The sequence below is a fragment of the Lissotriton helveticus genome, chromosome 2_1 (genome assembly GCF_964261635.1).
Source record: "Lissotriton helveticus chromosome 2_1, aLisHel1.1, whole genome shotgun sequence".
Taxonomy (NCBI): Eukaryota; Metazoa; Chordata; class Amphibia; order Caudata; family Salamandridae; genus Lissotriton; species Lissotriton helveticus.
Window position 1 is genome coordinate 1489832376 of NC_136059.1, and position 72089 is coordinate 1489904464.

Genomic DNA, 72089 nt, shown 5'->3' on the forward strand with positions numbered 1-72089 from the left:
ATGTTACACCTACAAAGTACATTTAAGAATGTTAGAATACACCACTCACTACTATATAATATTTGGTCTAGGAGAAATGTTAAAAAAACAGAATACAATGTAATAATTTGTGACTGTCTACTCCATAGTAAAAATGTCCCATTTTCCAGGGAAGGCTGTTGTCTTGCTGCACTTTTATGCACAACTGATGAATGCTTGCTTTTGATTTTTAACACGCACCACTTTTTCTCCTAACAGACAGAAGCTTGACTCCTGAGTCCTAAGAACACGACCAGGATCAAGTTCAAACCAGGTGAGAGCTCGGCTCGACCACAAGAAATGTGTCCAATTAATCGTCAGCACTAACCACTTTTCCGTTTTCAGTTAAATAGTTTTATGACAAAGTAGATTTTAATAAATGTGTTTACTTTTAATAAAGCTTTTAAACTTAAATAGACTCTGTGGTTTTTGTTCCTCTAGACTAGAGTGGATGAGCTAAAGGTTTTGGAATTTTTGCAAGCATGAGTGCCTCTGACACTTCTTGACTGTGCTGTGACTCCGTACTACTCTCTTGTCCTGCGTACGATAATCTAGAGATCATTGGGGATCTATAATCGGTGACTTCGGGAGCTGAATGACTCTGCCACACTATCTAGTCAGTAAGGAGACAGTGCATAGAGGTATTGCTGAATATAATGGGAGTCCAATGGAATTGCCAAATGTCCAATCTTAGTTAGCTACACAGACAGACTAATAAGAATAGTCTAGTAATACCACAGGGAGTCATATTCGAGGCAGGATAAGAATTTATATCCAGTCTACAAGAAGATCAAAGACGATTTAGAAAAAATCGAATGAGGAACGCTAGGAAAAAATAGGTACTGTTTATTAAAATGTAAACTTACTGGGGCCAGCAAAGGAGCCCTCGCCTGCCCGATCCTGGCCTGCATCCTCAGCACCCTCCTCCTGTGTCCTCTTGCCCTTGGGGGGAGCTGATGTACAACATGAAAGAAAGAAAAACCAGAAAACATGGATGAGATTTTTCAACCAAATCAAACATTTCAAAAGAACAATAACAACATATTTTGGAAAAATAGGAAATAGATAGACAACTATTCCACGGGATCTATCTCATGTGGTATACTACGTTATTCGTATTGCCTGATTTGCGGAACGTTGACTTAGAAAGTTCCTATGTAACTCAATAAACAGACTACTAAAGAGGTTTGCCTAGGCCTGGCACTGCAGGCAGCAGTGCGCAACACGTGACAGACAAAGTCCATCCTGCTTGCAGATCAGTGAATACTCAAACTATCAATCCACCCGCCACCACCGCCACTATTTCTTCTTATAGCCATGTGTCTAAAGGAAGGACTGGACTTCAGTCTGTTGGGGCTGATAGAAGTCCCTTGCGGAAGTTGCGGCTCATTTTCCTCCATTGTTGCGTGCCTTTTCTGACGCAGCGGCAGAACAAAAGACTCGCCATGGTGTTGGTGCGGCGTATATATTAAAAAAAAACACATATGGGCATATGGGCGATGCATCACGTTGTAAAGCCCTGCGCCATCAGGGGGCGTTCCGGCGCAAGGGAGGGCGTACCTGCGCAGGAACGAATCCTAAAAGTGGCTGAGGGAAATCTACAAGATGTCAATCAGTCACTTTTAGGACAATGATGCATGACTCAAACCCTGCGCGCTTGAAGCCGACGTACGGCTTGATGCAGCATTGGGGAGATAGGGTACCCCAGAGCATTGCTGGAGCTGTGCCATTGTTGGCACGCAACTCCAGCAATGCGCTGCCTTTACGGCACAGATGCGTAAGGCTTCTGTGACGTTTTGGGCCAATGGGTGGTGGTGGCATGGCACACAATTACTGCCGCATCCCTGCTACTTTGCAGGGATGCGCCGGTAATTGAAAATATGACCCTTACTGTCTAGCATTACGCAGTTCTTTTCTTTACACTACACTCATACATAATTTCTCAGGCCAATGAAATGCTTCGGAACACAACATACAAAACAAAGAAGCATAGTAGCAAGCAAGGCTACTGAGAAGGAGAGCAGTGCACCTGAAATGCATAGAAGATTTTGAAATATAATTTACCTCAATGTAATCGGCAGCATTATTGCTCTTGGTAAAGAACAAAGATTTGCAAATAACAGAGCAGGATAAAACAGAGTAGTAAATGTACTACTACTACTACTCACCAAGCCCGGGGACCTCTACGCCGAGCGCGTCCAGCAAGTCCCGCTCCCGGTCCATGACATCGGTCCAGCGGTGGGTGGCCTGGTTATATGTGCGCCGGACCCCAGAGATCTTGTACATGGCCCGGCACACCTTCTCCCACCGCTTGCGACGCTCCCGGATGCCATAGCCGGTCGCGATCTTGCCGCCTCCCAGGATCGTCTTGGGGAGGCGGCGCTGGACATGGAAGATCAGTGCCGCCACTTCCTCCGCGCTGAAGATCTCCCTCTGGACCACTTGCTCCCCCCTTAAACGCCCGCACGGGAGCCGGGCACGGGGTGCGGGACCCTTCCCCTTCTCAGGGTGCTTCCCGGCTCCCTTTACCATGGTCTGGGCAGAAATAGAGTTAAATGATAAACAAGAAATAGAATAGTGAAGAAGAAAAGAAAAGAGTTTAAAAAAGTAGTTTAAAAGTAACTAAAAGCTGCAGAAAACACAAAAATATAGAGCTAGAAAAATAGGGGGATAGATAATAAGTAAAATTAGATCAAAAAAACTTCAAACAAGCAAAGGATGGCAGAGATTGAGAGAGGATAGAGAAAGCATGCCCAGAACCATAGCAATGAATGAGAAACAAGATGGCCGCGCCCGTTCACGACCGCGTGGGTAAGTTCGCGCGAGATTTTCCTTGCGAGTACGCGCGAAATTGTACTAGCGAGCAGCACACTTTGCGAGATTACACATAGCGGGCGGAAACGGAATTACGTCACGCCAACAAGATGGCCGCGCCCGTGTACGACCGATAGGGTAACTTGGCAAACGTATAGCTAGAAGCGCCTCGCGAACACGCGCAAGATCACGCGAACATACACGTCGCAAAAAAAACAATTTTGTATTCGCACGTATTCGCGGCTTCCGAAATCGATCTCGCACGGATTCGCGCCCCAAAAAACGCGCGAAATTGCAGAAAAAAACGATTTTAGCTAAACTGAAAGCAATGAGCAGGTGCAAAAGTTCAAACTTAACATTAGTAACATTCAAGGTAGTGCTTCCTGATGGGCCCCTCCAAAGTTTGCAACTATTCTATGACCCTGCTATGACCCAAACAGCAGGCTCATAGAATAGCTACAAGTAGACCATAAAGGTCCTGTGAAAAAAATATTTCACTGCAACAAAAAGCAAATTACAGATAAGGAAGGAAGCAGGTGCCAGCCAGACTGGAACTTTCTAAATAACTGACACATTAATGAAACACAAATTAATTGATGGCAGTTGAAGAAGGGCAGGTGTGCTTGCTTTTTTCAACCACCATAATCTACAGTGATAAATAAACCTAATGGGTGGCAGTGAGGATGTACCAGAGGGTGGCATGGGTGTCCCAGAGGGTGGCAGTGGTGAAACAGAGGGTGCTGTGAACCTGTGATGATAAACCAGACGTTGAAACAACATAGTCGCGGCCGTTGCGAGCCGAAAAGTAAGTTCGCAATTGCGAACTTGTCCCAAAATCGGCGCGAACGCGCACCCAACACAAAAAACGGGAAAATCCGCAAATCCGCTAGAGTTCGCGGATGTTCGCGGATTGCGAATCCGTAAATCCGCAAGTTCGCGTAAGCGAGATCCGCTAGATCCGCCCATGCTTAATCATCTCCTAAAAGTATTTCTTCTTCATTTTTGTATTAATCATTGTTTTTTTTATAAGATATAATGTTGCCTTTTGCACTTTCCTGACATCCACTAATGTCTGCCACATTTTCTTACTCTTAGTAGGAACCCCATTAACAAGAATACCTAGTGGTTCACTTTCTACATTCTCTACACCAATAGTTTCAATATTTTTCTTTAAATCTAGAGGTAAATATACAACTCTTCCCTTTAATTCTCTCTGTAAATCTGTAGGAGGGAATTTACCTGTTTTAGGCTCAATACGAACAATAGCCCAAAATGGGTGCACACATTAAGTGAGAAAAGACTCATAGGTATTTAAATCTATTAGTTCTGGAGGAATAGATACCAACTCTTTCTTATTTCTTCATACTGACTCTGCCTCCTTTTACCATACATTGTGTCTTTGGAATTTAATTTCCCTTTTTTTTCTTTTTTTTCTTCATATTCTTTTTTCTGGTTGAGGCATTCTTTGTACTTTCCACAATCTGCACACTGTTTCTGGGCTTTGAAAGTTTTTAAATAAATTATTTTGTTCTCTTACCACAAGACGTATTTTTTCCCCCACATTTTGTTGTTCATCCAATACTTGGTGTTGAATTTTCTTCAAACGATAGTCCTTTTTCTGTGGTTTCTTTTTTTCTCTTTTTTTAGTCATGATAAGTTTATTTTAATGATGATGAACAATATCTGTAAAAACAAATATATATAATATTATTTTAATAAATCTATAAAATACACTATTCTATTACCAAACAAACATGCTACATGAAAACCATTTAAGCACTTCCTTTTGAAATCACATTATTTACTGAAGTACACAGGTGCTAATTGAATAATTATTAGAATGAATATGTTTTTTAAAAATGCATAGACAGTAAATGAGTACCTAGAGTGCTAGTAGTTCACATCAAGGTGTACTACTGATTGTGTGAATGCCTGACTCATTCTCCAAGTGCATAGACAGAGACTGGGTTCTGAGACTGCTAGTACTTGACAGCAGGATACGTTTATAAGAACATATGTGTCAGCAGATAGATTAAATAATGACATGGTTCTGTCAGGATGATTGTAGCAGTGGACACAGACTCACAGTGTGATTCCTGACAAGCATGAGTATTCCCTGGACTTTTGCAGGACCAAGTGAGTAGTCTGCAAGTGGTTAGGGTACTACATACATTGTGCACATTAGACTGTACTACTGCTTGTCTGAATACCTGACTCATTCTCCAAGTGCATAGACAGTGTCTGGGTTCGGATACTGCTAGTAGTTGACAGCAGGATACGTTTATAAGAGCTTATATGTCAGCAGAGAGAATATATAAGGACATGCTTCTGTCAAGATGATTGTAGGAGTGAACACCGACTCGCAATATGATTCTAAACAAGCATGAGTATTCCCTTGACTTTTGCAGAACTGAGTGAGTAGTCTGCAAGGGGTTAGGGGACCGCATACATTGTGAACATTTCACTGTACCACTGTTTGTCTGAATGCCTAACTCATTTTCCAAGTACATACACAGTGACTTGGTTCTCAAACTGTTAGTAATTGACAGCAGGTTAAGTTTATAAGCACTTATGTGTCAGTAGAGAGATTAAATAATGCTTCTGTCAAGATTATTGTAGGAGTGGACACAGACTCACAGTGTGACTCCACACAAGCATGACTATTCCCTGGACTTTTGCATGACTAACTTAGTACTTTGCAAGGGATTAGGGGACCACACACATTGTGCACATTTGATTGTACCACTGCGTGTCTGAATGCCTGACTCAATCTCCAAGTGCATAGACAGTGACTAGGTTCTCACACTACTAGTAGTTGACAACAGCAAAAGTTAATAAGCGCTTATGTGTCAGCAGAGACCTTAAATAAGGAAATGCTTGTGTCATCAAGATTATAGGAATGGAGACAGACTCACAGTGTGATTCCAGACAAGCATGACTATTCCCTGGACTTTTGCATGACTACTCTGCAAGGGGTTAGGGGGCCGCATACATTGTGCATTTTTGATTCTAGCACAACTTCTCTGAATACCTGACTCATTTTTCAAGTGCAAAGACAGTGACTGAGTTCTCAGACTACTATTAGTTGACAATAGCAAAACTTTATAAGATTAAATAAGGACATGCTTCTGTCAGGATGATTATAGGAGTTGAAACAGACTCACAGTGTGATTTCACACAAGCATGACTATTCACTGGACTTTTGCATAACTGACTCAGTACTCTACAAGGGGTTAGGGGACCGCATACATTGTGCACATGTGATTGTACCAATGCTTGTCTGAATGCCTGACTCATTCTCCAAGTGCATAGACAGTGACTAGGTTCGCAGACTGCTGGTAGTTGAAAACAGCAAAAGTTTAGAAGCACTTATGTGTCAGCGGAGAGATTAAATAAGGACATTCTTCTGTCAGGATAGAGTGGACACAAACTCACAGTTTGATTCCACACAAGCATGACTATTCCCTGGACTTTTGCATGACTGACTCAGTACTCTGCAAGGAGTTAGGGGACTGCATACATTGTGCACTTTTGATTGTACCACAGCTTCTCTGAATGCAAAGACAGTGACTGAGTTCTCAGACTACTATTAGTTGACAATAGCAAAACTTTATAAGATTAAATAAGGACATGCTTCTCTCAGGATGATTATAGGAGTTGAAACAGACTCACAGTGTGATTTCACACAAGCATGACTAGTCACTGGACTTTTGCATGACTGACTCAGTACTCTGCAAGGAGTTAGGGGACTGCATACATTGTGCACTTTTGATTGTACCACAGCTTCTCTGAATGCAAAGACAGTGACTGAGTTCTCAGACTACTATTAGTTGACAATAGCAAAACTTTATAAGATTAAATAAGGACATGCTTCTGTCAGGATGATTATAGGAGTTGAAACAGACTCACAGTGTGATTTCACACAGGCATGACTAGTCACTGGACTTTTGCATAACTGACTCAGTACTCTACAAGGAGTTAGGGAACCGCATACATTGTGCACATGTGATTGTACCAATGCTTGTCTGAATGCCTGACTCATTCTCCAAGTGCATAGACAGTGACTAGGTTCGCAGACTGCTGGTAGTTGAAAACAGCAAACGTTTAGAAGCACTTATGTGTCAGCAGAGAGATTAAATAAGGACATTCTTCTGTCAGGATAGAGTGGACACAAACTCACAGTTTGATTCCACACAAGCATGACTATTCCCTGGACTTTTGCATGACTGACTCAGTACTCTGCAAGGAGTTAGGGGACTGCATACATTGTGCACTTTTGATTGTACCACAGCTTCTCTGAATGCCTGACTCATTTCCAAGTGCATATACAGTGACTGAGTTCTCAAGACTGCTAGTAGTTGACAACAGTATAAATGTATAAGCACTTATGTGACAGCAGAGAGATTAAATAAGGACATGCTTTTGTGAGGATGATTATAGGAGTGGACACAGACTCACAGTGTGATTCCAGACAAGCATGGCTATACCCTGGACTTTTTCATGACTGACTCAGTACTCTGCAAGGGGTTAGGAAACCACATATATTATGCACTTTTGATTGTTCCACAGCTTCTCTGAATGCCTGATTCATTCTCCAAGTGCATAGCCAGTAACTGAGTTCTCAGACTGCTATTAGTTGACAATAGCAAAAGTTTATAAGCACTTATACGTCAGCAGAGAGATTAAATAAGGATATGCTTCTGTCTGAATGATTATAGTAGTGGACACAGACTCACAGTGTGATTCCAGATAGGCATGATTATTCCCTGGACTTTTGCAAGACTGACTCAGTAGTCTGCAAGGGGTTAAGAGAGTGCATACATTGTGTACATTTCACTGTGCACAAACACTGTGCATAGATAATTTTTAAGTACATAGGTATTATTACACTGAATGAATTAATATATGGTGCTCAATGGGTGATTGGAGGAGTGTTTCACTACTTACAAGGCAATAACTGCTCAGCAAACAAACTCTTTATAGAATAAAACTACTGCATGAATCTCTACTGCTACATTACCTTTCTACAACTACGTTTAATATTACATGTAGCCAAATACCAATCACAAACCTAACATAAATGAGTATGTCTATACAGAACTCTATGTACACCATATGAATTCACAATCCAAGCTTCAATTTGAAACCAAACACGAAAAATGATGTCATATATTTTAACTATAACTCTGTAAACTACTGTCATCACTAATACATTAACTCAACATATACATTTCCAATTTCAAATCAACACCTAAAATGATGCACTATAATACCAATGTACATATGCACACATTAAAACAATCAGTCATAATCAGCAATCCCTATTGGAAAAGACAAATAATAATATATAAATTGTATATTAAATACCATTTAAACACATTACAAAAAACTGTAATAAATATTTCTTCATTAGAAAATATATCATTAACTAAAAATGTTAAGAATTATATTTTATGATTTAAAACAAAGGTACCACATAGAACACCTCACAAATTAATAACTTACCTTTCAAATTGATTTGTAGATTATGAAGTATCTGAATCACACACCAGATTTTCTTATGCACATAATGAATGTAGTGCACTGCTCTTAGCAAAACCAAAAAATGCAAACTTTCCCTCTTATTCTGCACACATATCAAATCACATTGCTTCCCAGATTAATTCAAAGTCTAACACACATTTCTATTGATTACACATATCAACTCTTGCCAACTGACCTCTAACTGAATCAAAATTGGTTCTGGAATTTTTTTGGGAGTCACGCCTGGTCTGTGCACCGTAAGCGATGAAACCGCGGATCCAGACAAGAACTCAAAAGTATATGGTAAATAGTTTTACCATGTTTTTTTCATAACACACTACTTACTATACCACTGACTTGGGAAATCTCACTGCAATTACATATTACTGTAATATTAAAAAGAAATACACAATTTAATACCACACATTACTTCCAAACCCTACCCCATTCTGCTTAATGCCTGTTACCATAGTAACAGTTCATGGCACACTCAACTGAACACACATGCCACAAGTTCAGTACACAATGTTGCAAATTCAAACAGCAAGTGTGCTTGACTTTCCAAAGTACAAGCTTATCCTATCTAATGTACCTTTCAAAAAGTTTGTACTAACCAATAAATAACATGCTTTTTAAACATAGAAACATGCACCCTATGTTTCAGACCCTAATGTTCTAAAATAAGCCAATCATTTCTCTTCTTTTTTTAAAATTACATCTTGTCCACCATTTTAGAGACATCTTATTTTACCAACTGCAAAATCTAGACATTAAATAGATTGGACAGAGAGGATTAAAGACGCACCAATTGATGCCATAGGTTAAATCCTTTTTGCATCTCCAACACCCTGACCTCATAATTGTGCACTGTGGTGGCAATGACCTAGGCACTTTGACTGGGGTAGGTCTGGAAATGATAATGAAGGACACCTTTGCAGAATTTATGTTACTTTTCCCCCAAACTGCCTTTGTCACCTACATATGTCAAAGACAGAAATGGAACTGGTCCAGTCAATTTTGTCCACAGATTGAGAAAGCTAGGAAACATGTCAATAAAGCTGTTTTCAGCTTATCTGAGAGATTATAGGATGGGGTCCATTTACAACAACAATCTCCGTTTTCACGCCTTAACCGCAGCGGTTTTTCCGCCGCGGTGCGGGCGTTCTAAAGAGTGGGTGGGGCTCCGTCGGTCGTTGGCCAACGGCATTACCCGCGAGGTAGTGCTCCCGTTGGCCAATGTCCGCCGAGAACGGTAGGGGTTAATATGGATGGCATCTACAGGAGAGATGGTGTACATTTCACAGATGAGGGCAACAGTCTTTCTCAACAACTTTAGACTCTGCATAGGCACTTACTTGTAGGTACCAAAATCTTCCAATAAACACAAGGGCTCTTTTTAGAGCAACCCAAGATCCAAACATATAACATAGATTTATATTAAAAAAAAGATGAATTTTTTTTGGTTGGAGTCACGCACCCAGTACGTTTTGGAGTCGTGCACCCAACACATTCACACCAGGGGGCCGTGCTGGGAGCCGCGCACCTAGCGGTGTTGACACCAGGGGGCCGCGCTGAGAGCCACTCCTCCAAATTTTTTATTATTAAAACAACTGCCTCCTACCACTAATTTCTATTCGCCTCAGGGACCCGATCCCCCGGGGCCTATATACAACGATGGGAACCGTGGGGGAAGCCCCAATGGTCCCACCGGCTCCCCGCGTCCTGCAGGAGCCAGCATTGCTTTTCCATATGGGGAGTTTCCCTCCTCTCTCTTCCAAAATCCAAAGCAGAGTTTGCTGCGGTAGGGGAGAGCCATGCTCCTGCACTACCGTAGCAAACTGCAGTGTCCCGGGGGTGGGCACCCCAGGACACTTCAGCCAGCCTTGAGGGTGGTGGTCCCCAGGCCCATCAAAGGCTCCAGAAGGGGGGCCCACAGCCCTCTCAGAACATTTCAAAAGCCCCAGGGGGTGGCGGTCCCCGGGGCTCTGGGGGGGCGTGAGCTGCCACAAATATTTTTGAAAAGCCCCGGGGGTGGCAGTCCCCAGGGCTTGGGGGGCCTTTGAGGTGACCCACCCATTTAAAAAAAAAGCCCTGGTGGTTGGCAGTCCCAGGGGCTGCAGGGGGGCCGTGAGCCCCGCAAATATTTTAGAAAAGCACCGGGGACTTGGCCCACCCGGGGGCTAATTAAAAACAAAGCGCGGGAGAACGCGTTTTAGTTTTTTCATTTTCGTGGCTGGATCCACGCACCCAGCGCGCATCTCATTGTTTTTTAAAAAAATGCTTATTTTTGCCCTGGAGGTCCTTGTGGGACCCCCTAAGCAGGCCTAGGGAGTCAGGTTGTTTCTACCCTGTCCCCTTTTCTTGTTTTGCGCATTAGTTTTTCTGTTTTCTTGTGCCTCGGGTCTACAGAGACGCAAATGGCTGCCAACAGTTCCTGCTTTGGACAGTTCACAGCCAATTCGAATGCAGCTCGTGATCGGCAGGGTGCCCGGATTCTGATCTGCAGGGTACGCAGATATATTGATATTTTTTTAATTTTGCTTTTCTTAGCAACTACTGAGCCCATTTATACCATTTAACAAAAAGGGCTCTATCTGAACCAAGGGCTACCTTTTTGCCAAATTTGGTATATTTCCGTTCAGCAGTTCAAGCTGAAGCCGTGTCTAAAGTTTCCTATGGAAAATTGCATGGAGAAAACACGTTTTGGGACCCACTTTTTTCTCGCCCCCGCTTGCCAAATCACCCAAAAACTTTCAATATAGTAGCGACCTAAGCGCCCCACGAGTTTGCGAAGATTCGTCAATAGGCACCAAAGTTATTGGGAATAGAATGTTGAGATTTTCCTATGATAACTAGGTCCTAGCTATAACTACCTACTGGCGACCGGCAGTAGGTTTTATATATCACCAACTGGCGGTCGCCATTAGGTAGTTATAGTTAGGACCTATTTTCCATAGGAAATCTGCAACATTCTATTTGGAATAACTGTAACACCCGTTGACGAATCTTCGCGACATTTTCGAAAATTGGTGAGGCGCTCCGGTCCGCTCCTATCTTGAAAGTATTGGGGTGATTCGTGAAGCGGGGGCCGAGCAAAAGGGGGGGCCCCAAAACATATTTTCCACATGCAATTTTCCATAGGAACCGTTCATCGCGGCTACAGCCCAAACTGCTGAATGGAATTACTCCAAATTTGGCAAAGAGGTAGTCCTTGGTTCAGACTCATGCCTTTTGCTTAAATGGTGTAAATCCGTTCAGTAGTTACTGAGAAAATCAAAATCAAAAGTACATATTTATCTATGGGCGTGATATATATGCGCACCCTGCCGTGCATGAGCTGTATTCTAATTGGCTGTCAACACTCCAAACTAGAAAATATTGGCAGCCATCTTGTGCCTCGGTAGAACCGAGACACAAGAAACCTAATAAAAAAAACACGCAAAACGCAAAAAGTGGGCAGGGTTCAGACTCATGCCTTTTGCTTAAATGGTGTAAATCCGTTCAGTAGTTACTGAGAAAATCAAAATCAAAAGTACATATTTATCTATGGGCGTGATATATATGCGCACCCTGCCGTGCATGAGCTGTATTCTAATTGGCTGTCAACACTCCAAACTAGAAAATATTGGCAGCCATCTTGTGCCTCGGTAGAACCGAGACACAAGAAACCTAATAAAAAAAACACGCAAAACGCAAAAAGTGGGCAGGGAAGAAAGACTCTGACCCCCTAGTCCTGCTTAGGGGGTCCCACAAGGACCCCCAAGGCTCAAATTTGTATTTATTTTTTAAATCGGCAATATCCGCGCTGGTCCCTTCTGATCCCCAAAAAAACCGAAGAGCGGGCTCCCGTGCTTCAATGCTAATTAGCCATCAGGGGAGCCAAATCCCGGGGGCATGAAGAAGAAAAGTGTGGGGGGCAATCCTCCCCCACACTCTCCTGGGGACCGCCACCCCCGGGGCTTTATGATAGTATAGGAGGGGTGGCTCACAGCCTCCCCAGTCCCAGTGACCGCCACCCCGGGGCTTTAAAAAATGAATGGGGGGCTCATGGCCTCCCACCTGCCTCGGGGACCGCCACCTAGGGGCACTAAATATTCAAATTGGGGGGCCGTGACGGAACCTCCAGCCCCGGGGACCACCACCCTCGGGGCTTTGTAAAATGTGGGAGGGGGCCACTCGGCCCACCTCCTGGAGTCTTGTTGTGGCCCTGAGGACTGCCACACCCCAGGGCCGGCTCCTGCAGTGTCCCGGGGTGCCCACCCCTGGGACACTGTAGTTTGCAATGACAGTGCGGGAGCCTCGCGGCTCCCACCCTGTCATTGACCTATTGTATTGCCCAAAAAATTCCTTTGACTATGGTCAAACACGAATTGATGCGTTCAAGTTTATTAGGAAGCTTAAACTTAGGAAACACTTCAAACTGTCTAAAGCTCAAGAGATATCGGAAACCATCAATATCGACCTACATGTAAATTGGCAGTTGTTGATACCGAGACTCTTAAAGAAATGTATGCGTTAGCAACAGAGGAAGAAATAAGAACTAATTCAACCCAGGAAGAACTGGCTAATATGGGAATAACAAGCAATCTACCGTGTAATAGCAAGTTTGAACCATCTTCCTCATTCATACCATTGATGGCTAAGGACGCTATAGACACTTTCAGTGATGTGATTATTGAGCACCTTAAAGCATTACAATATATGTCTAACAGAAAGAAAAATAGACACAGATATATGGAAAAACAATATTCCATGTTAATGAAAAAATTGAGAACTAATTCCAACCTTATCATAAACAAGGCGGACAAAGGAGGGAATATTGTTATCTGGCCCAGAGTGCTATACATGGAAGAAGCTCTACGGCATTTGAATGATACTTCTTGTTATCGCCTAGGATCTATGAGTGACATAAAAAGTCACAGCGCTGACTGTTTGGGGCTTGTGGGGACCTCTGGAGAGGACTTCGAGAACCAGGAGCCATTGGGGGCAGACTGCGATGCCCACAGCCTTCCCTTTCCGCCTGCACCTCAGCCTAAAAGACCTCGTGTCTCCCGCTTCGCGGGAGATGCAGCGCTGACTGTTTGGGGCGTGTGGGGACCTCTGGAGAGGACTTCAAGAACCAGGAGCCATTGGGGGCAGATTGCGACGCCCACAGCCCTCCCTTTCCGCCCACACCTCAGCCTAAATGACCTCGCGTCTCTCGCTTCGCGGGAGACGCAGTGATGAATGTTTGGGGTGTGTGGGGACCTCTGGAGAGGATTTTCAGAACCAGGAGCCATTGGGTGAGTCTGTGACGCCCACAGCCCTCCCTTTCCACCCATAGCGCTCCAAAACCTAACACGTCATCTCCGTCCCGCGGGACGTGCACGGAGGTGCGCCGGGCTAAGCCCGGGCAAAGGACAGGGCCATCTGTGGCCATCAGGGGCCGGAGGAGGCAGGGTTGGGCCTCCCCTCTTCATCGTTAATCATGTGTATGGGTAAGCGGAAATTACATACTTCTCAGGACCACGGGGGAGTAAAGGCAAAAGTCCCTAGGAAATCATCCTCTATTATCTCTTACTTTACTTCGGCAGTGGGAGTATTAAAATCAGAAATTGAATCCGCTGAAAGAGAACTTGGGCTGGATTTAATTATTACTCAAATAACAGTTAGCCCCCCGTGGAGACTATCCGAGAAAACCCTGTCCCTTTGGAACCACGGGTAATTATTAATAATCCAACTGGGATAAAGGAAACAGATTCTGTCGGTGCCGTTGTTAGAGATGAATGCTCTGTAATCAATGTCCCCAGCAACTCTTCTACCCAGCCTATAAATCAAAAAGGTCAAACTAAGAAACACAGAACTGCCCAAAAGAAAGGACAGAAAAGATCGAATAAGCGGAAAAAGGATACTAAAAACCCTATACAGATTGGTGAACCAGCAATAGCAAGTACCATAGAGTCTACTGTACGGGATGGAGGAATTTTTTACTACCCGGTTGGAGCTGGCCCAACCAGTATAGCAAAGGACATTATTGATACCCTGAACACTTGTGTTGCTAATCTTTTATAAAAATGTGAGCGGATTAACTCGGTTTTACATTTGCATAATTGTGTTTCAGGGCCAGGCCATATACATGGGTCTCCCATAGGTTATCCCAATACAACTACAGGGAAAATGGGAGCCAAGGTGCAGGAGATGGGGTACGACGTCCCTAGCTGGTCGAAAAATCTAGGCAGGGATAAAGTTTGACTGGGGGGTTCACTGATCCCAATAGGATGGAGGATCTACAGAGTAGCGAACCCAGAAGAACAGAGCTGCAAAGTAAGCCAGGTCCATCCAGGTGTCAGGTGGTAAATCCGGAGCAACAACCGAGAAATAAAATTGTTATCCAACCAAGCATTAATCTTCCCCCTGAAGCAGCTCCATTGGTGGCAGTACTAGTAAGTATTCCTCCGTTAGTGGAGGGAGAAATTGAATCTACAGATGCCCTCTTAGCGAATACAAAAAAATGGTGTAAACAGAACTGTTTGGGTGGTCCTGAAATCTCCTCAAATATTATAATGGCAAGGCGGGTGGGTTGGCTGGGGAGCACACAGAAGGCAACCAAATGGGATAGTGTCATAGTAAACTTTAACAATCCCCATGACCCGCCCCGGCTGCTCTGGAATGCCTCTGACCTGAAGAGAGAGGATAGAAAAATTAGGGCAGTATCCTTGGGCTATTTTTACCCTCCTGTAAGAAGGATTAAGGAATACCATAGAACGGTTTCTGGGCCTGGTAATAGACCTGGTATTATAGACTGGCCACCTTACAACCGCATCATAAGGGAATATCGCCCTGATAGGAAAAGCATGGGTCTCGCCACTTCACCTCAATCCCCATGTTCCCAGGTATCTATAAGAAATGACTCACTAGCTTTATCTAACAGGTTTTCGCCTTTGTCTCAGTTAAACGAGATCGAATGACTAAGTTCTACCCAGGAGTCCCCCCTGTTTTTTTCCCTCCGAAAGTGAACACATTACTGAGGGTACAAACAATTATCGACTAATGACATGGAACATTGCAGGGTTGCGGTCTAAAAGGGAGGACCAAAATTGGCTTAAGCTTATTGTAGCTTGTGAGGTTATCGCCCTTCAAGAGACCTTGGACAAGGAAAATAACTTCTGGGTAGATGGTTTTAAGTCCTATTTCCAGCCAGCTCGTCCAACTCCTGCAGGCAGAGCTAAGGGGGGGGTTGATGCTCCTTGTTTCAGTGAGATTGAAGGGTACAGTAAAAATACTAGATTGTGCCTCCCCAAATTGCCTAATAATGGAGATCACTACCTCGAACACAAGTAAAACTCTGATAATTATTTTTTACAATTCGGAGGAGAGTACGGTAATGAACACCTCTGCTATGTGACACAGTTTTTAGAAACATATAAAGCACAGCAAACCACTTTCGTGTATATTATTCTCATGGGGGATTTTAATATTAATTTATGTAAACTTAATTGCCGAATAAAGGCAACCCAAGGTCCTGCTCATGCTTCGCCTCCCCATTTTGAACACACACATAAGAGGGAGGCTTTGGAAGAGCTTTTGAGATCTGCTAACCTCTACGAGCCAAGTTTTTTTGATGTCAGGGAGAGGGTTGTAACATTTAAGGGTCGAGAAAGTGAGATGATCATTGACTTCACATTCCTATCTCCTGTTTTATTAAGGCATGTATTTTTTTTTAAATGCTATATACTCCCCATTCAGTGATCACAACCTGGTGATATTACAGTTAGATCATGGTTTTGAACCTACAGACACCACGGTAATTAGCAAAGGTCCAACTAATGTCAGAACCCAAGATCAAGGGAGGAGATTAAAATGGGCAAAAATAGTTCCAGAGCACCTCTTTGATAGTTTAAGTATAAAGGTTAATGATGAAATCCAAAAATGTAATGATTGCTCTACTGTGGACAAGGAAACTATTGTAGCCTTTGAAACAATCTGTAAACACGTTGTTCTGGAGTTAACTGTCCCCTCCAGGCCCAAATTTAATAAAGTAAAATGATGGTTTGATTCGAAATGCTCGAGGGCTCATCAAAACCTGATAAAAGCGCTGAAAATCAAACCCAGAAATAAAACATTGATAACTAGTCTCAGAAAAGAATATAAACAAATTTTACTAAATCGTAAAAATGAAATTAAATCTGAGACATGGGAGAGTTTAATGGCTAAAGAAGTTTTTAAGGACAGTGTTAAGTTTTGGTCAATCGAAAACAGCCCACTGTTTTCAGGGGAAGAGAATAGTTTATTGGAAATTAATATTCCAGAAGAGGAGTGGTTGATTCACTTTGAAAGTATATATGCAAGTAATGAGATATTTGACTCATTTGTAGCTCCAACCAGCAGCGCCTCCTCTCCTAGACTAGTGTTCAATGCTGAGGATGTGGAGCGAGCAATAATTGAATCTTCAAGTAATAAGGCTCCAGGCCCGGACGGCGTCCCTGACGATCTTTATAAAAGTAACCCAAATTGTGGGCCAAAATTTTAACAAATGTTTTTAATTCTTCCGTTATTTTAGGGTTTCCTGCTTCTTGGGCCCACTCTATTATTATTCCTGTATTTCAAAAAGGGCAGAGAGGGGATCCAAGATGTTATAGGCCCATTTCTTTAATAGATTCTTCCGTCAAAATTTTGGGTAAAGTCATTCTTTTCAAGATGTCATAGTAGGTGACAGACAATAGAATCTTGTCTGACCTTCAATGCGGCTTTAGATCCGGCAGAAGTACTGAAGATCAGTGCCTAAATTTGTATCTACTAACTAATAAATACACTGTAGCATCCAAGGGGTCAATTTATTTAGGCTTCATGGATCTATCCACAACACTTGATATGGTAAACAGATCAACTCTGGGGATGCTTTTATTAGATTTAGGGTTTGATCCCTGCCTGGTCTATTTCCTAGCAGACCTACATAGGGATCTATTAGCGTCTGTTAGAATGTCTCATGAAGGTTCTTGCACAAGACACTTTAAATCTGGTAGAGGGGTCAGACAAGGGTGCATCCTGGACCCTCTACTTTTTACCCGGTACATCAATGCTTTAGATAAATCCCTGGACATTGCTACTTTGGACGTTCCACGTATAGGGGACAGCACCATCCCGGTTCCCCTATACGCGGACGATGCGGTCCTATTAGCCTGCACCCCGATAGGCCTACAGAGGCTATTGAACGCCTTTGGGGAGTTCATGGAGCCTCTGGTTCTGGTCGTAAACATTGCAAAATCTCATACAATGTCCATGGGGTTATGGAAGAATAAAGTAAGGACTTTTTATTGTATGGGGGCGGAGGTTAAAAGGGAGAGGGTTTTTACCTACCTGGGGGTACTGTTTGATGACCGCTGCTCCTGGGCCCCCCAGTTTTTAGCAAAAAAACCTGCCCTAGGAAGATCAACATTAGCAGTCCAAAGCTTTGCACAGCGGTTAGCGGGAAGGCCCTGTGAAGCGATTCTTTCTATTTCTAAAGCAAAATGTTTGGCAGCAGCATTGTATGGTGCAGCTATATGGGGGTACAAACATGTGGATGAGTTACAGAAGGTGGAAAATACATTTTTTCGCTCTCTTTTATCTATTCCCCAATCTTCACCCATGTATGCAAGTCACCAGGAGTTGGGGATGGGGTATTTGTCTGATCAGATTAGCTTGGCCCCCCTTATTTGTTGGTTAAAAACCTGGCTTAATCCAGAATTAACTTTAAATCTACAGATTTTAAAAGATTGTGTCAGGCTGGAAAAGGGGAATGAAATACAGTGTTTTTTTTATGTTAAAAAAATGTTTGCGAAACTTGGGCGCCCAGATATATTTGGAAATCCAGACGGTATCGTTAAAGGGGACATCAATTGGGTTAAAGAGCACTTCCTGTCTCTAAGGTCCCAGGAACGGGAGGGTGAGGAATTAAAAAAACCTATTGTGAGAGCTCATTTTTTATTAGTTACATCGCCATCTATTGAGCCCTACTTAAAGTTAGTAACAAGGCCATTCCATCGTTTGTTGCTAACTAAATTCTGCTTCAACCTGATTCAGTTTTTATTGTGATCTTTTGAAGGGTGGAGTAAGCTTGAGGATATAGCACTTTGTAATTGTGACAGAAGCTCAACGCAAGATACTATGCACTTTACACTTTTTTGCAAATATTACTGTGAAATTAGAATGAAATTTATAACACCGCTTTTAAAGGGGAAGGGTTTTTTTCAGGCTAAGCCTGCCTTATTTTATTCACAATTCTTGGATAATCCCTGGAACATCTTTAATATTGCAAGTTATTTTGTAGCAGCTGTCCGGTTGATGTTTAAATATGACTGAATGTTGAATTCCTGCCTTTTCTAATTGTATTTTATGGATTCTTATTATTCCTGCAAAAATTTTTTGATAATTTTTAATATCCTAAATGTATGCTATGAATTGTGTGACTTGATTGTGTATCTTTTATGATTTTAATTAATCGATTAAAGTGTTTTTGACTTTGACTTTAACTTTGACATAAAAAGTCTAAAAGAAACTATTGCTAAAGAGTTAAATCAGTGGAGGAGGGTTGGTCTGTTAAGCAAACAAGAACATGACTTTCTCACTAATGACTTTCCCTTCATACCGACCCCATACTTTATCCCCAAGATTCATAAACTAATCTCTCCGGTCCCAGGTCGACCGGTTATTTCTGCCCAAAACCGACTTATGAAACCAATATGCAAGTATGTGGATTATTTCTTGCACGATGCGGTGGAAAGGTTACCTATGTATATTAAAGATACAGGCCATTTTTTATCTAAACTGACCAAGGTAAAGTGGGAAAATGACTATGTCTTGATTGCTATGGACATTTGTGCATTATATACAAGTATCCACCATAAAGATGACCTATCAGCGATCAAACATTATCTTGATCAACGAAGCATTGAATATCGCCCACACAATGATATGTTGTTAAGAATGATTCAACTTTGTTTGGAACACAACTATTTTTTGTTTGATAAGTCTATATACCAGCAGTTGAGGGGCGTGGCCATGGGGGCGTGCTTCTCCCCCACCTATGCATGTTTACGTGTTGGTTGGTGGGAGGAACACGTCCTCATGGGTACCCACAAAAGATTGTATGACTCTCATATTGTGGAGTTTTGGTGATTCATAGATGATATCTGTATGGTTTGGAAGAGCACAATTGAATCAGCTGAGGAGTTTGTAAAACTTATTGATCAGAATGAACTCAACTTACAATTCACAGCAGAGATCAGCAAAAGCAAAATTCAGTTTTTAAATGTTGAGATATATATTGAGGGCAACGTTATTCAAACTAAACTGCATCGCAAATCAATGGTTGGAAATTCTATACTTCATGCCAGTAGTGCACACCCTGGTCACTAAATAAAAAGTATTCCATATGGAGAATTTTTAAGAATGCGCAGAATCTGTAGTTCTCCTATGGATTTGGAAATATGTCAAACAGAAGCATTTGACAGATTTGTGGATAGAGGGTACAACTTGCAATATTTGAAAGAAGCACAAAACAGGGCAATAGTCACTCCAGAGAGGATTTTCTAAAAACTGTTAAGAACAGTTGCTTAAAAAGAGGTGAGGATGGTGCAGCTGATCCCTCTTCTTTAGAACCTATCTGATTAATAACAAGTTTCAACACAGAAGAGAGGAAAGTGAGGGGAATTATTACAAAACACTGGCCAATATTGAAGACAGATATCACATTAGCACCATTGCTCCCCCCACAACCTTGTATTACTTTTAGAAGGGGACCCTCTATGAGAAATGTACTAGTGAGATTCAGCCCTGAGGCAGTACCTAACATAAAATAGTGAATACATATATTAGTGAGTAATGTTTAAATATTTAAATATATGTATTAGTGTTTCACTTTGTATATAAGTGGCTGCATGGGTTGGTGAGTAGGTACATGTGTATGTATATAGGTTATTAGATGTTTTTCTTAGTATCAGTATGAGTGTTTGTATGGTTTGGTGGAGGTATTACTTAGCACATAGATGCATGAATGACTGACTCTCTCTTTGTATGTGTTTTGAAGACAGCATATGTGCAGGACTGTATGGATGGATGACTGTGTATATGTGTATGTTACTGAGTGAATGGGTGTCTCACTAGTTTCTTTATCAGTAACTACATATGTTTTACCCTAGTGTATGTGAATATTGATGTATATAAGTGAGTATATCTGAGAGTAAGAGTTTGTAAGAGTTCCTATTTAAATTAGTATGTGTTTCTATAAGTGATTGTTTAAGAGAGTAACTATGTGTAAGTTTCCTTAGAAGTAAAGTGGTAGTGTGTGTATAGCTGTATATGCAAATAAATGGATGTTCAATAGTTTATTTTCATGTGTGAGTATGTGTGTGAGTAACTTTTGGATGACTGTCGGTGTGTAACAGGATGTATAGGTGTATCACTACATATGATGAGTGAGTATATGTATGAGTGACTATATAGAACTGTTGGTGAATGAGTGCATGTGTATATAGATGGTGGAATTATTGAATTGGTTGTTGTAACTGGTATGGGTATCTCCATTTTTTTAAAATTTTAGTTTCTATTTTTGAATATTTGTTTGAAGGGTTACATTACAGTGAAACGAAACTCTGTCACTCTGTCACAAGGATGGTGTCATCAGTGATGTCATGAGTGATGTCACTGACCATGTCATGAGTGATGTAATATGTGACGTCATCAGCAGTGCATTGCACGCGCAAGTTATAGTGAGTCCAACTAACTATAACGTGGGAATTTCATTGGTTTTATGCCAGTACAACTTCCAGCTAACTATAACTGGTGTGAAACCTATGGTTTTTTCAGTGAATTTAATAGTTTTTTTAATGCTAATTCCTAACTATAACTGGTGTGAAACCTATGGTTTTTTCAGTCCATTTCAATGGTTTTTTAATAGCAAATCTTTATAGGTATAAAAAGTAAAATAAAATGTAAACAAATTTTATATTGTATAATTATGTAAAAAAAAATGTCATTTTGTGCCCCGGGGCGCTCCCGGGGAGCGTACCGGTGAACGCACGGGTAAGCGCAATGTTACGGCACGCCCCAGGGCGCGTACCGGTGAGCTTCCCGGGAGTGCTATTCCTGCGAACGAAAACAACATCGTGACGTATCACGTAGACGCGTGATGCGTCATATGACGCACAGCGTAATCGCACCCGGAAGCACGCGATCACATACGATCGCGCAATGTCTCGACGCGCTTACGCCACGCACCCCAGGGCGCATAGCGTAAGCGCGTCGGGTCATGTGATCTGAAAATAACACTTTTCATTGGTGCAAATCAGTTTTGGTTTCCAAATGATTAAAGCCTGGATCATGTGACTTGAAAATAACACTTTTCATTGGTTCAGAACAGTTTTGTTTTCCAAATGATGAAAGCCCCACCTTTTTTCCTTATTCTGACTTTGTCCTTTGACTGAGGAAGACCTGTTTGGAGTTCTATCTGTACTCTTTACTTGTATAACATGGCTAGAGTAGCAGCAACAGCTGGAGCATCTGCCCCACCAGCACCACCACCACCATCTAAAAGACCACCAGAAGATTACATTGGTGGTCAAGAGGAGGAGGATGATGAAGAGGAGACACAGACAAGGCAGTTTCTGCCTGAAGATAAACAGCCCTACAAACCGAAAGAGCACTGTATATGGGAGTTCTATAAAATCCCAAGGGGTTTTAAGAAAGTCAACGCTGCAAAGGTGACTTGTTTAATTTGTGGTGCTGAACTGTCTAGGGGGAACCCTAACAAAAAGTATTCCTTCGGGAATCATACCATGATTCGCCACATGATGCGTTTGCATCCAAACAATTATTCTAATGCAGAGTTAAGGGACCTCTGCAGTAAGCTACCCCCATTTGCTATGGTGAGCAAAGCATCGAACTTATCATGGTTGCTGGTGATAACCATAAGTGTCCAAAAAAACCTAATTTTTCCTGATTTTTTTTATGCTCCAGTTGAGCCATTTACAATTCCCAGTTTTTTGTTTCTCCACATAAAAAATACAAAAAAATATAAAAGTGTTCAGAAAAGCCAAAAAAAGTACAAAATGTTCAAAAAACATAAAAAAATATAAAACAACAAAAAGAAGAAAAAAAACAGTTCTTTTTAGAGCTACCTTTACTTTATAAAAATAAACCTATATTTTTAATGAAACTGTGTCAATCTTTTTTCTGCAGGGTACGCTTACCGGTACGTGCACCGGGGCGCGCACCGGGGAGCGCACCAAAAAACAAAAAGAAAAAAATATATAATGAAGGAGTTAGCATGAGGGAAGAACACAAAGAGAGTAATGTTAAGAGAAAGGGAGCTAGAGGGAGAAACACAGAGGGATTGTTTATTACATAGTAAAAAACAGAGAAGGTGTAATAGGGTGGAAGTGAGAAAAGGAAAATGAATAAGGACGCGAAAGAAGGGAAGAGAGAGGAAGAAGACTAAAGTAGACATAGTGAGAGAATGTGAGTGGGTGTTGAAAGACAAAGAAAGGACAGTAAAAAATGGGGAATGAAGAGTAGTGACGGATCCAGGATAAATGAACAACGGTGAGAGAGGGTAAGGAAAGAGCAGTGAGTATAAGTAAAGAGGGGTGAAAGAGGGTGAAAAATTGAATTAGGATAACACATGGGGAGTGATAAAGAGAAAGGACAGAGACAGTAAAGGAAAGACTGTCTGAATGGGTCTGAGTGACACAGCAAAGAAAGGTAAGTAATGCAGTATGTGTGACTTATAGGGAGTCAGTGGGTATAGGTCGGGTGTGGGTGTGTAAGGTGTGTCTGTGGGTGTGGGTGTGTGGGGTATTTCGGTGTGAGTGGAGGTGAGGGTTTTTGAGATATGTGTGAGAGGTGTATGGGTGTGGGGGTATGTGTGTTGGATGTATGTGTGTGTATGGAATGTGTGTGTGTGTGAGAGTAGAGTATGTGGGGGAGGTGTGTGTATGTATGAGGTGTGTGTGTGGTGTGTATGTGGGGTGTATGTCAGAGGTGTGTGTATGTGTTGGGAGGGGGATGAGGTGTGTGTGTAGGAGTGAAGTAAATAATTAAGAAAAACAGAATGAGTGAAGAAGCAAAGGAAGGGAACAGAGGGTAAGTGAAATAAAGAATAGGGACTGAAAGAAGTTGAATATGAGAGGGGAAATAGGGAAAGGGGAGTAAACATGGAGAATAAGAATAAGTGAGGGAAGCAGAGTAAAGAAACAGGAGTGAGGTTGGTTGAGAAAATATTAGTGAGCTTAAAGCAAAGGGTGATGACAAACTACATTTTTGTAGTGACACTTACCATATAATAAATGTAACTGTAATTACATTTTTTACTACACTTTGTATCTGTGAAAGAGAGAAGAAAAAATAAGTTATATTTAGTAAAATATGTATTTTAAATTAAAAAATACAAATGAAGAGGTTAAAAATCATAACAGTGTATTTAGAAATAAAGTAAGAGTGAAGGATATAGAAAGGGAAATAAAGTAAGGTAGAATGAAAAAAAGAGAGAAAAAGAAATAGAAGGAGAGCAAATTACTAAGAGTAAGGCATATAGATTCACTGACAGAGAGGAAGAGAAGAACAGAGAAATGAACTTAAGGTAAGAAAGATACTAAAACAATGTGAGTTAGTAAAACTAAGTCAGGAAACAGTAGTAAGTAAAAAGATAATGACAGAGATGGAAAAGAGTCTAATTAAGAATGCATTTAGAAGAATGAGGAATAGAAGATAACTGAGAGTAAGTGAAGAACAGTCATAGAGTGAAGGGATGAAGAGAGAGAGAATAATATACAATGATTGAGGGAAATGGAGTGAGGAAGTTAGTAAAGAGACACACTAAGAAAAATACTGAGTGAGGCGGAGTACAATGAGTGAGCAAAGGAAATGAGTAAGGGAGCAAAAAAAGAAAACAGAGGAGAAAACGACTAAAACAGTGGTAATGAGAGAAACTAATTTGGTGATGAAAGTAAAGAGAAGGACATTGAAAGAAAGCAAATGAGGGATACTAATGGAACCAGAGTAAAAGAAATAGGATGAAGAACGATGACAGAGGAGCAGTGAAGTTGTTGTAAAAGAAACGATGGAAGGTAGATAAACACAATTGAACATAGCACAAGGAGAGTGAGGCACTGAGGACATAGAGGTAGTGAACGAAAAATAGGGAGATGAGGTCAAAAGAAAAGAGCAAACAAAGATAAGCGAGGGAGAGTGGGTGATTTATAGTGATAGAGTGCGACAATACTGCTGAGTGAGTAAAGAGGAATTACTAAAAGAGCAAAGTAAGAAAATACGGAAAAGGTAAGTAAAGCAGAGAGACTAAGAGCTGAAAAGTTATGCAAGGGAGAGAGGGGATGCAGACAGATGAAATGAGAATGAAGGGTTGTGAAAGAAGTGGAGAAAAAGAACGGGGTTGAAAGAGAGTGAAAGAAAGACATTATAAGTGAGTAAAAAGAGCTTGAAGAGGGTGGAAAAAGAAAAGTGAATGTGAGACAATGGGAATATAATTTGAATTACAGAATAAAAACTATAGATTAACTTGTACAACATGTTACATAGTTTATTTTTGCTGTTCTCAGAATATATTGAATTTCACTTAAAAAAGTGAGTTCAAACTACTCATCATATTACAGAGGGGAAAACAAAAACACAATCACAAAGATTGTGTTTTAAAAAAACCATCCAAAGTTACAAATAACAAATATACACTAATATTTGATTTACTTACTTTTCCTTTAGGCCAAATTGTATATCATGAAGGTCCGCTTCTCGTTGAAAAGTACTCTGCTGTTTACAAAAAATTCCATTTCATCGACTTTCTAGAAGAAAAGCTCCAAGAACATCTGAAATATTTTCATTATTTTCATATACTCCTTTTTTTCACTCATGACTCTTTGCTCATTCCTTAACTTTTCCTCTAGGCCAAATAATGTTAGATGTATGAGCATACTTTCAAATTAATTTAAAGAAACTCTGAAATTACTTTTTTTAAATAGCAAACTAACCTTTATTAACTGCTCCCGTCTTCATACGCCAATTACCTTTACTTTTCGGTTCTAAAAACACTAGATATGAATTTTTAAAGTCAAAAGGCAAACGTTGTTTAAAAGTCAAATGAGTATCGTTACAAAGGGTCCAACCTTTGCAACTTTTTAAATAGCATGTGTAATGCCCTGATGTTGTTGAAGGACCGATAAATAATAGCTACAGTTCCAAATGTTCTTCCTGAAATTGATAACTGAGAAGCCACAAAATTTTTAATAAAAGTTGTCAATTTCGTTCCATCAGGTCTACATCTTTGGAACATTAAAATGACATAGTGACCATAACTTTGTAGAAATAATGTGGACAGCATTGCAGACTTACATTGGGTACACACCATATTGTGATCAGCTGCTTTAACTAGATTATTGAAAGACACTGATTTGCAGTCTGGGAAATTCAAATATATAAATCTTTCAGTGTCTATTCTAGTAGTACTTGATGAAGTACAGTTATCACAGTCATGTTGCCATTGATAAGAAAGGTTAAAAAGATTTTTTATATCTACTCCTTCATCTTCCAATACATCAAACATATACATTAAAAATTCCTGATAATCCTGCTGAATTATCTGTGAAAATTGATGTTGACCAGAACATATGTCTAGAAGATTTCTAATTTCTGAAACACTTTCTATTTTTGCTCTATCACTGCTACATTTCTCTAACACAGAATTCAATAAACAGCACAATGTTTGATCCCGATTTTCCACAATCTGTTTTTGTAAATTTTGAAGAAAAAAAACAACATTAACTACTACATTAGCATAGCAGTTGACACCAGAACTGTTTTCAAACTGAAATCCAACAACATCTTCAACAGAATCCTTTTTCTTTCTCTTTACAATTACACTTTTATCTACTTTTTGCCTTTTTGCTAGTACCTCACTGCAATTAATCTAATTTCTTCTTTTTCAGCCTACCACACGTTTTTCAAACAGAGGATATTGAGGCAAATGTGGAGCATACTCTCTTCTTAACCTATTGTATTCTTTAACACAATCTAGATCAGCACAAATCTTTGTTTCATCACACTCAATCAAGTACAATCCTGATAAAGTTCTGACTCGTGATAATGCCACATATGCCATTCCCTCTTTAAACACAGAACTTCCAATGTTCACAAAAAGCACTATCTACACTTAAATCTTGAGATGTATGAATTGTTACTGCATATGCCAAACAAACAGGAAACTGTTTTCGGCGAACATATAAGTCTTTCACAAGCAAAAATCTAGTTGAACAACGACAAATTTGTTCTATTTCGTCAATGCCATCAAATTTAATTTTTTAAATTTCAATTCCATCTCTATTTTTGTAATTCACAAAACCAACAACATGACCCATTGCTCCATTTACCAGACCTCTTTCAACATTTGAATTCCTTCTCAAAATGATACGACAATTTAAACACACATTTAGAGACTTTTCAAAACCAGCAGTTTTAGATATAGTCTTCTCCAATGAATCCAATTTTGATTTCAAATTTTCTGACAAAATAATTGTTGCTCCCATATGCTCTATTTTATCTATAGCTTCCAGTTTCACTATCTCTTCATTTTCTAACTTCAACATTTTGTTGCTAAACATGGAACATTCTTTCAGAGTAGGCATCAAGCATATGCCATATTTCTTCTCGTTAATTTTCTTAAAAATATTCTCTGGAAGAATGTTTTCATTTGGGTACAAATTAGAAATTAATCGTCCATGTAAAGCTTCTTTGCTATGCCGACTTATTTTTCCAATTCTTACATCTTGTAGAATATTTTTATAATCTTCATCCTTTGCCTGCCGCATATTTTGGAGTAGTTCTGCATATTTGAAATTTAAGCATATATTAACGTTTCCAATGCTTCCTAGGCACTTCCTGGTATCTTCATGAGTGACCATTTTAAACACTGGTTGACCTTTCACTGGAGTCAACTGCAGTAGATCTCCAAAAACGATAATGTGTTTTCCTCCAAATAAGACATCATAATCTGTTCTAAGAATTTCTTGCATTCTCAAATGCACAAAAGCAAGCATTACATTTGAGACCATGCTTACTTCATCAATGATAAGAAGTTTCATTTTCTTCAGGATTCTCGAAACTTCACAACACACATCTCCAGATAGCTTGTGGTATTGCAATTTGTTATCATGCTCCACTGGCAGCATCAGTAAACGATGTAAAGTAATCCCTTTAATATTATGTGCCGCCAGCCCAGTAGGAGCGGTAACAACACAAGACAGCGGCGATTCAGTCCTTTTCTGCAGATAAGTTGCAATTGCTTTAATCAGAAAACTTTTTCCAGTTCCCGCTTCTCCACTCACGTACAATCGGACAGGCTTAAATGATGTACAGGAGCACTCTTTCTTCTCATGACTGAATCCATGTTCAACCTCTTCTGTGACTTCGTAATATATCTGTTTCTGCTCAAGGTTTAATTGTTTCACCAAATCTTCTAAATTAATTGCATCCTCTTGAGCTTGCTCCATAGCTCTTTCCACCTCATCCAAGGCAGTGGCAGCTTCATTTTGGATAATTGGTCCTCCTAGTGGATCCTGACTCAATGAAGCAGAACTCTGACTGTCTTGAGAACTGTCTCTCGCAATCTCTGCAGCAATTGTTGCTTCTTGCTCTATTTCTTCAGTCAACATTTGCAGATAATTTGGAAAAACAGGACATTCTATTGTATCCTTGGTTAAATTAAAAAAGTCTTCATAACAGAGAAAATCTCCAAGTAGTTCCTCTTCTTTACGCCATGGTTTAAAGAGTTGCAAAAGAGCCAAATAGTAAAATTCTCTTTTATCTGGATTTTCACAACTCAATTTTCGATGATTAATCAAATGACCTTTTTTCTGTTTAACTAAACATCCTTCACATCCAATGACAGCATATATTCCATTATTGATATCTTCTCTGATGTTCCTCTTATAAATATATCTTTGCAGAACTTCATAGAGACAAGCGTTCTCAAGGTGAGGACTTCTGTTTGGTTAGTATGTATCCAACATGTTTGTCTTCAACATATCTGTGCTTTCTGGTTCTTTCTCTGCCAAATACTCTATCTCTTGTACAGATTTCAGAACTCGGTTTCGTGTTGCAGCAAGACCTAGACTTATCCAAATGATGGTTCTAGATTTGTCATAGAGACTTGCTGATCACAATCGATCAGAACATTCATATGCTCCAATTTCTCGATGCGACAACATCTTCAGACTGTAATAATTTCTTGCTTAGACTCTTTTCATGTGAAATGTCCTCCCACATTTCCTTCAGTTCTGTCTTTTCTTTTTTTGTGATGTAAGACGTCACATATCGAGCCACAGCAATAGAGTTGTCAGCAACGAATTGAATATCCATGTTATCATTCCACATGGACAAAATCACTGGGTTGTAGTCATTGATGTACTTGGACTCTTTGTTTCTTTTTAAATTGTATGTATTTTTTGGTGATTTCCTCGTCACAGTATGTCGCAGAGAAGACATCAAATTATTTACTCTTCCTTTAGAAATCACTGATCATGGAAAGCCGAAACGACATTTTGTGTAGAACTTGTCCTTGTTTCAGAATTTTCGACTACAGTACTTTCCACAATGATGAGATTGAAAGCGTAAAACTTGTTGCCTTAAACTGTTTTCTTCGGTAGTTTTCGGAACAGCACATGTTGAATACTCTTCAATGAAGCTCATCACTGTCTCATCCGAATCTGTTCCAAATTTGGGTGCATCTTAAATCCACAACAACATATGTATATGAGGAGCACCTCTCGCTTGCTACTCCTTTCTCCAAAAGAAATCCAAAACCTCTCCAAGGGGATAATTTTTTTTGTTGGTAATAAAAGACATCATAGCTTCAAATCTATGATTGAAATATCTGCATACATTCACTGGATCCAAAGAACACAGTTCTCCAGCAGTTTTAAATTCTATATTTTGAACATTTGCATTTGCCTCTCGTAGAAATTAAAGTAAGTCATTCCATGCATACTCGGCACAGCTAAGAGTGAGGAACCATGTAGGAGTTCCTAAGTTTCTTAGCATACATTTCAATTCCCCATGACGACGGAGCCAATACTTGTTTGTACCACGCTGACATGCCATCAGATTGATTAAATGAGATTCCAAAATATTATCTTGCAGATTCACTTTCTCCATAAAGTCCCTCGCCGAAACATTTTGCAAATGTGCTCCACTTTTCACTATATGGTTTACTGCATAAGAAAGCCCAGTCAAGTCACTTTCATACAGTAGATGAAACAAATATGGGATGCATTGACGAAACCTTGGATCTTCAGCATATAATCTTACAGTTCGGTATTCAGATGCAGGAATTTGAAGTGGTCGATCGTCATATCGTCCACCTCGACCTGTTGGAAATAAATGTGGAAAACAACGAACTTCCAAACTTTCTTCCCATACACTAATGGGACTTCCTTTTGCTGCTTTCATTTGAAACAAGTCAATTGCATTCCCCATCACTTCTTTGGAATGCAAAGGATGAACAGTATAATGTTCATATATTTCTTTACTTCTCGATACATCAACTTTTTCAATTTGGCCAGCTGAACAATCACTGTCTTCATCTGCAGCTGTTTCCTCTGCCTCAACACATACATGTTTGTAGTACTCATTGTTTTTGACCAAATACAACGTTGCCTTTTTGACTTTCCTAACATCCACTAAATCCTGCCAAATGTTCATACTCTTTGTTGGAACCCCATTAACTAGAATAACCAGAGGTTCCTCTTCCACTTTCTCTACACCAAAGGTATCAATATTTTTCTAGAAATCTAGAGGCAAATAAACAACTCTTCCCTTTAATCCTCTCTGTAAATCCGAAGGAGGCAATTTCCCTATCTTAGGCTCCATGCGAACAATAGCCTGAAAAGGTTGGACACATTGTATCAAAATAGACTCATATGTATTTAAATCCATCAATTCAGAAGGAATATCTACTAACTCCAGATTATTATGAACAGCTCTAGCAGGCATTCTGTTTTGATTTAATTTATCATAACAATATTTACAAATACGCTGATCAGAACTCAAATCCAAACAATTCTCCACCCACAAATAAGTAGCAAAATCCTTCCACTCATAATTGTTTATCTTTTCACTTTTTACGTATAAATCAACTAATCTAGTTTGATGCTTATAATGAGTTCGTCGACAACACACACAAGTAAAATTCGGCCTTTCACTTGATTTCACCTTAAACCTGGTAACTTCCTGGTCAAACTTTTCTGTACTTGAAATCTGTACATTATCTTACACAATACCTTGAATTTCTGTGTCAATTCCTACACTGTCCTTTTTTTCACCAAAATAAGAAATCTCAATTTCTTCACAAGTCTTCTTCACATCTAATTCAGTTCCATGCAAAAGAGCACTGTTTAATTGTTTAAGCTTAAGTACTGGACTTTTGCATAATACAACATTCTCACTAATTTCCTCATTTTGGTATGATGCACTGCTAACATCCTAAAATGATGAAAAACACTTTGACAGACTTTTCTAGAAAGACAAGCCAGTGAATGGCCTTGCAAACCTGCCTTTTCTCTCACTCTGCAAGGATCTAAATCTTGCAACAACTTTATTTTCTGCTTCAGACTTTTCTTACTATATGTACGTAAGAAATTACAAAACAATTCAATTGATTCCTGTCGCACACTACAAATACGACTACACTTCCAAGTGTACACTGGACCCTTAGTACGTCTCCCTAAAACTTCATCAGTTAACACCCCTTCTGGTTCTCTAAGCACAAGTTTCTCTTTTTCAATTGGACAACCGTCTTTCACCTCATATGCTCGACCACTGGTGTCAACTGCATGCACTAAATCATTCTCCTGGAAGTAGCTCTCCTCATTAAAAAATGGCTCACAACTTGAACTGTGCATCCATTCTCCTGAAAAAACTTTACAAAAATTAGTCCGATTAATTACTCTTTTCCATCTACTGTTTGATTTAAAACCATCAATTGTGTTGTTAAGAGTCCTAATTCTATTGATTATACAATAAATAATTTTTTCTTAACTTCAAAAGCCTGATCAACAATCTTCTCTACATTTTTCTTTTTCTTATAAAAAGCAGCTCTCTGTTTTCCTTTCCTAATGTTTTTTAACAAATTTAAAACCACCCTATTGCGAAACATTCGTTTACGTATGTCTCTAAACTGATTCTGCCTTCTATTCCGATACATATTATTCTCTCCTGCTCCAGTAGTAATATTTTTTGAGGGCCTCTCCTTCCTTTTCAAACTTACTCTCTCCTTCTCTTTTTCTACATGCTGTCCATCATTTTTTTTTGTTCTACATATGTTCCGTAAGAAAGACTTAGTTATCTTACCAGGAGCTTCTTTCCTGTTTTTTGAAGTCTTTGTTGTTGTGGACTGCTGTAATTCCGATGCTTTTTTTGTTTGTAACCGAAGTACATTTTTTGTATCTTCTTTGCCTTGAGGGCATCTTTCCTTACTCTTGAAATCTTGATTTCAATCTGTGTTAAAGGAAAAAATAGCACATTATAGACCACTATTATCAAACAACAAAGCAATGACAAAAAGCAAACAGTCTCTTCAGGGTTACACATCAAGTGAGGATTCTCCAGGAGTGCAGAAGAGGTGACCCCTGTATTGAAGAGTGTAGTGGAAGAGAAGTCTGTCCACAGGTACAAAGAAAGTGAGACCTGTGTCTAAGAGTGCAGTAGGGGATAGGCTTCATGAAGTCTAGTCCACTGCACTCTTACACACAGGCTTCACCACCTATGCTTCCCAGGAAAAGCCTCTCTCCCACTACAGTCTTCAACATAGGCCTCATCTCCTCTGTACCTCTGGACATGCCTCACCTCATCTGCACAATCTACTTCCTAATCTGACTTAACACAGATGACATCATTGTTAAAAGTTGAAATATATGTATTTACTCATGCAGACACTACTTATTCCTTCTCAAAAAACTAAAAGTCATTTTTTTCATCAAAATCGTTTTTTAAATAACATTTTAGACACACAGTGCAGGTCCTATGTACAACAATTCAGTGTCCATGACTACAATGGAGAGGACTAACCTCCTCTCACCCTTGGACAAGCCTTACCTCATCTCTGTCCTCTGAAGAGGCCTCAATGTATTGAGTATAATTGATAGTAAGTAGGTGCAAATGAAGTGACGCATGTCCAAGGGTGTAAATAAGCTGAGGCCTGTCTAAGCATGCCAATTAGTTGAAGTCTATTCAGGGTTGCAGATGAGGTAAGGATTGTCTAGGGGTGCAAAAGAGGTATGGCCTCTATTGAAGAGTGTAGTAGAAGAGAGGTCTGTCCACGGGTGCAAAGAATTTTAGACCTGTGTCTAAGAGTGCAGTGGGGGATAGGGTTCATGAAGCCTAGTCCACTGCACTCTTAGACACAGGTCTCACAACGTACGCTCTCCAAGAAAAATCTCTCTCTCACTACAGTCTTGAACACAGGCCTCACCTCCTCTGTCCCTCTGGACATGCCTCACCTCATCTGCACAATCTACTACCTAATCTGAGGTAACACAGGTGTCATAATTGTGAAAAGGTCAATTTTTTTATGTAATCATGCACACACTATTTATTCTTTCTCAAAAATGTAAAACACATTAATTTGCACCAAAAATCTTTTAGTAGTATAATGCAAAGCTTATACATATGACCTTTTCTCTATTTTTCAAATGTTATTCTAAAAAAAGATTATTAGGCCTAAACAGGAGTGCAGATGTGATGAAGCCTGTCCAGGTGAGCACAAAAGGCGAGGCTTGTGTCCAAGAGTACAGTGAACAGAACTAAACTGGTGTAGTGTGCAAAAAAAGATGAATCTTATTTATAAAGCCCTGCATCAGTTTTCCACTGCTGATGCGTCACTTTTTGTGACGCATCGGCGGCATAAAACATGTGCCTTGTTGCGCCATATTTAAAAAGTGACGCATGTAGGTAGATGCGTCACTTTTTAAACCTCTGCGCCACATTATACCTCTGTCAGGTATTATGTACACAGAGGGGTAATTTCTCCGCAGAAAGCCTCGTAATAGTGACGCAGTGAAATCAATGAGATTTCACTGCATCACTTTTAGGACACTGTTACGTCAAAATCTTGCGCCTGCCTCACAGCAGACATAAGACTGAGGCAAACGCTTTCACATAGAGCTTTCCCCATGTGAACGGATGCATTGCTGGAGTACAAGCATTCCATTTCAGTACTGAAAACTCACTATTTTACAAAACACATTTCCTCTCTCTTGCAAACAATCCTACCAAGCATTACCAAAAACATGACACAAACCAACAGCAAAGAAGCTCAGTGTGCTTCCTAATGTGAGGTACCTGCAAACACAACAATGATGGACAGAATGTGGATCAATGTCACACATTCACCCCAGTCCAAAGATCTGGGCCCAAATCCATCGTTTTTCCACTCCACACCACCCTGGGTTAGACAATGGCGATATGCAAATCAGCGCTGACCCTGTGCCCCATGGGAACAGTCCAGTCCGAACTACAAAAGCCAGGTAACACAGGTGACATGATTGTGAAAAGTTCACATTTTTGTATGTAATCATACACACACTATTTATTCTTTCTAAAAAATGTAGAAGCCATTGATTTGTCCCAAAATCGATTTTTCAATAACATTTTAGAAACACAGTGCAAGTCCTACTATTTATTCTTTTTCAAAAATGTAAAACTCATTAATTTGCCCCAAAAATGTTTTAGTAGTGTAATGAAAAGCTTATACATATGACCTTTTCTCAGTTTTTCAAATGATATTGTAAAAAAAGATTATGAGGTCTAAACAGGAGTGCAGATGTGATAAAGCCTGTCCAGGGGAGCACAAAAGAAGAGGCTTGTGTCCAAGAGTGCAGTGGACAAGACTAAACTGGAGTAGTGTGCAAAAAAAAGATGAGCCTTATTTATAAAGCCCTGCATCAGTTTTCCACTGCTGATGCGTCACTTTTTGTGACGCATCAGCGGCTTAAAACATGTGCCCTGTTGCGCCATATTTAAAAAGTGACGCATGTAGGTAGATGCGTCACTTTATACAACTCTGCGCCACATTATACCTCTGTCAGGTGTAATGTACACAGAGGGGGCATTCCCTCGCAAAAAGCCTCGTAATAGTGACGCAGTGAAATCTATGAGATTTCACTGCGTCACTTTTAGGACACTGTTACGTCAAAATCTTGCACCTGCCTCACAGCAGGCGTAAGACTGAGGCAAACGCTTTCACATGGGGCTTTCCCCATGTGAAAGGATTCTGACACCTAAGCAGGAATGCAGATGAGATGAAGCCTGTCCAGGAGAGCACAAAAGGTGAGGCTTGTGTCCAAGAGTGCAGTGGACAAAAATAAACTGAAGTAGTGTGCAAAAAAAGATGAGCCTCATTTATGAGACCCTGCATTAGTTTTGCACTGCTGATGCGTCACATTTTGTGACGCATCAGCGACATAAAACATGTGCCTTTTTGCGTCATATTTAAAAAGTGACGCATGTAGGTAGATGCGTCACTTTTTAAACCTCTGTGCCATATTATACCTCTGTCAGGTGTAATGTACACAGAGGGGGCATTCACCCGCAAAAAGCCTCGTAATAGTGACGCAGTGAAATCTATGAGATTTCACTGCGTCACTTTTAGAACACTGTTACGTCAAAATCTTGCACCTGCCTTACAGCAGGCGTAAGACTCAGGCAAATGCTTCCACATGGGGCTCTCCCCATGTGAAAGGATGCAATGCTGGAGTTGCGTCATTTTTGTGACACACTCCAGCAATTCATCACTTTTGTGCTTACAGATACATCAGAAATACTGACTTATCTGTAAGTCCTAAAAACATGATGCGTCATACATTAAAAAAAATGCATCATTGGTGTCACAAGGATTGTACAGTGAAAAGTGACGCATCGCTGTTTTCATAAATAAGGCTCTCAGTGTGCTTCCTAATCTGAGGTAACACAGGTGACATGATTATGAAAGCTTCAAATTATTTTATTTAATCATGCACACACTTGTTATTCTTTCTCAAAAATGTTAAAGCTATTAATTTGCCCCAAAATCGATTTTTCAATAACATTTTAGAAACACAGTGCAAGTCCTATGTACAATCCTTCCATTTCAGTACTGAAAAGTCACTATTTTACAAAATACATTTCCTATCTCTTGCAAACATTCCTATCAAGCATTACCCAAAAAATTAAACAAACCAACATCAAAGAAACTCAGTCTGCTTCCCAATCTGAAGTAACTCAGGTAACATGTTTGTAAAAGATTCAAATATTTTTATGTAATTAAGCACACACTATTTATTCCTTCTTAAAAATGTTAAAGCCATAGATTTGCACTAAAATCGTTTTTCAATTTCCATTTTAGGAACAGAACAGAGGTCCTATGTATAAGCATTCATTTTCACTGCTGAAAGCCATTAATTTGCCCTAGAATCGTTTTTATTTAATATTTTATGAACAGAGCACAGATCCTATTTACAAGCATTCATTTTCACTACTAAAACCCTTTGTTTTCAACTAAAATCGTTTTTCAATTAACATTTTAGAAACAGAGCACAGATCCTATATACAAGCTTTCATTTTCACTACTGAAACCCATTGATTTGCACTAAAATCGTTTTTCAATTACCATTTTAGGAACAGAACACAGGTCCTATGTACAAGCATTCATTTTCACTACTGAAACCCATTGATTTACCCTAAAATTGATTTTTAAAATAACATTTTAGATACAGAGTGCAAGTCCTATGTACAACCATTCAACTTCACTACTGAAACATCACTATTTAACAAAATACAAATCCTCTATTTTACAAATATAGAAACCATGCATTTTCAAAAAGCATCACACAAACCAACAGTAAAGAAAATCAATGTGCTTCTTAATCTGAACTCTCTATCTAAATGAATCATAACTAACCTTTACAAATGCTTCGGGAGATTCAGAACAGTGATACACACACCAATATTTCTTTAGCAGAGCAAAAGGTATGTTCTCCAGGCACTGCAACCATTAATGGCACAGAAAACCTCTCATTCTACACACATATTTCTCATGGTAACCAATCAAAACTCTTCCCTCTCTCTTTTCAAATCAACATCCTTCCCACCCCTCAGCCCTTTCTACCTGTTTCCATAGCATCTCCCTAATCACTGAGCTCCCAGGGTTAAACGTTTATTCTACAATGTTGCAAAACAAATCAGCAAGGATGTTTGACCTCCCAATACACAAGCTTATCCACTGCAATCTTTCTTTAAATGACTTTTTTTAACCATTCAAATGACTTCTTTCACACAACAGAACCATGCACCCTAACTTTCAGTTTTCAACTGTCCGAATCCACCAATCATTGCTTGTGATTCAAGAGCACTGAAACTCCACAGTTTTTTATTTTGCAAACTCCTACTGTTCCAACTGCCATTTCATTCCTACACTTCATCTGACTGCACCAGAACCTCCTCTCACCATGTACTCTGTCTGGAATATTGGACATAGCTACATCCACTGGGCTCAAAGGTATGCAGCTAACACAAATTTTCACAACCTTGATTTACCAAATGTGAACATCAAATGGATTGGCCAGAGAGGATTGAGATGTCACCAATTGATACCATTGGTGAAAACCTTTTTGCATTTGCCACACCCTGACCTCTTAATTGTGCACTCTGGAGGAAATTACTTGGGCACTTTGACTGGGGTAGGTCTGGAAATGCTTTTAAAGGACACCTTTGATCAATAGATGGCACTTTTTCCACAAACTGCCTTGGTATATTCCAATATATGCCAAAGACAGAAATGGAAGTGGTCCAACCAATTTTGTCCACAATTTGAAAAAAGCACAGAAACATGTGAATAAATCTGTTTCTGCTTACATGAGAGACTATGGAATGGGTTCAATATACAACAACAACTTGCGTTATAACATGCAAGATATCTACAGAGGAGATGGTGTGCACTTCTCAGATGAGGGGAATAGAATATTCCTCCTGAATTTAAGACTATGCATTGGTACCTACTTGTAGGTACCTAAATCAGCCACAGAACCCAAAAGCTCTTTTCAGGGCTACCCTACCTCTGATCACTCCAAATGATTATCTTTTTCTAACTTTTTTCACTATTTTTCACCAAAGTACGCTCCCCGGTACGCGTACCGGTCGCTCCCCCCGCAAACTAATTTTTTTTTTACCTATATGGGCCTCCTAAGACCCCCTCAGGAAACCTAGGGGGTCAGGGGGTGCCTACCGTGCCCCCTTATACCCATTCCCAACGTTTTCTGTCTCAAATCTACCGAAACACAAAATGGAGGACTCCCGTTGCACTTACCGGTACGCGTACCGGGGTGCTCACCGGTAAGCGCTCCCAAATTGTTTTTAAAGTTAATTTATATAAATTCCTCTGTAGAGAAGTTCACCAAATATAGAATAGGCAATACTACATACCAGTCCCTACCATTTTCCCAAATTTTGTGGAATTCTATTGAGCTATTTGGACTCTAGCCCTGTCTAAATATCCTGAGGTAAATTACATGACAAAAACACATCTGAAGTGTTAGAATTTACAACCAATTAAAATGTTACTTTCATTTTCTACTTTTATTTCATCACATTTGATTGGTTATGTACATGAATATATATAAAAAAAGAGAGGGAAACACAGCCATTTTGACTACTATTTCCTGAAGTACATTGGAAAAGGTTTTTCACTGAGAAATTCAACTGCTTTTTCAAAGGTAAGTTGTTATTTTGGAAAGTGAAGTATGTTGTGCACTTTAAGTTAAATTGGAAAACATTTTCTAATAGTTATATACTATCTCTCTGTAATAGTTATAGATTGAGATAGGCTTCTCTGCTATATTTATGGATTGAGTTAGGCTTCTCTGGTATAATTATGAATTTACTAAGGCTTCATCACATGCCCTTTTTTATATTTATACTTCCTGCCTGATACCATACACTGCCCAAAGATAACTTGACTGTTAAAAACTCAGAAGTACCTGTCTGAACTTAAACCCAACAGTGCCTTAACTCTACTGATATAGTGATTTTTTATGCATTTTACAGCAAGAAAATGGAAGGTGAAAAAGAGAGCATCAATGTTTCCTTCGAAATTACAAATGAGGAGATTCTTAATGAAGATTTTGTTGACGATGATTTCATGAATGAGTCTTTGGATCAACAATTTATTGACTGTTTAGAAAACACTGAATCTTCAATTTTTGAGGAGATTCCAGATGAACTAATGCTGGAAGTTTTATTAAACTATGAAAATTCTAACCAATAAATGTTTATTTCATAATTAAAAATTGTTTGAGACATTATTCATTTTTATATGTAATTCATGAAATACTACCAACATGATTATATTTATATTATAATATAAAAATAGACTTACAGTATACTGTGCAATTTCAAAACATCATAAGGGAGCAGGGTAGACTACCCATGACCCCCTAGTTCTTCTCAGGGAGTGATTAATGTATCTATTTCTGATTTTCTAACAGACTATGATATAGATTCCATATACCTCATTAGCTTATGTAACAACATGCAAGATATCTACAGAGGAAACGGTGTACATTAAATTTAAGACTCAACATAGGTACCTACATATTGGTACTTAAAACACCCAAACAACACAACAACTCTAGGCAAACCTACCCTCAGTCCGGATTCCGAGCTAAACACAGCACCGAGACCGCCCTCATCACAGCAACAGACGACATCCGAACTCTGTTGGACAACGGAGAAACAGCGGCCCTCGACCTCTCCACAGCCTTCGACACAGTCTGCCGTAACACCCTTATACAACGCCTCAGCAACGTCGGAATACAGGGAAAAGCATTGGACTGGATCATCTCGTTCCTCGCCGGTAGAACCCAGAAAGTTCGCCTCCCCCCATTCAAATCAGAGGCCACCGAAGTCATCTGTGGCGTACCTCAAGGATCATCACTCAGCCCCACCCTCTTCAACATTTACATGAGCCCCCTCGCATCTATTGCACGCCAACACAACCTCAACATCATCTCCTACGCAGACGACACTCAGCTAATCCTCTCCATCACCAAAGACCCAAACACCGCCAAAACCAACTTACACGAAGGAATGAAAGATGTAGCCGAGTGGATGAAGAACAGCCGCTTAAAACTGAACTCGGACAAAACGGAAGTCCTCATCTTAGGTTCATCCCCTTCCGCCTGGGATGACTCATGGTGGCCACCGGCCTTGGGAAACGCACCCACACCTACAGATCACGCTCGTAACCTGGGCTTCATCCTGGACTCCTCCCTCTCGATGACCAGACAAGTAAACGCCGTCTCATCATCATGTTTCAACATCCTACGTATGCTCAAAAAAATCTTCCGTTGGATCCACACCGAAACAAGAAAAACAGTCACCCACGCACTGGTCACAAGCCGACTGGATTATGGAAACACTCTCTATGCCGGAACCACAGCCAAACTACAGAAAAAACTCCAACGCATCAAAAACGCCTCAGCCAGACTCATACTGGACATCCCCCGTCAAGCTCACATTTCCGGTCACCTGAGAGACCTCCACTGGCTCCCTGTCAACAAAAGGATAACGTTCCGTCTCCTCACCCACGCACACAAGGCCCTCTACGACCTAGGACCCAAATGCCTCAACACGCGACTGTCCTTTTACACCCCCACCCGCCAACTACGATCATCCAATCAAGCCCTCGCCGCTATTCCGCGCATCCATAGATCCACCATGGGGGCAAGATCCTTCTCCTACTTAGCGGCCAAGACCTGGAATTCTCTCCCCACCCAACTCCGCCTTACACAGAACCACCTCTCCTTCAGAAAGCAACTCAAAACTTGGATATTCGATAAGTAAAGCACGCACCCTCCCTCAAGCGCCTTGAGACCCTCTGGGTGAGTAGTGCGCTATACAAATCTCTGAACTTGAACTTGAACTACCTCTAAGCACTTTAAATTATTATTTTCCTATTTCACTGGGTTTTCCCCGTGGTACGCTCCCCGGCACGCTCCCCGGTGCGCGTACCGGGCACTCCCCCCGCGAAAATTCATAAAAAAAATAATATTTTTTTTTGCCCCGCTGAGCCTTTTTTGTCCCCCACATCAAACCTAGGGGGTCAGGGGGGGTCTACCCTGCCCCCTTTTGGTCATTTGCCCCTTTGTTTTTTGCCACCTCTTGTGTCTCGATCCTACCGAGACACAAGATGGTGGCCGCTTCGGACTGTTTGGAATGTTTGCAGACACCCGAGAGCCAATCAGCTTTCCGCTGGCGAACTCGCGTGGCGCGCTGGTACGCGCCCCGGTACGCGTACCGGGGCGCGCCTATAGATATATATATTTTTTGGAACCTAAATTACTCAAAATCCACTGGAGCACATATCTTGAGACATAGCAAAGGCACATCGGGCTACCAGTCCCTACAATTTTGCCAAGTTTAGTGGAAATCCATTCAGCCGTTCGAGCTAAAAGTGAGTTCGACCGCCCTATGGAAATTAACATGGGGAAAACACGTTTTGGGACCCCCTCTTTTATCTCGACCCCTGATTGACGAATCCCCCCCAAACTTTAAGGGAAGGAGCGGAGAGCCGCGAGGCAAAGTTGAGGAAAAATTCAGGCAGATTCCTCAACCGGCGCCAAAGTTATTCCCAATAGAATGTTGCGATTTCCCTATGGAAATCAATCCTAACTATAACTACCTACTGGCGACTGCCAGTAGGTAATATATATATATATATTACTTACTGGCGGTCGCCAGTAGGTCGTTATAGTAAGGACCTAGCTACCATAGGAAATCCACAACATTCTATTGGGAATAACTCTGGTGCCGGTTGAGGAATTTGCGTGTAATTTTCCAAAATTTTGGCCAGCTCCGCTCCGCTCCTTCCCTGAAAGTTTCGGGGGGGATTCGTGAAGTGGGGGCTGAGAAAAAAAGGGGGGCCCAAAACGTGTTTTCACCATGTTAATTTCCATAGGACGTTCTGACACGGCTACAGCCAGAACCACTGAACGGAATTACACCAAACTTTGCAAAATTGTAGGGACTGGTACGCAGATGTGCCTTTGCTATATTTGGTGAAAATTGTTCCAGTGGTTTTTTCGAAAATTAACTTCAAAAACACATATATATCTATAGGCGCGCTTCCAGCGCTCACCGGTACGCCTACCGGGGAGCGCACCCAGCGCGCTATGGGAGTGTGCGAGCGGAAAGCTGATTGGCTGTCGACATTCTAAACAGTCCGGAGAGTCCGCCATCTTGTGTCTCGGTAGAATCGAGACACATGAGTTGACAAAAAAAGAGGGAAATGGTTAAAAGTGGGCAGGGTAGACACCCCCTGACCCCCTAGGTTTTCTGAGGGGGGCCTAGAAGGACCCTGAAGGGCAAAACAACTTTTTTTTTTGCAATTTTCGCGGGGTAAGCGCTGTGTGCGTTCCCATGTACGCTCACCGGTACGGCCACCCAGAGCGTTCCACAGGGAAAAACATTGAAAGAAAATAGTGTAAAATACGAATTTGGATTGCTTAGAGGTAGTGTAGCTCTAAAAAGAGCTGTTGTGTTATGTGGGTGATTTAAGTACCTACAAGTAGATACCGATGCAGAGTCTAACATTCACTTTGCTACTACCTCATAAATTAGAAATAAAAATGAATAATATGTCAACTAATTTTTAATTTGTAAATATTATTTTATTGTTCAGAATTTTCATAATTTAATAGAACTAGTAGCATGTCCTCATCTGGAATTTCCTCTTCAATCATATGATCAGGAATGTCCTCATTATAAGTGTGCCATGATGATTGTTGAAAGTCTATTGTATCCAAACATTCGATTAATTCTTCGTCAAGAGATTCATCCCAAAAATTATTTATGTCATCTCCTCCTTGTGATAAAATGATGCTGTCGATATTCGTGTCATTTTGAATTTCAATAAATGTAGTTGGAATTTCAAAAGAAATTTCCTTGGTCTCCTCATTCTGATTCATTTTAATTTCAAATTTCTTGCTGTCAATTGCAGAAAAAAGTAATCACTTTCATTTATTGTTTTTAGTAATACATAATATAAAAGTAGCTTAATCAAGTATTTAGTTCTTTAAAATAAATTGGGCAGTGAATAGTATCAGGCAGGAACTAGAAATACAAAGCACTGCATGTGATGAAGCATATCTTAATCCATAATTATAACAGAATGACTGTAAATAGCTAACAGAAAACATTTTCCAAATTATCTTAAAGTGTACAACATAGTTCCTCTTACAAATTAACAACTCACCTTTTTGAAAGTAGGAGAAGAGTTAGTACTGTGTAAATCAAACTCCAGAAATTGAGCACCCAAAATTCCTCTCAAAATTACCTCAGACAGGAGTATCACAAAATGGCCGTGCTTTCCTCTCATTTAAGATATATACATAACCAATCATACTTCATCACACACAAATTCAAAATGAAAGTAACATTTTGATTGGTTCTAAATTTTAATACTTTCAAATGTGTTTTCCCCATGCAATTTTCTATAGGACATTTAGACACGGCTACAGCCCGAATGGCTGAATGTAGGTACACCAAACTAGTTAAAATGATAGGCACTGGTACGTAGTAGGGCCTTTTCCATATTTGTTTGAAATTGCTCCAGTGGTTTTTATGAAAAGCAACTTGAAAAACACACATATATATATCTGTACGCGTACCGGGGAGCGCACCCGGCGTGCCACGGAAGCGTGCGAGCTGAAAGCTGATTGGCTCTCGGGTGTCTGTCAACATAGCAAAAGGTCCGGAGAGTCCGCCATCTTGTGTCTCGGTAGAATCGAGACACAAGAGGTGATATTAAAAAGTGGGAAATCATTAAAGGGGGCAGGGTAGACACCCCGTGACCCCCTAGGTTTTCTGAGGGGGGCCTAGAAGAACCCTGAAGGGCAAAAAATATATATATATTTTTTAATTTTCACGGGGTGACCGCTGGGTGCGTTCCCATGTACGCTCACCGGTACGCGCAACCTGAGCGCACCACGGGGAACAACAGTGTAAAAAATTAGAGTAAAAAAATAATTTAGAGTGCTTAGAGGTAGAGTAGCTCTGAAAAGAGCTGTTTTGTTATGTGGGTGTTTTTTGTACCTACAAGTAGGTACCAATGCAGAGTCTCAAATTCAAGAGGAAGACTCTATTCCCCTCATCTGTAAAATGTACACCATCTCTCCTATAGATGCCTTGCATCTTGTAACGTAAGTTGTAGTGGTAAATGGAACCCATACCATAGTCTCTGAGGAAAGCAGAAACAGATTTATTAACATGTTTCCTTGCTTTCTCAATCTGTGGACAAAATTGGTTGGACCAGTTCCATTTTTGCCTTTGGCATATATTAGAAAATACCAAGGCAGTGTTTGGAAAAAATTACATCAATTGCCCAAAGATGTCCTTTAAAAGCATTTCTAGACCTACCCCAGTCAAAGTGCCCAGGTCATTTCCACCACAGTGCACAATTATGAGGTCAGGCTGTGGTAGATGCATAAAGGATTTTATCAATGGTATCAATTGGTGACTTCTTAATCCTCTCTGTCCAATCCACACAATGTCCACATTTGGTAAATCAAGGTTGCAAATACCTCGGTTCCTTGCAAATTTTTCACTCCAGTAGACAAAGCTATGACCCATAAACCAGACGTTTGGCATCTTGAAGGTAGATGTGCTTCTAGTCAGATGAGTTGTGGAAATGAAATGGCAGTTTGAAAGTAGAAATTATGAAAAAAAGTGGTTGAGATTCAGTGCACTTGAAAAACAAAAAATGATTGGTGCTTTCTTAAAATTCACCACTGAAAATTAGGGTGTATGCTTTTTTTGTTGAAAGAAGTCACTTTAATGGTTGAGAACAGGTCATTTAAAGAAACATTGCACATGATTAGCTAGTACATTGAGAGGTCAAACACCCTTGCTGGATTCTTTTGCAACATACTATGATGAACTTTTGAACTGTGTGCTGGGATAGGTGGGAGTTACCATGGTAACAGGCTGAATGAGCACTGGGGGGATGGGTGAATATTATGTGAGTTTCAAAGTGTTAAAATGTACAACCAATTAAAATGTGCAGTTTGGTTTTGAATTTGTGTGGGAAGAATTTTGATTGGTTATGTACAAGAATATGCGTCTGAAATGAGAGGGAATCTGTGCCATTGTTGAAAGGCTCCAGTGACAGAAGCATTATTCAGAGATTCTGCTTAAGAAAATCTGGTGTGTGTGACTGACACTGTTCTACATCTTCCAAAGCATTTTTAAAGGTGAGTAATGATTCTTTTAATAAAGATAGACTGCTGTATGTACTATGGGGAAGATTAAGAAGCATATTGTGCTTCTTAATTCTAGAATTATGTGTCATGTTTTTTTGGAATGCTGTTTAAAAAATGAATTGTGCATATTTGAAATGTATTTTTGAAATAAGTTCGGTTTCTGCTTTGTTTTTGTAGTGGTCATTTAAATGGGCTGTGCTTTGTGTAAAAAACGATTTACTATTGAAAATGTTTTCTGGTAAAATGACTGGCTTTTAAATTTTGGTCAAGGTTCACATTGAGTGTCTGTTTGAAATAAGGGATTACATGTAACATCCTGGTCATGTGCCTAAGATCACACTGTGAGTGAAGCTTGATTTTAAATGGATCTGGGTGAATAATATGCTTAGTTGATGTCTTTAAAAATATGGAAGTACATGTTTTTTTAAATACAGTTGGGCTTTATTATATGTTCTAGTAGGGAGTCTTAGGCAGCGTGTGTGTTAGGCCTCTTACTTCAGAAATAGGCTCTAAGCTGTGCAATCAAGATGCAGAGTGTGCCTTTGAAATGAGAGAGGAATGTTATGTGTTGCTTATATATATGTGGTCTGTTTTTTGCCAGTAGAGACAGTAAAATAGTATGAGCAGACACACACATATTGCATGCAGAGACAGACATGGTAGATTACATGTAACATCCTGGTCATGTGCCTAAGATCACACTGTGAGTCAAGCTTGATTTTAAATGGATCTGGGTGAATAATATGCTTAGTTGATGTCTTTAAAAATATGGAAGTATATGTTTTTTTAAAGACAGTTGGGCTTTAGTATATGTTCTAGTAGGGAGTCTTAAGCAGCGTGTGTGTTAGGCCTCTTACTTCAGAAATAGGCTCTAAGCTGTGCAATCAAGTACTAAGAGGCCTGACAGACATGCTGCCTAAGATTCTCTACTAGTACATATCCTAAAGCCTAACTGACTTCAAGAATACATGTATTCCCATATTTTTAAACACATCAACTAAGCTTACCATATTTGTTCCATTTACTGTTTGAGAGTGACTTGTCTGGACTTTCTTATATATACTGAAAAGTGGAGCACATCTACAAAATGTTTCGACAAAGGACTTTATGGATAAAGTGAAACTGCAAGACAGTGTTTTGGAATCTCAGCTAAATAATCTCATGGCATGTCAGCATGGTACTAACGAGTATTGGTACCGTCGTCATAGGGAATTGAAATGTATGGTAAGAAACTTAGGAACTCCTACATGGTTCCTCACTCTTAGCTGTGCTGAGTATGCTTGGGAAGACTTACTTGAAAAGGCAAATAAAAACATTGAAAATATTGAATAAAAGACACCTGGAGAACTGTGCTCTTTGGATCCAGTTAACGTATGCAGGTATTTTATTCATAGGTTTGAAGCTATGATGTCTTTTATTACAAACAAAAAACATTCCTCCGTTTGGAGAGGTGTTGGATTTCTTTTGGAGAAAGGAGTATCAAGCAAAAGGTGCTCCACACATACATATGCTGCTATGGATCAAAGATGCACCAAAATTTGGAATAGATTCAGATGATAAAGTGATGAGTTTCATTGAGCAGTATTCTACATGTGCTGTTCCGAAAAGTACAGAAGAAAACAATTTAAGACATCAAGTTTTACGCTTTCAAACCCATCGCTGTCGAAAATACTGTTGTTGTAAATACAAATCCAAGGACAAGTTCTACACGAAATGTCGTTTTGCATTTCCACGTTCAGTAACATCGAAAGGAAGAGTGAACAATTTTATGTCTTCTCTGCGACATACTGTGACAAGAAAATCACCTAAAAATACATACAACCTAAGGAGAAATGAGGAGTCCAAATACATAAATGACTACAACCCAGTAATTTTGTCCATGTGGAATGCTAACATGGATATTCAATATGTGGCTGATAACTCTATTGCTGTGGCTCGATATGTGACGTCTTACATCAAAAAGTCTGAAAAGACGGAACTGAAGGAAATGTTGGAGGAAATTTCACATGAAAATAGTCTAAGCAAGAAATTATATAGTTATAGTCTGAAGATGTTGTTGCATCGAGAAATTAGAGCATATGAATGTTCTGATCGGTTATCATCAGCAAGTCTATATGCCAAATCTAGAACCATCATTTGGGTGAGTCTAGGTTTGCTGCAACACGAAACCGAGTTTTGAAATCTGTACAAGAAATAGAGTATTTGGCGGAGAAAGAACCAGACAGTACAGATATTTTGAAGACAAACATGTTGGATACATACTATCTAAATAGAAGTACTCATCTTGAGAACGCTTGTCTCTATGAAGTTCTTCAAACCTATACTTTTAAAAGGAATGTCACAGAAGACATGAATAAAGGTGTATATGCTGTAATTGGATGTGAAGGCTGTCTGGTGAAACAAAGAAAAGGCCTTTTTATTTATTTATTTATTTATTAAAGTTTTGTATAGCGCTGGCTGGACCCGAGGGTATCAGAGCGCTTCACAGCAAATATACATGGGTTAGACAGATAATGCGGACAAAAAGCAGGTCAATGCACACAGGTGTGAGTACACTCTATACAATAGCAGCCAAGCGTGACCCAGGTGGAGATTCGTAGGCAAGTCAATCAGCTCAGGGGTGAGCGAGAACATGAAACAATAAAGTCTAGGTTTAGTTCTAGTTGGTTCCGGAGCGCTCAAGGAAGAGGACTTTGAGTAGCTTCTTGAATTTCGGGAAGGATGTGGTCATTCTGATGTGTGGTGGAATGGAGTTCCATATTTTGGGAGCATTGCCCGCGAAGGATTTGCTCGATGTTGAGAGTTTCTGGGATTTCAGAGGAATGAGTAGGAGCGTGTTGGAGCTTCTGAGGTTTCTAGACTGCCCGGCCCTTTTGAGCTTATTGGCCAGGTATTCCGGTTTGCCCGTATGCAGGGCCTTGTGTGTGAGGCAAGCTGTGCGGAAGCTAGCTCGTTGGTCAATAGGGAGCCATTTCAGATCCTTTAGAGCTGGGGTGATGTGTTCATATTTCTTTGTTCCCGTGATCATTCTTGCAGCTGCGTTTAGGGTGGAGGTCAGAGGACGTAGGTGAGATTTGGCTGTTCCAGTCAGAGTGGCAATGCCGTAGTCAATTCTGGAGAGGACCAGAGCCTGCGTGGCCTGTTTCAAGTCTTTTGTGGGGAGGAATGGTTTTAGTTTGTAGAGCAATTTCAGGTTCAGGAAGGCACTTTTGGCGGTTTTTGAGATGTGTTCTTTCATATCCAATTTGGGGTCAAGGGTGATCCCTAGGGATTTTATGGAGTTCGATGGAACAAGCGGCACATTTAGAGCGTTTAAGGCTTTGAGCCAATCAAGGATTTGGGGGTTCTCTTCTTTGTTAGAGATTAGGAGCACTTCAGTTTTTTCCTCATTGAGTTTGAGGTGGTTGGAAGAGAGCCAGAGCTGAACTTCAGTAAGTGTGTGGTTCAGTCTGTGGATGTCCGAGATCGATGTGGTTTCCAGATAGAGTTGCGTGTCGTCCGCATAAAGGTGGAAGGGGATGTTAGCTTTCCTTAGAATTAAGGTGAGGGGCTCCATGTAAATGTTGAAGAGTTGAGGAGAGAGAACAGACCCTTGAGGAACTCCTCTGCTGATGGGAAGAATGTCTGATTCGCAAGTTTTAATTTTGATTCTTTGTGTGCGGTTGTTAAGAAAGGAGGAGAACCATTTTAGGACAGTCTTTTCGAGGCCTGCTCTCTCCTTTAGGACCTTGATTAGTAGGGCATGGTCGACTGTGTCAAATGCAGCCGATAGGTCTAAGAGGATGAGAAGGCTGCAATGGTTGGAGTCGAGCGACATGTGAAGATCGTCTAGGATGTTAAGTATTGCGGTTTCAGTACTGCAGCCTTTTCTGAACCCTGATTGATGTGGGTCTAGAAGCTTTGTATTCTCTAGGTGCTGGGAGAGTTGCGCCAGCACACATCTTTCCAAGATTTTGGATAGTAGTGGAAGGTTCGAGACTGGTCTGAAGTTATTCATATCCTGTATGTCAAGACCCGGTTTTTTTAGTAGAGGCGTGACTTGACCTATTTTAAGGCAGTCCGGGATGGAGCCCTCACTCAGAGAGCTGTTGATGATCTTTGCCCAAATAGGGGCTAGAGTGAGCCTCAAGTCTTTGGTCACTCTCGGGGGAAGCTGATCAAGGGAGTGACTTGAGGGCTTGGCGGAGGCTATGAGATTACTTATCACTTCAACCTGGATAGGTTGGAAGGAGGACCAGCGAGTGGATGAGATTGACGGTCCTAAATTGGAAGTTGAAGCGGGGTGGTCTGAGGGTAACGTGCCGAGAGATCGGTCAATTTTCGCGATTTTTTCATTGAAGAAGTTGGCAAAGTCGTCACATTGGGATTTGGACGCTACCATGTCTCTTGTTACCGGAATGGAGGTTTGGTTCTTGATGATGTTGAAAAGTTCTTTGGGGCGGTTTTTGGCATTGTCAAGGGCCGCGCAGAAGAAGGACGACTTTTTGTTCTTGATGTGGTTGTAGTAGCTTTTGCGGGCTGCCTTGAGCTGGTCCCGGTTGCGTGAGGAGGGGTTGGCCCTCCAGGATCTTTCCAAGTATCTTAGGTGTCTTCTTTCATCGTTGATGTCAGTGGAGAACCAGGATCTGGAGGGGATGTTTCTTTGTTTTTTTAGTTTCCTTGGTGCCAGCTGGTCTAAGACGAGCTCCAAGTTGGAATGGTAGAGCGAGGTGAGTTCTGTGGTTGAAAGGGGTTCTGTCATGGTCGGGAGGAGTGAGCTGAGGCCCTCTTCAAGCTTGTCCAGAGGTACTCTCGATAGGTTTCTGATCCATTTGGGGGATGTTTGTGTGGGAGGGACGGAGAGCGCCGGGTGATTGATATGAAAGAGGATGGCGTGATGGTCTGACCAGTCTACTGGGATGATGTGGTCAATTGAAATTGTCTTTTTATCTGCGATGATAGCATCCAGGGTAGCTCCTCTATGGTGGGTTTCTTCTGTGCAGTGCTGGGTCATGTCAAGGTCATGAATCAGGGTGTTGAGGGATTGAATGAGCGGGTTTTTTGATACATTCCATCTTAGGTTGAGGTCGCCCAGAATTATACTGAAATCACTGTTGAGAGCTGTTTGCGTGATCAGATCCGTCAGCTGAGCACCAAATGCGGAGGTATTGCCCGGGGGATGGTAGAGGAGAAGGCATTGGAGTGAAGGGTGTTGAGGCGAATTGATGTTGACCGCGAGGGATTCAAAGGAGTTGTAGGAGACGGCAGGAGATTCAGTGATGGAGATGTCGCTTTTATGGGTAATAGCTATTCCGCCGCCTTTGTGAATGGGCCTGTCTTTGTGTATGATTGAGAACCCGGGCGGCACCAGCGTGTCCAGGATGGGGCAGGATAGAGTGTTCAGCCATGTTTCAGTGATGAAGGCTACGTCCAGGTCCTGAGCGAGGATGGTTTCAGCTATTTCTGTTGCATGTTTGACGGCGGATCTGCAATTGATGAGCATACAGTTTATTTGGGAGTCGATCTGTGAGATATGATTGACCGATGTAGCTCTGGGTAAGGAAGAGAGATAGGGTGGAGGTCTGGCAGCTATGCGACGGGGCGGTTCCCTTCCCACTCCAGTAATGACTTGAATTGAGGAGAAGGGAGGGTGGTCAGGGGGCATTATTTGAGCAGGCTGCCTAGGCGGGTTTTCAAAGGAGGTGATGAGGGAGGTCACTTCCTGAGGCGAGAGGGAGGAAGCCGTCCTTCTAGGCCTGTCTATTCGAGTCTCAGTACTGGGATTAGAGAGAAGAGGCTGGGAGCCTGTGGGGGGCTTGGATCCTGTGTGGGTGTGAGGAGGGGCGTTCAGGAAGGGGTGCTGGAGTTTCTCTAGGGAGGATAGTGTTTCTTTCAGGCCGAGGATCAGAGTCGCGATCTGGGCTTTTAGAAAGTCCAGGCGTTGTGACAGTTTAGATGCTGTAGAGTCGGTGGGCGATTGGGTGGAGTTGGGTTTGGTGCGGGAGAGGTGGTGTAGCAGGACGTCGACTGGGGGGGTCTGTGACGAGGGGACCGGGTCTAGGTTGGGGTCCGATTGTGGGACCTCTAGAGAGGGAGAGCAGGTTTGGGGTGAGATACTGTTAGGAAGTGAGACGGGAGAGGGAGGCACGGGGTTAGCTTTCGTGGATTTTTGGTCAGGGGCAGGGTGGTGGGCCGGGTTGCTGTTACTATTCGGGGGAGTAGTTGAGCTAGGGGGATCTGGTTGGAGTTTCGAGTTCGGATGGGCGGGGAGTCGGGAGGGAAGGGGGTTGCGGACTCTTTGGGGGAGGACAATGTCTTCGCTACGGGGGATAGCGTGAGCAGTGGGAGTGAGGGATCGCGCAGGGCGCTGTGATTCAAAGACGGTGGGGGGCTGGAGACGAGGAGAGGGGGGAGGGAGGTGGGAGGGGTAGGGGGGGGTGGGGGAGTCCTGGGAGCTTGGGAGAAGGGGGAGGACGTTAGGGGATGTAGGTGAGAGGGGGGTAATCTCCAGACAAAAGAGAATTTTATTACTTAGCTCTTTTGCAACTCTATAAGCCTTGGCGTACAGAAGAGGAACTACTTAGAGATTTTCTTACTTTCGTTCAATGCAAACAAGGATACCATAGAATGTCCTGTTTTTTCAAATTATCTGCAAATGTTGAACGAGGAAATACAGCAAGAAGCTACAATTGCAGCAGAGATTGCTAGAGACAGTTCTCAAGGTAGTCAGAGTTCTCCTTCATTGAGTCAGGATCCACTAGGAGGACCAATTATACAAAATGAAGCTGCCACTGCCATGGATGAAGTTGAAAGAGCCATGGAACAAGCTCAGGAGGATGGAGACAACTTAGAAGATTTGGAAAAAGAACTAAACGTTGAGCAGAGACAAATATATGACGAAGTCACAGAACACATTGAGCATGGTTTATCTCATGAGAAAAAAGAGTGCTCATGTACATAATTTATACCTGTCTGACTGCACGTGAGTGGAGAAGCAGGAACTGGAAAAAGTTTCCTGATTAAAGCAAGTGCAACATATCTGCAGAAAAGAACAGAGTCATCACTCTCTTGTGTTGTTACTGCTCCAACTGGGTTGGCAGCACACAACATTAAAGGGATTACTTTACATCGCTTATTGATGCTGCCAGTAGAGCATGATAATAAATTACAATACCACAAGCTATCTGGAGAAGCTTGTTGTGAAGTTTCAAGAGTCCTAAAGAAAATGAAACTTCTTAGCATTGATGAAGTAAGCATGGTATCAAATGTAATGCTTGCTTTTGTGCATTTAAGAATGCAAGAAATTCTTAAAACAGACTATGATGTGTTATTTGGAGGCAAACACATCATTGTTTTTGGAGATCTACTGCAACTAACTCCAGTGAAAGGACAGCCAGTGTTTAAAATGCTCACGCATGAAGATACCAGGAAGTGCTTAGGAAGCATTGTAAATGTTAACATATGGTTAAATTTCAAATATGCAGAACTGCTTCAAAATATGCGACAGGCAAAGGATGAAGATTATAAAAATATTCTACAAGATGTAAGAATTGGAAAACTAACTGAGCATGGCAAAGAAGCGTTACATGGACGATTCATTTCAAATTTGTTTCCAAATGAAAATATTCTATCAGACAATATGTTTATGAAAATTCCTGAAAACAAATCTGTCATATGCTTGATGCCAACTCTGCAAGAATATTCAATCTTCAACAACAAAATGTTAAAGTTGGAAAATCAAGAGATTGTGAAACTGGAAGCTATTGATAAAATAAAACATGAAGGAGCAACCATTATTTTGTCAGAAAAGTTGAAATCAAAATTGGATTCTTTAGAGAAGACAATATCTAAAACTGCTGGTTTGGAAAAGACTCTGCATGCATCTTGAAATTGTCGTATAATTTTACGACGTAATTTACATGTGGAAAGAGGTTTAGTAAATGGAGCAATGGGTCATGTTGTGGATTTTGTGAATTACCGAAATAGAGATGGAAATGAATTTATGAAAATTAAATTTGATGGTATTGAAGAAGTACAACAAATCAGTCGTTGTTCTGCCCGATTTTTGCTTGTGAAAGATGTATATGTCCGCAGAAAACAGTTTCCTGTTTCTTTGGCATATGCAGTGACTATTCATAAATCTCAAGGTTTAAGTGTAGATAGTGCTTTGGTGAATATTGGAAGTTCTGTGTTCAAGGAGGGTATGGTATATGTTGCTTTATCTCGAGTTAGAACTTTATCTGGATTGTACTTGATTGATTTTGATGACACAAAGATTAGTGCAGATCTAAATTGTGTAAAAGAATATAATAGGTTAAGAAGAGAGTATGCTCCAAATTTACCTCAATATCCTTTATTTGAAAAGCGTGTAGTAGGCCAAAAAAGAAGAAATGAGAAAAATTGTAGTGAAGTTGTAGCAAAAAGAAAAAAAGTAGATGAACCAGTAATTGTAAGCAGAAAGGAAAAGGATTCAGTTAAAGATGTTGTTGGATTTCAGTTTAAAAACAGTTCTGGTGTCAACTGCTATGCTAATGTAGTGGTTAATTTGTTTTTTTTTCTTCAAACTGTACAAGAGCAGATTGCTGAAAATCGAGATCAAAGATTTAGTTGTTTGTTGAATTCTGTGTTTGAGAAATGTAGCAGTGATAGAACAAAAATACAAAGTGTTTCTGAAATTCGAAATGTTTTAGATATATGTTCTAGTCTAAATCAATTTTCACAGAATATTCAGCAAGATTGTCAGGAATTTCTAATGTATATGCTTGTTGTATTGCAAGATGAAGGTGTAGATGTAGAAAATCTTTTTGGCCTTTCTTATAAATGGCAACATGACTGCGACAATTGCTCCTTTTCAAGTAGTACTACAAAAGACACTGAAAGATTTATATATTTGACTTTACCAGACTGCAAATCAGTGTCTTTCAATGATCTAGTTAGAGAAGCAAATCAAAACATGGTCTGTACTTGATGTAAATCTGCAATGCTATCAACATTATTTATACAAAGTTATGAACAGTATGTAATTTTAATGTTCCAACGATGTAGACCTGATGGAACTAAATTGACAACTTTAATAAAAAAATTTGTGGCTTCTCAATTGTCAATTTCAGGAAGTACCTTTGCAACTGCAGCATTTATTTACCATGATGGTCCTTCTACAACATCAGGACATTACACAGCTTATTTAAAATGTCAAAAAGGCTGGAGTAGCTGTGATGATACTCAATTGACTTTCAAACAACGTTTGCCTTCTGACTTACAAAATTCTTACCTAGTGTTCTTACAACCGAAATTTTAGGGAAGGTAATTGGCTTATGAAGATTGGAGCAGTTAATAAAATGTAGTTTGATGTTCAAAATTCCTTTCCGAGTGAGAGTGCTGAAGATAATAAAAAACATGTAGTTGTCATAGAGGTAGTATAAGTGTATCACGTAGTATGTGATGTGAGTATTGTAGGAAATATTAATGAAAAGTAAGCGAGGAGTTGGAAATAAAACTATTGTTTCATAATGTAAAAGATGTTGGAGCTTTTCTTTCAGAAACTCGGGTAAATGGGAGATTAAGAACACTCTTGAGTAATTTCCAAAGAAAAGGACTTTCCATATACTATTTGGCCTCGTGGAAAAGTACGTGGATCAAAAGTGACTTAAGATTAGTTTTTTCTAGATTTCACATTATTTTTTGAAACGTTGTATGGGTTTTTTAAACACAATCATTTTGATTGTGTTTTTTTTTTGCCCGCTGTCATATGATGAGTAGTATTGAAGTCACTGTTTTAAGTGAAATTCAATATATTCTGAGAACAGCAAAAATAAACCATATAACATGTTGTACAAATTATTTTGTAATTTGTATTATCAAATATATATTATGCTCCCCTTGTCTTATGCTCACTTACCTTTTTCCATTCTTTATCACTCCTCTTAACTAACCCTCACTAGCCTTCTCTCACTCTCCCTGACCTCCCTATCCTTATTCCACTTCCCGCACTTTTCCTCATTCTCCATTTCTTCACTGCCCTTTCTCTCTCTCCCATCCACCACTTTCCAGCTCTCAGTCACTCTACTTCACCCCCCCTCCCCTTCTTTTCTTTCTTTGCTTCCTGAATAATTCCTGTTGTCTCACTAAACTTACTCCACTTCACTCACTCCCTCTCTCTTAGCCTCACTCTCTCGGTCCCCTCACTCTCTCACTCCTCTTCCATGACGGTCACTCCCTATAACTCACCCACACTCCCTCACTTACCTTTCTTTGCTCCCTTTTTCAGTTCTTTTCTCTCACTCTTTCATTCACTACCTGTATGTCCTCACTCCCTCAGTCTCCTTGTCTTATAATCACTCGCCTTTATCCACTCTCTATCACTCCTCTTTCCTCAACCTCACTACCCTTCTTTCAGTCTACATCACCCCCGTTCCCTTACCCCCCTTCCCTCAGTTATTTTCATTCCTCATGTTGACTGCCCTTTCCCTAACTCCCCTCCCACACTCAACTTCTTTCAGTCTCCCTTCTTCACTTCCCTTCCCCTCTCTTTCTTTCCGTTGCTCCCTCACTCATTCTTCTTCCTTTACTCACCTTACTCAAATTCTCTCACTCATTAAGTCACTCTCTCTGTCTTCTCACTTCCTCAGTCCCCTTCCCTCAGTCCCTCTCTTTTAGCCTGACTTTCTCTGTCCCTTGAGTCTCTCACTTCTCTTTTGTCTCGCTCACTCCCTATAAGTCACTCACACTCTTTCACTTACCTTTCTTTCCTCTCTCACTCAGTCTCTTTCTGTCTCTCTTTCTTTCACTACCTCTATGTCCTCACTCCTTCACTCCCCTTGTCTCATGCTCACTTGCCTTTATCCTCCCTCTATCTTCCCTCTTTCCTCCACCTCACTGCTCTACACTCAGCCTCCCTCACCCTTGTTCCCTTACTCCGGTTCCTTCAGTTATCCTCATTCATCATCCTTAACTCCCCTTCCTTTTTCTCTCCTAAAGCACTCATCTTTTCCCAGTCCCTTTGCTTCACTTCTCTTCCCCTTCTTTCCTTCCTTTTCTCCCTCAGTCATTCCCCTTCCCTCACTCACCTAACTCCCCTTTATTCACTCTTTTTCTCACTCCCTCTATTCTCTCATATTCTCAAATTCCTTTACAATCTTACACACTTTCACTTCATTTCTCTCTCTTTCTCTTGTTCTCTGTCACTAAATGTATCCATGACATTTTCCTCTTAGTAATTTGCTTTCCCTCTATTTCTTTTTCACTCTCTCTAACTTTCATCATTCCTTTGTTTTCCTTTCTGAGTCCTTCACTCCTACTTTATCTCTCACTACCCTTTTATGACTTTTAATCTCCTGCTTTCTCTCTTGTACTGTGAAATATATATTATAAATATTATAACTTACTTTTTTTTCTCTTCCACAGATATTAAATTTACTGAAAATTTGTAAGTAAGTTTACGTTACTTATAAGGTAAGTTTGACATACAAAATTTAGTTTTTTAACACTCTTTTCCTTAACCTCACTACTGTTCTGTCATCCACCCACACCCCCGTTCCCTTACTGCGCTTCCCTCACTTATTCTCAATCCCCATGTTTACTCCCCTTTTCCTCACTCCCCTCCCACACTCACCTTCTTTCAGACCTTCACCTTCATTTCTCTTCCTTTCTCTTCCTTTCCTTCGCTCCTTCACTCTTTTCCCTTCCCTTATTCTCCTTACTCAACTTCACTAACTCCTTCTCTTACTCCCTCTGTCCTTTTACTTCTACACTCTCCTTCCCTCATTCTCTCTCTGTTAGTGTCATTTTCTCCGTCCTCTTAGTTTCTCACTCCTCTTCTGTGTAGGAAGGTGGATATCTGACTATGGTTACCCCCAAACTTTTTGCCTGGTGTTTAGCTGGTTTTTGACTTTAGTTGGCCTGGGATCCTGCTATTCAGGGCCCCAGGCTAATTGCTCTCTCCTTAAAATGGACTCCATGTACCTTAGGTACATACACAATTGGAATTGGCTCACCTTATTGGCCCCTGTAACAGTGTACCCAGGTACCCAGGGCATAGGTGCTTCCAAGGCCTACCAGGGGCTGCAGCACGTATTGTGCCACCCCTGGCCTGGCCTCCATATTTGACACCACTGGCTGATCACTCAGCTGGGGTAAGTCGGTGTAACCATCCCTTACTTAGGTGTAGTATGCCTATACCTAACCTAAAATAGACACACATGTTCCTATCAGCCACTCCTATGGAAGGCCTCATCAATCCTGGAGGCAGAGTGCTTGGAAATATGTGAGATGGTGCTCTGGCATGAGCTGAGCCTGTCTTCAGCTTTCGGAACCATGTCCTTTAGCTGTTTCATGATACTGCCATACCATATACTCTTAAGTGCATTATAATCCTCGTGGTTAAATGCTATCTTGGGTTTGGCTTTATCAAAACATGTCGAGTAAGGTGTCATACGAATTGGAATACTACCCCCTCACCAGTTCTGGCAACGGGGGTAGCATTCCACCCTTTTAGAGGGACACGACATGTACCTAACCTGAACCACGGTTAAAGTTAAACAGAGCCTCAGCATCACAAAATGGATGCTGCCACCACAGACACAAGTCTGACCTCCTGTTGCTGGGAGTCCTTCCAGGGAGGACAGCTTGGACAAAGGGTTTCCTGCCTTGGGAGGTGCTAGCACCACGCCAGACAGGATTTTGTGTATTGGGTAGGACAGGGCTGAATAGAATCAGACATGCCTGGGGCACACAAGATGTCCCCGTGCATATGCCAGTTCAAACCGGTGCTGGGGCTTTACAGCCCCAGTCCTGGCACGAACTGGACAAAGGAAAGGGGGTGTAACCAATCCCCTTCCTGGTCCCACCCAGAGGAGGGACCTAGTAGGTGATCTGGCCCCCAGAATTGGAATAAGAGTGGGAGCTGTGTCCTGAGACTTCAGATCATCCTGAATCAACTTGAAACTAAGAAGACGACTGGACTTCGACATTCTGCTGCACAGAAGACTGAAGAGCATCTCCCTTGTGGCCTAGGAGTGGCCACCCTGTGAACACAGGCACCATCCAGCAACTCGACATCTGCTTTGCCGCTGCCTCCCGCCAGAGCCTGAGCCCAGAGCCTGACAAGACCCAGACTCTCAGACATCTCACAGCCCGATCCACAGTCCCTGCAAAGAAGGGACCCGTGGAGGCACCGAGAGACGTGGGACCGGACCTCTTGGAAGACCCCAGAGAAGCTGACTGCGCAGCATCAGAAGTACCCTCGATGCTGTGCTTTGGGGTTTGAAAAGCCCCAACCTCGAGCAGCCCTTGCACCGAAGATCAGCCCCTCAGCATCTCCACGATCTGCGTGGGGCCCTTTTGCACTGTGCCACTTGATGCGCCATCCCGGCCACTTGCCACGTGGCTAGCGGCCATCTTGGCGACGAAACCTATGATTTACACCACTGGTCTGGTTGCTCCAGACTGGCCCTTGCTCCCCTGAAAAGGAGCACCCGCTCTGACCTTGCTGTTCCGAGTGAAAAGCTTGAATCACTTCCTGCGTGGCTTGCTTTAGCCAAGGCCTGTTTGCTTCAATCAAACTGCCGACACCGCTATCAGTGAGAGCCTTCATGGGACAGCTCGTGACCAACGCCTGGACATCCTTGACCTCTTCGTGTCCACGTGGCTGCAGAGACAATCTTCACAACATCACCTGTTTGCACCCGACATTGCCTGGTTCCTTCCTGGTTCCGCGGTAGTCACTGGCTAGTGACTTTGAACATTGTCCCCTCTGCTTTCAGGTCTTCACCTCTTCAGATCCACCCTTGGATCCACCGTAACTCTTCACATCGAGCCGCCTGCAGCATCTTCAGCTCCAAGCACCATCGACCTACGTGACGAAACCCGACACTAATTTGACCCTATGCACCCGCTTCCTGTGGGTGAGGTAACTCAGCAATGCCAGTGTTCCCACACTGGTACACACCTCTAGTGTCTGTGTCTAAAGTTTCATCCTCCTAGGTCACTCGGAAGGTTCCTTAATAACTAACTTTGTAACTTTTACGCACCATTGACATTGCATTGGTACATGCGTGCACTTTCTGCACTGCACCCGATTCCCGCGGGCCTTTCCCGACTTCGTCACTGCTAGTCTCGAAGAGCTCCAGCGATTCCCCATGCCCTAGGCCTCTTCCCTTTCCCCATAGTGGTCCTTATACCACTATTTTAGTATATGGGTTAGGTGGCCCCTAGGGCTCATCCATATTCATGCAACTTTTGTATATTTAAACTGTGTTTTGTTTTAACGCATATGCTTCTGTGCTCATAAAGAGTATAGGGTATCTTTGTAGAAATAAATCTATATATATTTTCAATATATATCTGTGTGGTGTCCTTTCATTTGGTATTCAAGGGATTGTGTATGGTAAAACAGCTTGCTTCACATGCCTTTACAGAGTTTAGCCTAAGACTGCTTAGTCCATGCTACCCCTAGGATAGCTTGTCTATAAGGTTGACTTTACAACCTGCACCATAAGGGTTGCTTGGCATGGTACAAGGTGATCACTAGAACTAGTGAGCATTATATACCAGGCCAACTTCTCACATTGGTGAGCAGCGGATTGGGATTTGAGCTTGCTGTTGTTTTACCATTACGATCTTTGAGAGTATCATTTGAAAGATCATACAGGTACCTGATAGGTACACTAAAACAAGACTAGTATACTTAAGTTCTACTGAACTTAGTTGTTGTAGAGGATAGGGAGTAGCACACCCTAACTACAACTACTAGATAGGTTTGGTAGGAAAACACAAGTGTAGGTAGATTGCAACACATCCACCACACTAGAGCAATGTCTGGAGCAGAGGGATCCACTGGACCTATCTCTGTTGAGAGTGACCCTCCAAGGGCACCATCCAAATTTGCTATCTTTCCTTTTAAGGAACTGAGGCAGCTGTGTTCCATGAGAGGAATCAAAACAGATCCTACTCCTACAGCAGGACACCTCAGAGAGCTGTTAGACCAGTCCGAAGCTCTAAAAAAGCCCAAACCAGGACCCTCAGGGACTGGAGATGGAGGCTCTCCCACTGAAGATGATAGCACTGATGCCCCTGCCCCTGTTATCCACATAGATGAGGAAGACCAGGTCACTGGAGATACTCAGCCAGAGGATGAGGAAGAAGAGGAGGAGGAGGAGGAGGAAAGTGGATCTGATGATGAGAGAAATAGCCAGGTGTTAGTCAGCAGGCTTAACCAGGCTAACTTAAGATTATTTGGGACTGAAGGTGGGTCCAACCCATTCAGACCCCCAAATGGACTTAACCAGGAGCATAGGAGGAGGAGGAATCACTCAGGTGAATCCAATACTTCCTATGTTTCTAGAGGTTCTCATGGCAACTCCAGAAGGGAGTTGACTAGCCCTCAGAGAAGGGAACATGAGACCAAAATGAGAGAGGCTGAACTTAGGATCCAGAAGCAAGAATTAGAAGTTGCCCTGGCCAAAGAGAAACTTGCTAGAGCAAGGCAGCCTAGAGAGAGAGGATTAGGATCCACTGGTGGCAGCACTATCCCTAAGGATAAAGACAGGTCCTATGACAATAGAAACCTGAGTAAGATTGTGCCCCCCTACAAAGTTGGGGATGATATCCACAAATGGATGACTGCACTTGAGAGAGCCTGCAATGTACAGCAGGTCCCTCAGGATCAGTGGACAGCAATCTTGTGGCTCTCCTTTGAAGGTAGAGGCCGAGACAGACTCCTCACAGTTAGTGATGGGGACTCTAGAAACTACCTAGTCCTGAAGAGTGCTCTGATTGATGGGTTAGGCTTAACCACTGAACAGTACAGGTTAATGTTCAGAGATACCCAGAAGACACAGACTCAGGACTGGTCTGAATTTGTTCAATGTGCCACTAAGGCTCTGGAGGGCTGGTTACTGGGAAGTAAGGTTACAGACAATACAGGATTGTATAATTTAAATATGAGAGAGCAAATCTTATGTAATTGTCAAAATCAGCTTCTACATCAGCACCTGGTGGACTCTGATCTGACCTCTCCACAAGAATTGGGTAAGAGGGCAGACAAATGGGTCAGAATCAGGATCAGGCCTAAGAACCAGGGTGGTGACCAAAAGAAAGAGACTACCAAGCCTCTAGAGAAAGGTGGGGATAAATCAAAAGAAAAGACTTCCCCAGGGCCCCAAAACTCCAAGGATGGGGGTGGGTCCCAAGGCACTTCCTCTACACAGAAAAAAGCCTTACTGCCATAACTGTAAACAGGTTGGCCATTGGAAAACAGACAGCTGTTGTCCAATGAATGGTAATAAGGAAAACATACCTCCAGGTAAAGCTCCAACACCTCCTGTCTCTGTTAGTAGTGGGACCCCAGGTGGTGGGAGCACCCCCAAGAATTTGGGTGGGTTTACCTTTGGAACAGAGGTGGACTCTGGCCTAACCAGGTCCCCAACTGATCTTGTCTATGAGACTGGCATGGGGTTTGCCAATTTCACTGTTTGCCCAAATACTTTGAGCAAGTGTAGACAAGAACCCCTCATCCATGGCTTGAAAGTTGAGGCCTTTAGAGACACAGGGGCTAGCATCACCATGGTGGCTGAATGTCTAGTCCCCTCAAGGCAACTTTTACCTGATGCCAGATATCAGGTGACAAACATTGATGGAGTTCAGAAAAATCATCCCATAGCAGTGGTAAATCTCAGCTGGGGAGGAGTCAATGGCCCAAAGAGAGTGGCAGTGTCCCCAAACTTGCCTGTAGATTGTCTACTGGGGAATGATTTAGAAATCTCAGCCTGGGCTGAGATTGAACAACAAACCCATTCTAGAATGGTAAATCTCCATGGAAAGGTTAGTGGGGCTGTGATGGCTACAGCCCCAATCCAAGATGTCCTTCCTGAAAAGGTTGGTAGGGCTGAGCAAACCTCAGCCCCATCTTTAGCTAACTTCCCTCCTGAAAAGATTAGCAGGGCTGTGATGGTAACAGCCCATACCCAAACTCAGTCTCTTCCTGAAAAGGTTGGTGGGGCTGTGATGGCCACAGCCCAAACTCAAAATGATATATGTGTTGTGAAGCCTGAAAAAATTGATCACTCCACACAAACAGAGAGCATTAAGGAGGAAGAGAAATCTCCCTCCCACCAGACTTTAGGAAAGGATCATCAGCCTCCTCAGGGACTGATCTTACCCCTGATGAAGGAACTGCCCCAGAGGTAGTCAGGCCTAGCCTGACAGAGCCTCTGATGTCAGTGGACCCTTCTCAGGTGGGACCTTGTCTGGAGCAGGTATCCTGCCCCTCTCTACCTTGCCTTAGTCAGCCCAGGGCTGCAGAGGACAAGAGGGACAGTGAGCCCCAAAGGGCCCCCTGTCAAATAAAGCACCCACATCAACAGATTAGGGGCACCAAAGCTAGCAGCCCTAGCCAGGTGAAAACTTTAAAAACTCCTGAGGGATCCCCCTTAAAATTAGTTAGGGACCTCCCACAGATGGATTCTGTTGGGCACAGCCAAACCTGGGACCCAAAGGGCCCAAACCTGACCTGTCCCTCCAGTAAGCCAACAGAAGGGACCCAGCCTCCAGCTTTAGTTAGCCAGAGGTTGACCCTGAGAGCACAGTGCAACTCAGTCTAAGAAAGAAAGGCCTACATGGTGGAAAGTGATTGGAGGAAGCTGAGTCCTACAGAGGAATCTCACTTCAGTACTCCATCTCAACTTCAGCCTTTAACTTTGCCAAGACACACCACAGGTAGAGATTCCCTATGGTGGAGACCCTCAGATACCCTTAGGGTGAGGGATTGCTTAGTGGACCATGAGACAGGGGGTAACCAAGCCAGAGCTGGTACTTCCTTATATGGCCACTTAGGCAATATAGGCTTACCTGGTCAAGGATAGCCTTATCTCCTTTCGGTTGGGGGGGGGTTGTGTAGGAAGGTGGATATCTGACTATGGTTACCCCCAAACTTTTTGCCTGGTGTTTAGCTGGTTTTTGACTTTAGTTGGCCTGGGATCCTGCTATTCAGGGCCCCAGGCTAATTGCTCTCTCCTTAAAATGGACTCCATGTACCTTAGGTACATACACAATTGGAATTGGCTCACCTTATTGGCCCCTGTAACAGTGTACCCAGGTACCCAGGGCATAGGTGCTTCCAAGGCCTACCAGGGGCTGCAGCACGTATTGTGCCACCCCTGGCCTGGCCTCCATATTTGACACCACTGGCTGATCACTCAGCTGGGGTAAGTTGGTGTAACCACCCCTTACTTAGGTGTAGTATGCCTATACCTAACCTAAAATAGACACATATGTTCCTATCAGCCACTCCTATGGAAGGCCTCATCAATCCTGGAGGCAGAGTGCTTGGAAATATGTGAGATGGTGCTCTGGCATGAGCTGAGCCTGTCTGCAGCTTTCGGAACCATGTCCTTTAGCTGTTTCATGATACTGCCATACCATATACTCTTAAGTGCATTATAATCCTCGCGGTTAAATGCTATCTTGGGTTTGGCTTTATCAAAACATGTCGAGTAAGGTGTGATACAAATTGGAAGACTACCCCCTTGCCAGTTCTGGCGACGGGGGTAGCATTCCACCCTTCTAGAGGGACACGACATGTACCTAACCTGAACCCCGGTTAAAGTTAAACAGAGCCTCAGCATCACAAAATGGATGCTGCCACCACAGACACAAGTCTGACCTCCTGTTGCTGGGAGTCCTTCCAGTGAGGGCAGCTTGGACAAAGGGTTTCCTGCCTTGGGAGGTGCTAGCACCACCCCAGACAGGATTTTGTGTATTGGGTAGGACAGGGCTGAATAGAATCAGACATGCTTGGGGCACACAAGGTGTCCCCGTGCATATGCCAGTTCAAACCGGTGCTGGGGCATTCCAGCCCCAGTCCTGGCGCGAACTGGACAAAGGAAAGGGGGTGTAACCACTCCCCTTCCTGGTCCCACCCAGAGGAGGGACCTAGTAGGTGATCCGGCCCCCAGAATTGGAATAAGAGTGGGAGCTGTGTCCTGAGACTTCAGATCATCCTGAATCAACTTGAAACTAAGAAGACGACTGGACTTCGACATTCTGCTGCACAGAAGACTGAAGAGCATCTCCCGAGTGGCCACCCTGTGAACACAGGCACCATCCAGCAACTCGACATCTGCTTTGCCGCCGCCTCCTGCCGGAGCCCGAGCCCAAAGCCTAACAAGACCCAGACTCCCAGACATCTCACAGCCCGATCCACAGTCCCTGCAAAGAAGAGACCCGTGGAGGCACCGAGAGACGTGGGACCGGACCTCTTGGAAGACCCCCGAGAAGCTGACTGCGCAGCATCAGAGGTACTCTCGATGCTGTGCTTTGGGGCTTGAGATGCCCCAACCTCGAGCAGCCGTTGCACCGAATATCAGCCCCCAAGCATCTCCACGATCTGCGTGGGGCCCTTTTGCACTGTGCCACTCGATGCGCCATCCCGGCCACTTGCCACGTGGCTAGCGGCCATCTTGGCGACAAAACCTACAATTACACTGCTGGTCTGGTTGCTCCAGACTGGCTCTTGCACCCCTGAAAAGGAGCACCCACTCTGACCTTGCTGGTCCGAGTGAGAAGCATGAATCACTTCCTGCGTGGCTTGCTTTCGCCAAGGCCTGTTTGCTTCAGTCAAGTTGCCGACACTGCCATCAGCGAGAGCCTTTGTGGGACAGCTCGTGACCAACGACTGGACGTCTTTGACCTCTTCGTGTCCACGTGGCTGCAGAGACAATCTTCACGACATCACCTGTTTGCACCCGACATTGCCTGGTTCCTTCCTGGTTCCACGGTAGTCACTGGCTAGTGACTTTGAACATTGTCCCCTCTGCTTTCAGGTCTTCACCTCTTCAGATCCACCCTTGGATCCACCGGAACTCTTCACATCGAGCCGCCTGCAGCATCTTCAGCTCCAAGCACCATCGACCTGCGTGACGAAACCCGACACTACTTCGACCCTATGCACCCGCTTCCTGTGGGTGATGTAACTCAGCAACGCCGGTGTTCCCACACTGGTACCCACCTCTAGTGTCTGTGTCTAAAGTTTCATCCTCCTTGGTCACTCGGAAGGTTCCTTAATAACTAACTTTGTAACTTTTACGCACCATTGACATTGCATTGGTACATGCGTGCACTTTCCGTACTGCACCCGAGTCCCACGGGCCATTCCCGACTTCATCACTGCTAGTCTCGAACAGCTCCAGCGATTCCCCAGGCCCTAGGCCTCTTCCCTTTCCCCATAGTGGTCCTTATACCACTATTTTAGTATATGGTTTAGATGGCCCCTAGGGCTCATCCATATTCGTGCAACTTTTGTATATTTAAACTGTGTTTTGTTTTAACGCATATGCTTCTGTGCTCATAAAGAGTATAGGGTATCTTTGTAGAAATAAATCTATATATATTTTCAATATATATCTGTGTGGTGTCCTTTCATTTGGTATTCAAGGGATTGTGTATGGTAAACCAGCTTGCTTCACATGCCTTTACAGAGTTTAGCCTAAGACTGCTTAGTCCATGCTACCCCTAGGATAGCTTGTCTATAAGGTTGACTTTACAACCTGCACCATAAGGGTTGCTTGGCATGGTACAAGGTGATCACTAGAACTAGTGAGCATCATGTAACGGGCCAACTTCTCACATTCTGTCACGCTCATTCCCTATAACTCAGCCACACTTCCACACTCACTTTCTTTCAGCTCTCCTGTTTTATTTCCCTTCCTCTCTCTTCCCTTCCTTTGCTCCTTCACTCTTTTCCCTTCCGTTACTCTCCTTTGTCCACTTCACTAACTCCTTCTCTCAAACCCTCTGTCCTCTTACTTACTCACTCCCCTTCCGTCACTCTCTCTCTGTTACCCGCAATCTCTCCGTCCTCTTAATCTCTCACTCCTCTTCTGTTACACTCACTCCCTATAACTCAGCCACACTCCCTCACATATCTTTCTTTGCTCCCTCACTCAGTCCTCTTTTCTCACTCTTTCCTTCACTTCCTCTGTCTCCTCACTCCCTCACTCCCCTTGTCTCATGCTCACTTGCCTTTATCCACTTTCTATCACCCCTATTTCCTCAACCTCACTGCTCTTCTCTTACCCTTACTCACCCCCGTTCCCTTACTCCACTTTCTTCACTTATCGTTATTCCCCATGTTCACTCCCCTTCCCCTCATTCACCTCCCACACTCACCTTCTTTCAGTCCCCTTACTTCATTTCCCTTCCCCTCTCGTCTCTTTCTTAGCTCCCTCACTCATTTTCCTTTCCTCTCTCACTGCACTCCACTTCACTCAGTCCTTTTGAATTTGTAAAGAATACAGCTCTTTTTGGAGAATTGGAGGTAGTTCTAAAACAAACTGTTTTTTTCTTCTTTTTTAGGTTTTAATTTTTTTTTTACTTTTTCCGAACGTTTAAAAAAAAAATGTGTTAGAGACTATGGGCCAGATGTAGGTAATTCATATTTACCGACTCTTAAATACCAAATTTTACCGATTCGGTATTTAAGAGTCGGTAAATATGAAAGGGGGAGATGTAGGTATTACAGAATCTGTAAATACCGAATCTTTAAGATTCGGTATTTACCGATTCTGTAAATACCGAATCGTTCTTGCCCATTGATTCCTATGAGCCTTGAAGCCCATAGGAATCAATGGGCAATACCGATTCTGTAATTACAGAATCGGTAAATACCGATTTTAGCAAGGGTGCAGGGGGTGTCACTTTGACACCCTCTAGCACCCCAAAGACGGGCATGTTTGCCATGTGGCACACAGACATGCCCTAAGGGCATGTCTGTCTGTCACATGGCTAGGTGTGCATGCACACATGTGCATGCACACCTGGAATCGGTATTTTACCACCCAATTGGATTGGGTGGTAAAATACCGATTCTGTAAGGCCTTAGGGACTCTGAAGAGTCCCACCTACATCTGGAGGGTACCGAATCGGTAAAAATACCGATTCGGTATTTTACAGATTCTGTAAATTTACCGATTCGGTAAATTTACAGAATCTGTAAAATCTGGCCCCCTACATCTCAAGATGCCAAATACTAGTTGGAAACGGCCAAATTCGGCCGTTTCCGACCGGTATTTGCCACCTACATCGGGCCCTATATTAGTCTGGGACCCAAGTCACTAACAACAGTCACGGCTAGAGTTGGGTTAATGTAGATTCTTTCACTGTGTACAAATAGGGCTCATCCTATTTAGATCTGTGCTGTGAAAATCCTTTTGTTGCTTTTGAGTAAAATTGTACTTTGGAGGGATAATAACTCCGCTAAGTAAGGATAGCTTATCATTGAAATATGACTTCATGGGTATGTTATTCCTGTACTTATTGCACCTAAATGATCTACAGGTTGATACTACAACCGACAGCCAGGCGGAGAATTGCCTTTTCAGCTGCTACGAGTGAGGGTAGCTGATCCAGGGTAAAAAAAACTCCTTTCTTTCGTTATACATGTGGTAAACTGGTGGAGGACAACAACAATTTTTTGGATCAAAAAATTGTTTATAAAAAAGAAGTCTAACAATTAAAAAATTTCGGGTTCAAAATGGGTGCTAATTATATTATATTTTATTTTGTTTTTTCAACTCGGCAGCTTCCTGTTTTAAAGATGTCTGAAGTGGGTGCAGCAACAGAGTGTTAACCCTGATGAATCTGCCATAATGTCCATTGGGCAGTGAAACATGTTGGTTGCAGGTAGTGGTATGCGACAATAAGCTACCAGCCTTTTTATCTCAGCAGTGCATACCTCAGTTAGTAATAAAGTGGTTCAGGAGGTCTGACTGTTGATTTTACTCTCACTCTGTTTTGTTTGTTTTAGGAGCCATGCTCTAAGCTCCTTGCTTTGCACCTTTTCTCTAATCCTTTTTTTCACTTGTTCACAAATTCTGGAATAGGAACGGCCACCTATGATGAGAAAGGGGCAAAGTATTTGGTAAACATCTGACCAGATCGCCCCGAGGGTGTTCGCCCGTGAGGTGCCTTCCTCTCCACCACACATTTTTTCTGTATCAGTTTTGTATGTGTGGGTGTATGTATGGTCCTATTTAGGGCTGACATTTTTAGGTTGCGCCGAGTTGAAAATACAGTGAACCCCCCCTTAATTATTAGTATTTACAAACTATGTGTTGGTTTGGGACAGTGGGGCATTAGAGACAATGAATGCCTAAACATAGAAACAAGAAGAGGTATATCCAGAATTTTACGATTGAAAATTCCAGTGGAGATGGTTCTCATGCCCGCTAGATAATTGCTAACTTGAGTCCTGGGTACAGGGATTTTTGGATTGAATTTCATTGAGTGGAGGGCTTTCCCTAACAGTACCCATTGTTCCTTCTAAGCTCCCTTTGCTATTGTGTGTGTAAATCTTACACTCCACCTTAGGAGCATTCACCTTCTTTTCCCCTGGTGGAATTGTAAAAAAAATTCCAGATAAAGTGCTCCTTCACCTTAGGCTGAGGAGGTTCCTCCTGGATAAACTCATCAGAGTCTTCACTGCTGCTAGGTGGTCTTGCGATTCAAAAAGGGGGTGGTGATGGACAGAGTGTCTGAATTAAGCAGAACACTCCTACCCAGTCAAAAGATCAAGGCTTGATCCATCACCGTTTTTTAGCTCACTGCACCATCCCAGTTCAGAACCTGGCTACATGCAAATTAGTCTGACCCTGGCCCAGTGCATCATGGGAACAGGGCAGACCAAACTACCAAGCCAATTCTTTACTGGAAAGGAAACAAGCTTCCGGGGACCGGTTTCTGGCATTACAGCCGTCTTCGGCCCGGCTTGCTTGAATCCTGATGGTGCAGTGAGCAAGGGACTCACATCTGAGCATACCCTTCCACACTTGTGGTGGCCAAAACGATTCAAAAAGGGGGTGGTGATGGACAGAGTGTCTGAATTAAGCAGAACACTCCTACCCAGTCAAAAGATCAAGGCTTGATCCATCACCGTTGCAGCCATTCTTTCAAAACTAATGAAGAGAAACAGGAAACAGGTCTAGCTCTCTCCAAAATGAAAGAGGTAGTGAAGGAAATGGGTGGGGTTTTCATTAGTTGAAAAAAAACTGTAAAGATCCAATTAAAAGTATTATTTTAAGGTCACATGACTTGACACGCTTACGCTGCGCGCACCGGAGCGCTTCCTGGGGCGCTTACACGGCACGAACGTAGGCGCTTCCGGGGGCGCTTACGCGGCGCACCTAAATGACGTTTTGCTACCTTTTCAGAAATACGTTTAAAGTTAAAATACGGGTATTTAAAATCAAAAATATTACTTTTATAAGTATGGCACTAAATGTCTATCATTATTTTTTACTTTAAATACAAATGAATTTTTTTCTCGTACGCGGGAATAGCGCTCTCACTCCGCTCTCACTCCGCTCTCGGGTGAGCTTACCGGTGCGCACACCCTGAGCGCTCCGAGACAAAATGATGAAAATTACATTGAAAAATTAATTTTTGAAAAAAAAAAAATAATAATTAATAGTTATAAAAAACAGCTACAAAAAAAAATCACTTTAAAAATCGTAGGTTACAATCTCGATATACAAAGGAATTAGCTTTTAAAAAACCTTTGAAATTCACTGAAAAAAACATAGGTTTCACACACGTTATAGTTAGGAATTAGCATTTAAAAAACCTTAGAAATTCACTGAAGAAAATGTAGGTTTCACACACATTATAGTTAGCTGGACATTTCACTCATACAAAACCATTGAAATTCCCCCGTTATAGTTAATTAGGCTAACTATAACTTGTGCGCCCGCAATGCACTGCTGATGACGTCACATATTACATCACTCCTGACATGGTCAGTGACATCACTCATGACACCCCTGATGACATCTCAAATGGCATCACTGATGACATCACTGATGACATCATCTTTGTGAAACAGTAGCAGACCTCCTCTCAGCGAAATATAACCCTTGATACACACATTCAAAAATAGGAGCAAAACTTTAAAAAAAACGTAGATCCCAATTCCAGTTAGAACAACCTATTCAGTAATTCCAAAATCTACATACACATCCAGTCATTCACTAACAGTTCTTTATAGGCATTCATACATGTACTCACTCATCATATGTACTCATACACCTATACATCTTATTACACACGGACACTCATCTATAGAGTTACTGACACACAAACTCACACTTGCAAATAAACTATCAAACATCCATTTACTTGCATATACAGCTATACACCCACTACTACACTTACTTCTACAGAATCATATACATACTTACTCTCTTAAACAATCACTTATAGGTACACATACTTATTTATACAGGAACTCTTACAATCTCTCGCTCTCACATATATTCACTTATATACATCAATACTCACATATACTAGTTTAACAAATATGTAGTTATTCATAAAGATACTATTGAGACAGTAATTCACTCACTAACACACCCATACACACACTCATCCACCATACAGTCCTGCACACATGCTGTCTTCAAAACACATACAAACACTGAGTCACCCATTCATGCATCTATGCGGTAAGTAATACCCCCCACTAAACCATAGAGGCACTCATACTGATACTCTAAAAACCAACTAATAACCCATATCGATACTCATGTAGCTAGTCACCAACCCATGCAGCCACTTATACACAAAGTGAGACACTGATACATATATTTTCATATTTAAACATTACTCGCTAATACATGTATTCACTAAGATACACTTAATAAGTCAGTTATACAATCATTTTTACAAAAAAAAACATTCATTTAGACACTTATTTACACATTTTTTCTTCCATCGATCTTTAGATATACATATATAAAACATATTTATTTTTCAGGAAGACACACATTCACTGGATGATGTCATCAGTGATGTCATCAGGGATGATTCGTGAAGTGGGGGCTGAGAAAAAAGGGGGGTCCCAAAACGTGTTTTCCCCATGCAATTTTCCATAGGATGATTAGACACGGCTACAGCCCGAATGGCTGAACGGAATTACAAGACATTTGGCAAAATGGTGGAGTCTGATTCGCAGATCGCCCTTTTGTTTAAATGGTGTAAATCCCTCCAGCAGTTCCTGAGACAATCAAAAGAGAAAAAATGTATATATCTAGAGGAGCTTACTGTAAGATTACTGTAAGCTTACTGTACTCTGTACCTTTCCGAGCGCGAGCTGAATGCTAATTGTCTGTAAACACTCCAAACCAGAAAGTGTTGACAGCCATTTTGTGCCTCGGTAGACTGAGGCACAAGAAAGCAGAAAAACAAACGTGTAAAACGCAAAAAGGGGGCATATATATATATTCACTGAAAAAACCATAGGTTTCACACCAGTTATAGTTAGCTGAACATTTTACTCATACAAAACCATTGAAATTCCCACGTTATAGTTAGTTGGACTCACTATAACTCGCGCGCCCGCAATCCACTGCTGATGATGTCACACATTACATCATTCATGACATGGTCAGTGACATCACTGATGACATCACTGATGACATCTCAAATGACATTACTGATGACATCACTGATGACATCTCAAATGGTATTACTGATGACATCACTGATGACATCTCAAATGACATCACTGATGACATTACTGATGACATCATTCATGTGATAAAACGATGCACCTCCTCACACTCTAATCTAACCTTTGATACATCTAGTGTTAAATACAGACTACCATTCCAGAAAGCATTGACACACCAATACCAGTTACTACATACGCACTCACTGTTTCCTAAGTCTACCCACACATCCACTCATTCACCCATACAATCACTCATACATACAGTCACTCATCAATACAACAGTATCATATGCACTCATACACCTATACAGACACTCACACACTGCCACTCATCCATGGAGTTACTCACACACCTAGTCAAACATGCAAAGAATCAATCACACTCCCATTTCTTCATTTTTACAGTGATACACACAAAACCTTACTTATTCAAACATATACTAACACATACTTACTCTCTTTTACAATCACTGATACAAGTACACAATGATCCACACAGCCACTCGCACAATCACTGGCTCTCATGTATAGTCATTTATATATGCCAACTCTCACATGCACTGTGTTTTACATATGTACTTACTTGGACATGTAGCACTGAGATATCCATTCACACACCAACACACCCATGCAACAGTCAACCGCCCATATAGTTGTTTCCTCATGCACTCTTGAACCCATACACCAAGTGAATCAACTGCTCACACATCTATGCACAGAGTCACACAACTCCCAGCCACCAACACACACACGCAGCCTCATATACAAATACTTGGGCAACCAATCAATAACCCATATAGCCACTCATATAGCTACTGATCAACACATGCAGCAGCTTACACAACAACAGACATAATGATGCACACATTCAGACAATTTACTCACTTACCCATGCATTCAGTAAGACACATTTAATCACTCACTCATACAGTCAGTCACGCACCTACTAAATC